General features: G+C 40.8%; 1 protein-coding gene across 1 annotated transcript; it reads right to left on the minus strand.

Moving 5' to 3' along the window:
- Positions 1-932: 932 nt before the first annotated feature.
- On the minus strand, positions 933-50,725 carry tnfrsf21 (TNF receptor superfamily member 21). The gene is made up of 6 exons (XM_008116604.3): positions 50,356-50,725; positions 26,534-27,188; positions 21,264-21,767; positions 16,439-16,704; positions 4,406-4,625; positions 933-2,337 (listed from the first exon to the last, which is right to left on the minus strand). Exons 1-6 carry the CDS (start codon positions 50,398-50,400, stop codon positions 2,108-2,110), a joined length of 1,920 nt encoding a protein of 639 aa, XP_008114811.2. The 5' UTR covers positions 50,401-50,725; the 3' UTR covers positions 933-2,107.
- Positions 50,726-72,089: the final 21,364 nt, after the last annotated feature.

Below are 72,089 nucleotides of genomic sequence, written 5' to 3' on the forward strand. Positions count from 1 at the left end.
GGGGGAAAGGACTCTTGTCTGTTGGAGGCCAGTGTGAATGTTGTAATTAATCACCTTGATTAGCTTTAAATGGCCTTTCCAGCTTCCCATGAAAATGAACAAAATCTGGCTATTAGTATTTAAAAAACTCCAAAATCAGAACAGTAAATAAGGAGCAACACTCTGAAAACAGAAGAATTCCAGACATGAATCAATCAGGGGCAGCTAATGACTCTGAACAAAGGATTCCCCCAGGGCAGGAGGTGATGCTGGGAAGGCCAATGAAAATGAAAAGGGTTTTTTTATGATCTTGTGCAAGTGATACTTTGGTTTCTTATATATTTGGCTAAGCAGGAAAAACCTTTGCAGCTCATCTTAAGTAAACATCCAAGAAGAACAGATCAAGGCAATCTAATCATGCTATTATCAGATAAGGATGATTTTGTCTCATTTCAAATGGCAAGGTCTATCATTCAAGCGATTAGGAGTATATTAAACCTGAAGTCCATAATATCTGTGACAAACAAAACTGTTAGACCAGATATTTCAGTATGGGTTTTAAGGTTAGCTGATAATTTTTTAAAGTTATTTAAATCCAAAGATGTTAACTTCAGAATGCCTTCAAGGCATGGCATGTCATGTCAGCTCAGTGTCTGAAAGGACCCCAAACACCCAGCATGACATTTAAGCAAAAAAGAACGAATTGCATTTATTCAGTTTAGGACTTTTTACACTTTGAACTGCACACCTTTCATATTTCTGCATTATTTGAAGGTGTTGTTTTATGAATCAGACCAAATCATGCAAGGTAATTTCTCTGAATACTATCAACTTGTGTACATTTAATACTGGAATAATGTCATCCCTTGCCGTTTTAATAACTTGAAACCTACTGATTCAAACCTACACCTTGAACTATTTTTCAAGAAATGATTGAGGTTATGACAGAAATATTAACACATAGCAAACACCTATTATTTATTAATAAATTAGTACACCAGAAGGCAAGTTCTTCCAAAATCCTATCATCACCACCTCACAGCAAGGAAGCAAATGCCACCTTGTGACATCATCTCCCAAATAAGCATTACTGTAGACCAGTTGTTCCTGGAGTATAGTATTTGCGAATATAATAGAGGCAAGTTTCTTACAATGCAGCATTTTAATAAAAAGTGAAGTGTGTTTGGAGGAGGAAATGCTAAGACCAAGTGAAGTCTTTGAAACATACCTATTGGCCACATCTGTATAAAAAATGCACCCACCCACGCAACCACACATACACACAAAAACAATGTTAAAGCACAGATCAGTAAACCTTATAGAAGGATAAATGTGGCACCACCAGGGTTCATCAATTCCAGAGTCCAGCTCCAGGTGCTACTCCAAACTGACCAAAATTACCAAGCTTGCTGAGATCCTAAAATGGCAAGGCAATATATTCCATTGTGTTGAGGGTACAGAATTACATTCAGCTGCAGACCAAAATGTCTTATTATCTTGAAGGCTGGAGGAGTTACAGTCAAAATGCCTCTGCTTTAGAGCAGCACAGGTCACTACCATTATCTGCTTTGTCGAGAAGACAACCATACAATAAATAGCTATGCTAGTAAATTGTCAATACATGTGAATCATTCAGCAGTAGTTTTTTAAAAGTTCTCTTGAGAAAAAAACTGATCATACCAACAATGAAAAAGACAGAAAATAAAAATTAAAAATACCTGAAGTGAGGAGTGGAGGGAAGGGTCATGTTATTTTTCTTTTTTTCTTTTTCTTTTTGAAAACAACAACTCAAAATTGTTCTGACCAGATTATGGTTAAGTACAAATTTGAAATCTACAGATAAAAAAAATAACAGAAGACCTGTGTTTTTAAGTAATTCAAATAAAATATTTGAATGAGAAATTAAAAGGTTGTAATGAGGAGGGGAAAGCAAGAACTTTTAATTCAGGAATAAAGATGACAGGGTGCAAAGGGTTGCAAACTCCTGTCCCCACCAGAGTAAAACCTAGAAGAAAATACTGGCCATGGTTCTACAAAATATCCTGCCTGCTCATTGCCTTTAGCAAGTGCCAAGCAAGTACAAGCGGCAGCCAGAGTGTGGGTGAAGAGTGCACTTGGTGACCATGGTCTAAAGCAAGTCGGGAAGGTGGCTGTAGACGGAATCCAGGAGTGTCTGACTTGCTTCTTGGCTTTTGACTCCAGCAATTTCAAAAAGCTGATCCAGCTTGTCCTCTGCCTGTGGAATCTCTTCAATAATATGCAGCTCCTCTGGGTTCAAAATGTGAAGCATGTCATCAAAGATGGGCTGCAGGTCACAGGGATCCAGGCGCACCTGGCGCAGCACCGTGTCTTTCTTTTCTGTAAAAAGAAGAATTTTACCGTTAATTACAAACTTTCCAAAGCCTGTTACTTCCTCTGAGACATTCAAACTGAAATCTCAACTTCAAATTATAAACTACTCCAACCAGAATAAGCTGCATTAATTTTGCCAAGTCCACCAAGCTCAACCATAAACTTCCTATGTATATCCTACTCATTACATAACAAATTTCTCATTCCTGTTGTCAACTACTGACATGAAATGCATGAGGGGAAACTCAAACGTAATGGGGCAGATGCACATAGTAATTAGGTCCAGTTGATAGTCTTGTTGATCCCAATGCAATATCTTAAATGATTCTCAGATCTAGTTCAAATGCTACCTGTGTCCACACTACTTCCACCATCACTGCAAGGTTAGATGTTGCTCTCGACCTATGGATCCCTAGGTGTTTTGTCCTACAACTCCCAGAAATCCCAGCCACTTTATCAGCTGTTAGGATTTCTGGGAGTTGAAGGCCAGAACATCTGGGGATCTACGGGCTGAGAACCACTGGGTTAAATAAATATGCCCAGGATGAATTTTGTAAGCAGGAGCTTCTTTATGTCCAGTGCAACCCTGGACGGCTGCAATGGGAATACCTACCTGACGCTCCTTAGAACACACCACTTGAGGACATCTATATGCAATTATTCCACAGATAAGGCAGAAGAAGTAATGAAATCTGGTAAAGGAAGAGTCTAATAAGATACTCTGAACAGAAAGTAAAACCTGAAGAGACATCTAACAGCTTCATTCCAGACCTTCTGGAAAGCCACACCTCCCTATATGGGCCTGCTTTACTTTTGAGATTTTCAGGAGGAGATTTCTGCTCCGTCTCACCATCCTCACAGATGGGTCTATGGACCATAATAAAACTGTACTTTACCACCCTCATAGACATGTTGGTGGGGACATAAAGGAAGGCCTTCTTAATAGCTATTCAGAGACTGTGTAACTCCACTCTCCTTCTTTTGAGGGGCCAAGAGCTTTTTATGCAAATATGTTTTTGGCTACTGACTTGACTCTTCCAGTGTTGATTGCTGTATTTTTTCCTTTGTTTTAATTGTGTCATAATCGACATGAGAACATACTGTAAGTCACTTCTGGTGTGGGAGAATTGGCCGTCTACAGAGACGTTGCCCAGAGGACAACGATCTGAATTCTTTTGAACGGTTCTTGAATCTGAACTTTTTTGAGATGATATTTAATATAAGAACTTATTTAACTGTTTTTAACTGTTATTTGCTATTTCCATTTTTTGCTGTATTATGTTTTAATGTACTGTACCCTCTAAACTGCCTTGTGTTCTGCATTGAAGAAAGGCAGAATATAAATAAACCCACTTCTCATTTATTAAAGGTTACTTCATAATACATCTTCTGACCAGCTACTTCTTTTAAATCTAGCTTTCCTACCTAATTCAGAATTTAGAATTGCTGGCTTGTTCTAATTCACCACTGCACTAGTTGAGGCATGAATAATGTTAGCCAGCTCAGAAAACAGTAGACATTTATTTATTTATCAAACTTATATGCCGCCACTCCCCTAGGGCTCGGAGCGGCTTACAAGAACCGGCTAAATGTGCCCAAAGCATGCTGTAACCTGAGCTAAGGTTTCTTCAGAAGGACACACATGCATAAATGCCAAAATGGCATTCTTCCTCTCTCATTTCTACAAATTTTTTTTTTTAAAAAGAAAGAGTCAGTTTGGTATTGCAACTGTCATGGTAAACCTGGGCAACCATGTTGACATTTATATCAGTTTCAACATATTTGTCTGTAACTAACTTCCCAGGTGCACCATAATCAGGGGAGCAATCATTTATGCTGCTCTGAACATCTTCAAATATAGATAAGCTAAAATAATTTAAGATGTTTAGACTGTATAACACCTTTTGTAAAAACAACTACCATAAACAATTACTCTCATGCTGCATTTTAATGGCAAAGTGGAAGTTTGCACTCCTATAATATTTTTCACTGACCACTAAACAAAATTAATTAATGAGGCAATGAAAAACTACTTTTTTATTAAAGTGCATTTCATACTGCTGAAAAATGATACCTTTGGTAATAAAGGAGCCTGTTCGGCTAAGAGCAGAAGAACCACTGGAAGTTGAATCACAGCGTAGAAGAGGTTCTGACTCATCCACAAAGAAACACTTGTTCTTCTCCAAGGGTGACGGCTCTACAGGGATAATGGATGAATCTGGTTTTGGATCTGGACTGGGAGTGGGACCTTGGGGGCCAGAATTTACAGGGAGAGCCAAGTTGTCAGTTTCAAGCTGAAAGAGAAAGAACCAAGGATACAACAATTTAGGAAAACACTAACCACATTTGTGTCTAGAATTAAATTACAGCATAGTGTACATTTTTGGTAATATTGTCAACACTTGTTGATTACACCATAGAGAGCTCAGTGCAACAGTGATCAACACAAATAAATTAGAATTATAAAAACAGAAAACTTGGGGGAGGGGACTAAGCATCCTAGGGTTTTGAACTAATATGGAAAATAAAGGAATCATATAAGAACCAGAAAACAAGTACAGGGGAACCTCGACTTCCGAGAGTCCCAACATACATATTTTTGACCTGAGCTATCCCTCAGCCTGAATTTCATTTTATAACTTCCAAGCAAAATACGAACACAGTACAGAGGTTGCACTGGTATCAGAGGGAGAGCTTGTGCAAGCGCTCTGCATTCCTCCACTCCCCTAGTCTCTCCCCCGCACGATCTCTGTCCTGCCCCTTCTGCAGCAGCTCAGCCAACCTACCTGTACCTTTCTTTCTCTCTCCATCCACCTCTCTTTCCATCTTTGCACCCTAGTGGTGGCAGTGGGGCTGCCCTCTCTTTCTCTCTCCTATGTGTAGTTGGGACCATGTAGAAGGAAACTTTATGAGGTTAAGCATGTAAAGTCTATTGGTTTAAGTTCATTGGACTGTCGGTATTATGTTGGCTGTGAGTTTGTTTGTTTTGATTCATTTAACTTTCTTAACATTGATTTAAAATATCAGTTATAAGATGATATAAAAATATTTAAATAATTAAAAACACTAAGAGAGACTGCACCATTCCCTTGTTAGTTTAAATGAAAAATGAACTGCCCTAAATTTAATCACTCATCCTAACTTGAACAGCCCCAGTGAATCTGAGCAATTTACCTAAGTGTGGCTTGGGACATAAAAAGCTTATCTTTCCTTTTTTTACTGTTCCATGTGAATGTGCAGATTTTGCCTAGCTGTTACACTGGCCAACACACATTTTGATGCCTCAAATGTGCTTCCTTGCCATGGTAGCTGGAAGGAACAAAGGAACTTTATTTGTTTAAATTTTCTTTTAGTATGTATCATTATTTTTATACATTTGTTATTTATAAAGTACATTTTCTTATTTAAAAACGCGTAACAAAAAATGGGGGGAAGTAGTCAGAAGGAGGGAACGAATTAATAGCATTTCAATGGGAAAATTCACCTTGAGATAAGAGCATTTTGAGTCAAGAGCTCAGTTACAGAACAGATTAAACTATTAAGTCAAGATATTACTGTATGTGTAAAATCAGGCAGAGGAATGTAATACTATTAAAATGCTAATATATGACGCTTTGAAAGAATAATATCTCACAGAAGCTATACAGTTGCTTAGAGATGATTAAATAACTCTTCCAATGCCATTTCAACAGAGATGTCGCCTGCCTCAAAAAACCCTTGCTTTTAAAGATATACTTCTTTCTATGTGTGTATTGAAAGAAATAGACACAGTAGGGATAAAAACAACATATGGCTGTGAACAATTTATCATCACTAAAAGGAAAAGATGGCCTGAGTCTCTTAGGGCACCCTTCTCCTGGTGCCCTGCCAAGTGCTCTTACGTCAGCTAGCCGCTTTTCTGCTGCAGCCAGGGCTGTGTGCTGACTCACTGGGTGCCTCCTTGCCTGAGAGGGAAAGGAGTGGGGGAGATGTAGGGGGAGAGGGGAGGGGAAGCTTCTGGAAAGCAGGAGAACAAATGAACAAATGACTCATCCCCCTCCCTTTGCACACATGGAGGGCCTAGCTGGTTAATTAGATTCACAATTTGTACAAAGCAGCATTCATGTAAGTCTGGAGACTCAAGTGAACTCAACTGTGCACATGCAGCCCGCACATGCCAAAAAGGAAGAAAATGCAAAAGCTGTTTGAATGCTGACATTAGGGATCCACATGTTTTTCTCCTGCACTGTTCTCTATTTGTACAAATGATGGAAATTTGGTCTAGAAATATAACAGAGCAAATGAAAGGATGAGTTTAAAAGTACAAGAAAGAAATCGCATTGCTTGAAACTCCCTTTGCAGGTGGAGAATGAGTGGGGTCTCTTGTTTTGCTGCTGCTTTGTTCATTAATTGGCAATGACCCTCCAAAGTTTTAGGTAGGAGTCTTCTCTAGCCAGGTCTTTACAGTTGAAAATGAATATGTGTGTGTATGTGGAGGGGGAAGACATTAATTTTCCATAGTTAAATCACTGTTCTCTGAGTCGCTCCCTGGACGCAGGACTGCTATCATTCTAAGGGAGCTGGGACGCTTTAACATAATAATAATATAATAAAACTTTATTTATACCCCGCCACCATCTCCCCGCGGGGACTCGGGGCGGCTTACATGGGGCAATGGCCCAAACAACATAAGGACAAAATATAAGCAACATAGTACAAATCACAATATAAAAAAGATAAAACAGTAATATAATAAATCAATTAAAACAACAATACAGGGTAAAAAAAATTGCATTTAAAACACATAAATGGTAAGACCGTGATAAATACAGGATAGATTATTAAAAACCCTCTGGGGCTAATTAATTAATAGCTGTATCTCCAAAGGCCTGCCGAAACAGCCGAGTCTTCAGTTGTTTCCTGAAGGAAGATAGAGAGGGAACCAACCTAATCTCCCTGGGGAGGGAGTTTCCAGAGTTGGGGAGCCACGGCCGAGAAGGCCCTCTTTCTCGTCCCCACCAAACGCAGTTGTGAGGAGGGCAGAAGTGAGAGGAGGACCTCCCCGGAAGAGCTCAGCGATCGGGTGGGTTCATAGGGGACGACGCGGTCACAAAGATAGACAGGTCTCGAACCGTTTAGAGCTTTATAGGTAATAACCTGCACCTTAAATTGGGCCCGGAATATTATCGGCAGCCAGTGGAGCTGCTTGAACATCGACATAGCAGCGCTTCAGGAGACCCGGAGAGCAGGAGAGGGACAGCTGAAGGAAGGGACTGCCTGAAGAAGAGCGAAGAATACACGGAGTTGGCTTTGCTATCAGAAATGGCCTGGTGGAAGCACCTGACTGAAGCACCCACTGGCATCAACGAACGACTTTCAACCCTCCGAATTAACCTTGCCAAAAACCAACAGGCAACCATCATATGTGACTATGCACCAACACTAGATGCTGATGAAGACATCAAGGAAAGATTTTATTGTCAGCTGGACACCATCCTATCGGAGATACCTAAGGAGGACAAAATCATCCTCCTGGGGGACTTTAATGCAAGAGTCGGACTCGGACCTGTGGCCAGGAATCATAGGAAAAGACGAGGTCGGAAACAGCAACTTGAATGGCATCTTGCTTCTCACCAAATGCAGAGAGCACAACCTTGTCATCACCAACACATTCTTCCGCCAGAAAAACAAGCTCAAGACATCATGGAAGCATGCTGAGGAACACTGGAACAAACTGAAGACCTCCATCATCACAGCCTGCGAAGAAACTATTGGATACCAAACAAAGAAACATCAAGACTGGTTTGACGATAACGACAAAGAGATCCAACAGCTAACTGATAAGAAAAGGAAAGCCTTCCAAACATGTCAGAGAGACACCAACTGTGCTGCCAAGAAAAAGATCTATGCCAGTGCAAAAGCTGAGGTCCAAAGAAGGACCAGAGAACATCTGGTGGACAAAGAAGGCTGAAGAAATCCAACACTTTGCAGATACCCATGATGCTCAGGGATTTTTCAAAGCCACAAAGATCATTTACGGACCAAGAAACCATGGCATACAGTCTCTACGCTCATCAGATGGAACCAAACTTCTGAAGGACAAAACATCAATTGCACTATGTTGGAAAGAGCACTACCAAAACCTGCTGAATCACAGCTCCAATGTGACCAAAGAGGTTCTCTCACAAATCCCGCAACAACAAACCAGGGATGAGCTTGCAGCACTGCCTAGTTTGGAAGAAATCAGCAATGCCATCAGCCAACAAAAAAAACAACAAAGCCAGCGGACCTGATGGGATCCCTGCTGAAATCTTCAAAGAGGGTGGACCTGAGCTGATACAACAACTCCACCAGCTCATTGAAAAGGTGTGGGTGACCGAGAAAATCCCAGCAGACTTCAAGGATGCCAACATCATCACCCTTTTCAAGAAAGGGAATAGAACAGACTGTGGCAACTATCGCGGTATCTCCCTTCTAACCTCCGCTGGGAAAATCCTTGCAAGAATCCTTGCAAACCGCGTTCTCCCCGTTTCAGAAGACAACCTCCCAGAATCCCAGAATGGCTTCCGTCCCTCCAGAGGAACAATGGACATGATCTTCACTGCACGACAGCTCCAAGAAAAATGCAGGGAACAAAATCAACCTCTGTACATGGCATTCATTGACCTTCCAAAGGCATTCAACACAGTGAATCGCAGCCAGAGGCGGTCCAACCATAAGGCGAAATAGGCATTTGCCTGTGGCGCCATCGTCCCGGGGGCACCATCGTCCTGGGAGGAGGGCACCACTCTCCACCTCCTTCTCTTTTGGGCCTTCCAGCGGCCGCGCTGCCTTCCAGCCAGCGCAGACCCACCTTTGCACCACACAAGCCCACCTTTGGGGCCTTCAGAGATTGTGAGGTCTGTAGGAACTTGGAAGCTAGGTATGTGGGGTTTATATATCTGTAGAAGGTCCAGGGTGGGAGAAAGAACTTTTCTTTGAAGCAGGTGTGAATGTTGTAATTAATCACCTTGATTAGCATTTAAGGGCCCTGTGGCTTCAAGGCCTGGCTTCTTCTTGCCTGGGAGAATCTTTCTTTGGGAGGAGTTAGCTGTCCCTGATTGTTTACTGTCTGGATTTCTTCTGTTTTCAGAGTGTTGTTCTTTATTTATTGTCCTGATTTTAGAGGTTTTTTTTTTTTAATACTGAGGGCTATCTGGGTTATCTAAGTCCACACTGCCCTATATCCCTGTTCAATGTTTAGTGCTAAATTTGCAAATATAGTAATTCCTACATAACATTACCATGTATTGAACTGCTTTTTCTATTGATTTGTTGTAAAACATGATGTTTTGGTGCTTAATTTTTAAAATCATAATGTAATTTGATGTTTTATAGGCTTTTCCTTTATACTTCCTTATTATCCAACATTTTCGCTTATCCAACGCTTTTATTTTTCAGTGATTGGTTTGGGGGGGCACCAAAATTCTGTTCGCCTACACTTGAAAAATACCTAGGGCCGGCTCTGATCGCAGCGCACCACAACATCTATTATAGAACTCCAATATGCCGATGACAACATAGTATGTGCGTACTCAGAAGAAGACCTACAAGCCAAGAGGAAGGCCCGTCAAGCCAACCATGACCAGGACCGCCTTCCACCTGGAAACCGATGTCCTCACTGCGGTAGAACATGCAGATCAAGAATAGGTCTCTTCAGCCACCTAAGAACTCACCCTCAAGACCTCACGACTGGAAGACTATCATCCTCGAACTACCTAAGTAAGTAAGGAATGATCCTCAATTTATCCATGCATCGTAAAAATCCACAAACAAATTAAGAAATATTTGGTCAGGTGGTCTATTAATGTAGAACATAATATACATTTGTGGAAATGAGAAAAGATGAGGGTCAAAGGTATTATGAGTTGTTACAATTTAAGAAAAACGTTTAAAAAATGATGTACCAGTGGTACCTGTTACTAGTCAGAGTAGCAAAATGCATAAAGGAGGCAGCAACAAACGCTAGAAATGGGCCAAAGAGGTTGGGACCTTTTCCCACGTGCAACAGAACTGCCATAAAGCTAAGAGGGATCAAGAATTTGGAAAAAAAAGGCCTGGTCTTAAACTGAAAGCATTCTTTTTTATTTTGGAAATTATACAGAAAAATAAATCTTTTGTGGACATCTTGGCACATGGTGACAGAAGCACCAATAGTCTATACCAGTGGTTCTTAACCTGGGGTCCCCAGATGTTTCTGACCTACAACTCCCAGAAATCCTAACAGATGGTACTTTAACAGATGAACTTTAACTAAAAGTCTTAGGTGAGACTTTCGATTCTTAAGTTTTTTTGCGTGGGGGGGGGGGGAGTCTGTTGTGTTTCAAAACTCGCCTCGTATATACAGATCTTAAGAAATAAATCCAACAGACGAGGCACAAGCAACTTTTTGCACAGCCCTACCAATGAATAGTTTACAAAAGTCTTACATTCTATTTCATACTAAGAGAAAGGGAGCTGACACCAGGTTTTGCGTAATATCGTATTTCAACTATTCTGAGACCTTATTGATTGTAAGATGCACACTAATTTCAGTTCCACCAACAGAAATCTTCATTTCTCGCTATAAAAAGCACTCACAATTCTAAGGTGAACCTCATTTTTAGAGATGTTTATATGGGAAAAAGTGCTAGATGGGCCTGGAAGTGGGCTTACCAGCACCAAACATCAGGCAATATTTGAAAATGTTTAAGCATTTACATGCTCAGGGAAAAATAAAAAATACATTAAGACAAACATTTGTCTAAGTTGCATTTAAAGTAAAAGTCCATGCAAATTTTATTTTTTAAAATTTTGGTTAGTATGTTGTGGGGTTAGAGCCACTGTGAGATTCTGACTGCTGTCTGTATTCTCATTTTAATAATAATAATAATAATAATAATAATAATAATAATAATAATAATAATAATAATCTTTATTTATATCCCGCTTTTCTCCCTAAATGGGACCCAAAGCGGCTAACAACATTATATAAAGGCAATACAAAGCAACATATACAATAAAACAATAGCCTATAAAAATAAAATTACAATAAGAAATAAACATAATTCAAAACATTTGTCTAATACAATTATTGCAGGCAACTCAACAAGATAGATGGGGATCTTAGCGCGACTCAATAAAAGCTAGCTTTCCTCTCATTACAGTGAAATGTCTTCATCAAAAGCTTGCGCAAACAGGAAAGTCTTTAGCTGTTTTTTAAAAGATGTCAGGAAAGGGGCTATTTTAACCTCCTTGGGAGGGGGTTTCAAAGAGTTGGAGCGGCCACTGAGAAGGCCCTCTCTGTCATCATTGCCAACCGTATTTGCAATGGTGCCGGCAACGAGAGGAGGGCCTTGCTAGAAGATCTTAATGTTTGGGCAGGTTAGTATGAGGAGATGCACTGAGATAGGTAAGCAGGACCTGAACCTTTTAGGGCTTTAAAGCTCAAAACCAGCACCTTGAATCAGGCTGAAAAGTGAATTAGCAGCCAGTGCAGTTGTTTCAGCAGGGGGGTAGTATGCTCCCCGAGTCCAGCACCTGGATAACCATTAGAAATATTTGATTTCACTTCCTGTCCCTGAGAAAACAGAAAGGGAGAGGAAATCTGCCCCAGAAAGGGAAATTCATGCCTGTGAGAGTGATCACGGGGAAAATGTGACTCTGCTGAAGCTTTCTAGCCAATCCTTGTTTCTGCAAAAAGCCATTTTTTTCAAAATCGAACTGTTACAGAGACTGAAAGTGAAGTGAAATCTTCTGAACAGGGGCACAGACAGAAAAACAAATATTGCAGGGGTGTAGACCTATGCTATCCCAAATGGAAAAAAAATTGGTTGAACTTACACTTTAAAAATGTACTTGTCCTACTTACGCAGAAATTTGACTTAAAAGCAAACCTACAGAACCTATCTTGTTTGTAATCCTGGGACTGCCTGTATAAGAGTGGAAGACAAGGGTCCCCAAGTTAAGGGCTGTGGATTGAGTGTGGCCCTCAAAAGTCACTTACCCCTTCCCCTTCATCCTAAACTTTAGACATAGAGTTGCCATAAGTATGAAATGACTTGAAGACACACAACAACAACAATCCTAATTAAGTTGTTAATCTCATCAGCCAGAAGCAGGCCTACATTTCCCACTGAAATACTGGTAAGTTTATGTTGGTTAAACTTGTTCTTCATTTTAAATATTGTATTGTTCTCTCTTTTTTTGCACTACAAATAAGATATGTGCAGTGTGCATATAAATTTATCATGTTTTTTCTAACTATAGTCCAGCCCCCCCAAGAGTTTGAGGGACCACGAACCAGTCGTGAACAAATATAAAACGATATGGTGTTTTCCTGACAATTGGGAAGTCAGCTTTTTAATGTAGGAAGGAGGGAAGGGGAGAGAGAGGGGGAAGGGAAAGGCAACTACAGGAGGTAGTTTTTGTAACTATGCAGGGGTGTGGGAGAGATTAGGTTTGTGTCTGGTAGCATTATTTTTGTCTTTCTGCTTATGTCTTGTTTTGCTTTGTGATGTTGGTTGATGCAGTCTAAATTCCTAGGTATTCCTTTAATTTAATATATACAATAAAAATAATTTTGTAAGTCATAATTTCAAGTCTCCAAACCTGCTCTTAATTTATACATGATATCAACTTATACACAAGGGTCTTTTCTTGAGGAGCTAAGAGACAAAGTAATCACACATAAAAACTCTCTGTACTCCAAACCCTATTAAAATTCTGTGTAGAGAAGACTGAAAAGTCTTAAACTCAGTTAATGCTTGAGATTAGTGACCTAATTCTGCTATTTTCTTATATGTCCACTGCCAGTAATTGATGACTACAGTCTTGTTAAATAAAAGGAGAAGGAAGAGAGGCAGCATTCCAGCTGACACAGTTGTTTAGAGGCAATCATACACACACAGGAGGCCATGTTTAACCATTCTGCTGTGCAGGGAATTTGTATTAAAGTGATGCTCACAAATATAAGAAATTTTCATAGGCTTTCAGTTGTCCAGCTTGATGTTCTGTCTCGTCTTCATACCAGATTGTTTAGAAGGTAATATGAACCAATTATTTGAATATGTGATTTATGGACATGGTCTCTAGAATTTTATAATGCAAATGCACAAAGAAAAAAAACTCTTAAAAACTACATTTTCAGTTTTCATTCATTTTTGTGCCAAATAGGATATTTACAAGGAATTTACTTTTTAAAACAATATTGTTAACAAGAATATGATCACATGTTGAGTTCACCAAGCATGCTAGGTCTTCCAACAATGTGAGAATGGCATCAAGTCATTGGCAAAATAATAAAGAAGAAATGAACAAAATGTCTCAAATTATTATGACAATTTTTCAGATCCATCTCCTTATTTGAAGGCGTATTCTGAAAGTGGGCCCAGGAACGGCTCAGATTTTAATACTCTAGATAGTCTGGTTCTCCAAGGGAAACCTGTTCCATATGACTTGAGCTTTTGAAGAATGCTGTCAAAAGCTTATTTTACAATTTCAGCAGGCTGACTGGCTCACCTATTTGAAAAATAAAAAGGTTTGGGCATTTTAAACTAGTATCTATTGTATTCACACAGTTGTAAAAAAAGAACAATGTGTGAAATGTATCTGTTAACTGTGAACAATAATTTTTGTAAGCTGCTTGAAGGAACTGATGTCTAGAACTGAAAGACATATTGAAATGTTAAGATAAAAACCCAGCCAAAAACAGCTATCTAAGCAATGGGATTTTTAATATTGCTCTACAAAAATTAAGTCAGCCAACCAGGCAGCCAGCTGCATTAAACGGTTTGTTTTCCTCAGTTATGGCAGTCATGCAGTAATAATGACCAAAAGCCAGACTGCACAAGAAAAAAATAAATCTGCTGATTATGCATCTATTGCAAATAAAACACTGGAAAGCTGTCATGCAATGCAGCTGACTCTCCCGAAATATCCAACAACCAGGCAATGATACAGACCTGGAATGAACAAGTTTAGACAAATGATGACTCAGAGAAGGAGGTACAAGACCCACTGGTTCTCTTTCAAGCCAATGGCTGACATGAGTATCATGCATGATTCCACACCTCCACCAGAATTGTTAACTGAGGTACTATGGTGACAAATCCATTCCAATTATAATATTCCTCAGAAGTAGTATAGGGCAGCAAATCTCTATTACACTAATAGCTCTTGGGAAAAATGTTATTACTTAAGCACCAGAACAGCTACATAAAAGTGTCATACAAGAAATGTATCTGTCAGGACCAAAGCTACATGAATGTGCTCCACTACATTTCTTTTCTAAGGAAATGCAAGTTTTGCAATCTGCAAAAACATGCACACTCTTTCTACAAATTCTTTCACCTTGTTGTCACAGGAAGGGAAAAGGTACTGAAGGTCAGCCATGTGACCGATATAAAATGAATACAATTTCATCTCTCTTGTTTGTCTACAATTGTTTGGCTGTCACTACAGAACGAAAACATACTGAGAGGCAGTGTGATGACACACATATAGCTATGGCAATGGAACATGAAGTTTGTTGATAAGTCTTAAATGCAAACAATTCTATAGCTTGGTGTGCTGAGCTTGCAAATATATGTCACACGACTGAGGGAATGGTGGAAAATATCTTTCCCTTTCTGATACTTAAAATTAGACTAAGTAGAACACATAACACTGCAGGACAAATCTATTCATTATTTAAAGAAACCAGAAACCATGCCTAATGAGCAGATGGTTATGATAAAGTTACACCTGAGAATCTTGCACCCACCAAAACCAGGGAAAGCGAATCTCAGACGACAAAAACAACAGAGCTATTCCAGTAAAAACAAACATTCTGGACAACAATGTTATTAGCTTAATGTGAAATACTACAACTTATTCCAAAGCATATCCATAAAAGCAAAGAGAGAAAAAGGAAAACTGCAGAGAATTACCAGAAAAACATGAAACCGCTGACATACAGACAACTCCTAGAGTGAGACAGCAGTGGATTTTCAATGAACAAAAACTGTGAATGCTTGAGAGGGCATTTCTAAAATTAAACACAATCTTACTTCTTGTAACACTAGCGGAGGCGAGACAGATTTGGTCAAATAAGCAGAAAAGCACTTCTGCTGAATCTTTTGTTACTCCAGAATAACAAATGAATAGCTGCTCAGGTCTACTTAAAAAGTGTGTTTTAATAAGTATTTAATACCAAGATTGGTAGATATGATTGTAAAGCCCAGTTTCTCAGTTTAACCCTGCTTCACAATGGCCAATTATTCAGAGTAACCTCAATCTTCATTATGCACTCAGGTTTCATTGATAAATAATGCAATCATTCCAGCTTTCCTTATTTGTTATGCATGAAGCAAAAGATGGGAAACAGGAGAGAGAGGATTCCTATTTGCAGATGTAGCCAGCACTGGAAAAAGGCTAAAAAGATAAAGGGTTACTCTACTTTTTCCTTCCTTGTATTTTATTCATAGTACCACCCAGTATGGTAGTTGTAACAAGTACAAGGATATTAGGAGGCAAACTGACAAAGAACAAGATAAATTCAGGTATCTATGCAAGAGCCACCGTATTACTTCACAAACAGGAGGAGTGATCCACTTATTCGAAGTTTCATGAGCTCACTGTAAATACAAAGAGATGAATGAAAATATTCAATGGGAGGAAACTTTCACAGTAAAGCAAGTTTTATTATACACTCATGCTTCAGGTAATGTGCCTGTAACAGAATGCTAGCAATAGAGACATTAAACATGATGTGAGGGGAAGTCATAGGGAGGAGGGAGCAAGCTTATTTTCTGCTGCCCTGCAGACTAGGACACGGAACAATGGCTTCAAACTACAGGAAAGGAGATTCCACCTGAACATCAGGAAGAACTTCCTCACTGTGAGGGCTGTTCGGCAGTGGAACTCTCTCCCCCGGGCCGTGGTGGAGGCTCCTTCCTTGGAGGCTTTTAAGCAGAGGCTGGATGGCCATCTGTCGGGGGTGCTTTGAATGCGATTTCCTGCTTCTTAGCGGGGGGTTGGACTAGATGGCCCTTGAGGTCTCTTCCAACTCTACTATTCTATGATTCTATGATTCTATGATCCACACATCAATTAATATACAAATCATTACCTGTATCGTATCCTCCATCAGTCCCCTGATCTTCTCCACTACATCAGTGCGCCTGTGCTGGCGGAGGGCGCTGATCAGCTGGGCAAGGCTGGCTTCAGGGCCTCTGATGGTCCAGTGTTGTAATGCAGCATAGGCCCTCTCATGATCTGCAGAGTATCCATTGGCAAAAGCAGCCACCTCCCGTTCGCTTGCATTGCACAGGAATTGGTAAATATCTTGCCATTGGCTTCCAATCTGAGCTGCCACCAGCTTCAGAATGTCAATCCCTATTTGGTAGAAGAACTATAGATGAAATACATAAATTGTGCCCCTATGCTTTCCCAAAGGTCAAATACTTGCAAAATTTGCTCAAGCTATGTAGTGCTGTAATTTGAATTCCCCACATGGTGTTTCAAAAGTAATTCTTCTATTTGATATTTCTTTGAATAAAAGGTTCACTGAGTGGCAAACATGAATTCCTCAGATTTTTAATGCTGAAAGGAGGATGGCCAAACCACTCCTCCAAGGGTCTATTCCATGTGCTGCATGTGGTATGCTACCTATAACTTTTCCATACTGTGAAGCATGGATATGTTTCTTAAATAGACCATTGGGCTAAGGAACCTTGGTGAATTTTCTATAACTCACAGACCTTAGATAAATGGGAGGTCATATTTTGGCAGCACAGCCCAAATCATGCTTTCATCTCTTGCAGTTGTCATGCTCCTATTATTATGAAAGTCATTTCCCTGAAACCTAAAGGAGATTTCTATCTGGAAGACAAAAATTTCACATTTCGGTTTCTAGAAACAATGGTTTCACTTCTAACAAGTATTTTGCAGTGCTTATGTTGTGATGAAACAGGATAATATACAAAATGGTGCATCAGGTTCAAGTAGCCATCATCCACGGATGTACCATGTTTCCCCGAAAATAAGACATCCCCGAAAAATAAGACCTAGTAGAAGTTTTGCTGAATTGCTAAATATAAGGCCTCCCCCGAAAGTAAGACCTAGCAAAGTTTTTGTTTGGAAGCATGCCCAGCGCCTGCCAAACAGAACACCAGAGCATGTAGGATTAGTAAATGTACATACCAGTTGTACATGGAAATAATGGTAGTAACAAGAAATTCTTTATAGGATTCACAGTTTGTCTGGTTATGCTGGTTTATGATAACTACTGTACAGTATATAATACATGTTCATGTTTTTGTTTAACAATAAATGTGAATTCTTCTTCATGGAAAAATAAGTCATCCTCTGAAAATAAGACCTAGCACATCTTTGGGAGCAAAAATTAATATAAGACACTGTCTTATTTTCGGGGAAACACGGTAGATAAGAAAGATGGAGGTAGTCAAAGGGGCAGCAGTGCAATAACACTTCCGCCAACCTAGCTGGCAACTTCCTTGTGAACCCTATAGGCAAATCAGTGGCCATGGTGACTCATTGAGGGGGAATATATCAGCATAGAGTCATTTCAGGATCCTTCCCACTGACTCCTCCACTGCCAACTCTTCTAATTATACAACTTGGCATTTCTTTCATTAGGGACAAGGAATTAAGAGGTCTGTTTTCCAAACAGATTTGAGATCAGATAGTCATCATAATCAACATGACAGGAATTAGCACCAATCTCCTTGATTGCGGTTCTACTGGCAACAATATTTACTGACTGCTATTAAGATTGAAATTATGCAAGGACTATTCTAAGAAGAAAATGATTCTTGATAAGAACATGCATTTTCTCTGGCTATGGAAAAAATCTATATGCTTGGCTTCATCAACCAAAATTCTCAACATTGTAATATTATGAGAATTCCCTCTACCATTATTACCACCCCACAGAAAAAAAGGCATTGCAGACCTTGGGTCGAAGCAGAGTCAGTGAATTATAAAACAAATCAAAAAGAGAACTTGAGGAAGAGACATAAAGTCTTTTGCTTTAAAACCTACTAGAGTACCTGGTGACTTGGAAGAAATTTATCTTTGCTCAAAGTTAATTGCTTAATTTTATTGACAACTGCAACCTGACAGTAAGGTTTAGAATCAAAATACGGTAAGCTGAGATATAGTTATTTGTAATGTTTTGCATCAATGTTCAATGGCTTGGAACATAAAAGTTACAAAATAAAATGGCAAGAACATCTGAATGTCTAATGAAAAGAGTGTTTACTGAAAACAAGACAAATGCAAAATGCTATATTTTGACCATGAAGACCAAATGCCCACTTACAGGATGGAGATCACTCGCCTTAGCAGCAGTACATGTGAGAAGATTCACAGTATTATTGATCACATGCTGGACATGACCCAGCAGTGTGATGCAGCAGCAAAGAAAGCAAGTAATATTTTCATCTGCATTAAAAGGCCTGTAGTTTTTAAGATAAGGGAGGTAAACACGAAAAGAAGTACGGTAATAGTCTTCTTTAGTCACTAGCACCTCTTAATCTTCTCTTCTCTAAACAACTTTCTAATCCATTCCTCACAGAGATTCATGGTTTTTAGACCTTTAACCATTCTGGGCACCTTTCTTGTGACACATTCTAGCCTGAACATATCCTTTTGAATTTCGATTGCCTAGAACAACACAATATTCCAGATATTGTCTGGCCAAAGCAGAAAAGAGTGGGACTATTACTTTCATTGAAGCATACTCCTCTATTGATGCAGCCTAGAAACACACTGGCTTTTTAGTTACTGAATCAGCTTCAGCTTGTGATCTATCAGGGCTCCTGGTTCCACCTGACACATACCGCTATTAAGCCAGGTGTCACCCATTATATACCTGAAAATCTCATATTTTCTGTCTAAGTGTAGTACCTTACATTTCTTCCTGCTGAAATTAATTTTGATAGTTTTGGTCCAGCTCTTCAATCAATCAAGGCTGTTTTAGATTTGATCATGCCGAATGGAGGATTAACTATCCCCACCCCCCAAAAAAATATTTGGTGCCATCTGCAATTTTAATAAGAAAATTCTCTATTCCATTGTCATTGGTGCTACTGTTAGTAGATTTGGAGTTGGTTAACTGGCCATGCTAAAAGCTGACCCCTCTATCTTGGAACGAAGAAACGAATAGGGTGCCACAGGATTCTGTGCTGGGCCCAGTACTATTGAAAATCTTTAACAGGATGGATGTGATAGTAGCAACTCGCCTCTTGACTGTATTAGGTTTTAATCCTCTTTCTCCTTCTTCGCAGAGGAACTCCAGAAGCAAGAAACAGAAGCATCAAGAAATTTCTACTTCTTACATTTACACAAGCATCTAAATACTCAAAAGATATATTCATACACTGTTGGTGGATGTTTTTCTCAATGCCAAAATTGTCTCTGCTACCTTGTTGGAGTATCTAAGCCTTTGAAACATGTGCTTCTCAATAGTCATGTGTAAATTAGGAGTCAGTACAGTTCCAGATGGAGTACTTTGCTCCATGAAAGCAGGTTTGATCTCAATGGAAGTGGAAGGTAGTCCACTGCCCAACTGGTTATCTTGGAGTACCAAGGGCGCCTTGGCCAGGCTGGGGCCATTAGAATCAACATGGCAAATTTTGTTTTTGCCTTTCTCAAAATTATGGTTAAGAGAGCTGTTGGCAGGAACTCATATGTCAGAGCATACAAGCCCTCCTTTGCCCAGTCATGCAAACAGTTGACTCATTATTAGCGGAAAAACATCTGAGTGGAAGCTCAAAACTGCCTGCTCCAGATTGGTCTGGCTGAATCAATCTGCTTTGGAACTGAGAACACCTTAGAGGTGTTCCACTTCACTGGACAGGAAATGGGATTCCCCTTGATTCATGGAGGAGTAAGACACAGAAATTAAGAGCAGAAAGTCGGGAGGATTCAGTATCCCTAGCTCTCTTTCTCTTTTTGTATCCCTTATGCATGAGTTTTTAATGTTCACTAACAAACTCCCCTATCATCTCAAGAGCTCTACCAGAAGTGGAGGGCACCTGAATATGAACAGCCAGTTCTGAAGCTGGCCACTCCACTGAATGCCACCTAGAGAGACTGAGGATAATTTTACTAAGGAATACTTCAGTGCTATGTGTGTGGATCATCCAGACATTGGAGTCCACAAAGATGCTTTATGTTGGGAGTTCAATGAAGAATGACTGACTGAAGGGTGTTTTCCTCTGTCCTAAGTGAATTTTCCCAAAGGAGAGTCGTCAATTGACAGCATGGCTCCTGCTGGCCTGTGAAGGTGAGAGCACATTCCAATGTTATGCCTCGGACCGCCTCCAAAGCATACTGTTTACTTGCCTGTTGCAGGCAGGCACACATGGATACAGTAAGATTCACTAGAGTAGAACACTGCTTTTCAATCCTTAAACCTCATTGCATTGTTTAATGCAAACATGCTGCTACAAAGCAACACTAAAATCTGTACTTCTCTACCTGACTTCTTTCACCATGCTGCCTGTGCTGATGCTGCAAAAAACCCTTTTAGATAGACAAAGGATGAGGAAAAGTATTACTTTGTAAAAAGGAGATTCTTTTATCAGAGGCTTTGTTAACTGATGTATAATTTAAAAGATACAGCATTTTTTTATGTTCCAGACTAACATGTCTAATTTCCAATAATCAAGAGTGCCTCATCATCCAAGTTGGAAAGCTTTGAAAAGCAAAAGAAACCTTCTTCAGCTGTTTCATGAAGGATCTATCATGAAGACAGACCCATGACAGTCTTGAAAAAAAGAAAAAGTCCTATGGAACCTTAGATACAAACTAGCACTACAATAAAAACTGTTTTGAAATCATCATAGAATTGCCCTTTTAAGTTATACGTAAGAACTAAGTTCACTTGAGAAGAGAATTCTCTGGAAATCATTTTACCAGTTACTCACCATGTCCATTGCAATAGTAGATCCATTTCTCCTTGTTTGGGATTGGGGTAGATTTTCTCAAAACAGCCTTTTCCACAATTGCATTGGGGTCTTGCCTTGGTCCTTTCTTTAGAGTTCGTGAACTTTTCCGGACACTGCACACAACTATGACCACCAGAACGAGAAGCAACAGGAGAACAATCATCCACGGCAAGTGCTCATTGATATCAAAATGCTTATGACTGGCCTGCCTTGGGGATCCTCTTTTAGGGGGCTTGTATGGAATGCTGGATTTTACACTGCTACTCATTTCCAGTGCTGGCAGTTCTTTTAGGATGGAAGGGGGGTGCTTGTGGTAATGGACCTGCTGGTGGTTTAAACGCTTGGGCTCCTGCAAAGCAGTCATATTGGCAGGTGCTGTTTCATTCTTTGAGGTGTCATTGTAACTATCTGTTGGTGCCATCGGATCAGCGTACATACTTGGGGAAGGAGCAGCAGCAATGCTGGAAGCTGAAGAGTTCACACCTAATAGAACAAATACAGTATTAGACAAGAAACAGAAGGCAGCAAAACTATGAGCTCTCAGTGTAATTCTGGCCCATATGGCCTTAAATCTAACTGGCTATTAAGGCACGTGGTTTAAAGAGGCAATTAAGGTTGTATTATGGAGCTACTGAGAGTGCATATAAGCATAAGAAACACAGTAGCTACAGCTTTTAGTGGTGTATTTACATATTATTTCCGTGCTATAAAGAGTTCAGGAGAAGCCTAGCTGTCAGGCAGTGCAACAAAAACAGGGTGGTCACAATTTCTATCAGCAGTTCGGATGTAACAAGCCGAATCTTATTTATCATACACATATCTTGTCAATGGCATCTGCCTTGTGCTTGATGGTTAGCTACCAGTATTTTTTTTAAAAAGAACATATTTATATGAAAAACAGGAGTAAAGATCAAACCAAAATTACTGATATTAGTAGTGAATGTCAGAGTTTTAGATCACCTCATGAGGGGGAAAGAAGCAATTAGTGTTTGGATGTTTGTCTGCTAACACACCAGGCACCTAGGTAAATGTCATTCAGGTTTCATCCACATTGACAAAGATGTATTTATGACCATCTCAGTGTTTTGTTTTGTTTTTGGTTTTTAAAAACTCACACAGCCCCAAACTGTTTGCACACTTTACTTTTATACTCGTCTACATATGTTGTCCTTATGTTTCACATTTTACAAGGTCGTCCAAAAGTCGCATTACTATTTTAAAAATTCAAAACAATCTTCATCATAATAGTATTTTTCTTCTTCTGGATATGAAAATTTCAACCCTTAGGAATTTGATATGGAGAAATTTAGCACAGCTCAATGTACAACATTTATTTTCAAAATAAAATTTTACATATGCAGCTCCTGAGAGAGATATCTGGAGAGAGTAATTTCAAGAACCATAGATTTCAACTGGTCAGCAAATTCTCCTGATTTAATCATCCCATTTTTTTCCCTGTTGGACTAACATTAACAAGCTCTGCAATATACAGCAACTGAAGGGAAAAAATCAAACAGAAATTCATGTATTGAAACTCAACACACTGACCCATGTCATGCAAAATCAACTCGAAAGGGCACACAACTGTGAGGTGGCAATTGAAAGTCATTTGTGTGACATCATCTTTCATAATTAAGACTTTTTAAAAATCTCAAATGTTATATTGCCATTTATAGGAATGTTCTTTCAAAAATAAATGAATATTGAAAGGGTATTTAATAATTAAACAATAATGCAACTTTTTGGCCACCCTGTAACACCAAAGTTTTGCAAAACTTGTATTGATTAGTTTGAAATTGTTTGCACTTAGAATGTTATAAAATATGCTCCTGATTAAGCATCTGTGGAAAATAGTTTTTAGTGGGCTTACAGAAATCTTGAGGCTGGAGTCTTTGACCTCCAGGCCAAGAGAGAAGGTCCTTCCTCACTCCCTAGTTAGAATGTGTGTGCTCCATTCTATGGATGAAAGGCTTTTCTGCTTTATCACTGGAAGTCAAGACCGACAAACTAAGCAGATAGCATCCAGCAGATAAGAGAAGCTGTACAATGAAAGAATACCCTGGTAGGATGTGCGGCATCATTACTCAAACAACTTTCTAAGCCATGTTGATGACCTAAATGGTGAGATTGTTGGATCCAAACTTGTTAGATAAGTAGTTTAAGTGGCAATTGGGGAAAAAAATAATATTCAATAATGAGGTGTAGATCTCAGAGGCAGTTAGGGCGGTGGACATGATCGCTCCTGAGCATCCCCTCCTATTGCACAGAGTCAAGTCAGCTCCTTAGTTCACTAGGGAGCTGGCTGTGATGTAGCGGACGAGATGGAGACTAGAGTACCACTGACGGAAGACTCGTAATGTATCTGACCAAGCACGGGCTAGAGCAGTGATTCCCAAAGTGGGCGCTACCGCCCCCTGGTGGGCGCTGCAGTGATCCAGGGGGGCGGGGCGGTAATGGCCACAGGTGCATTTGGGGGCGATGAATAACTTTTTGTATTACCTTTCTATTCTGAGTTCAAAAAATAGTTTCAGAATTTCAAACTTCAATGTTTCTAATTTACACCTTTCTTTACTATATTTTACGAAAACGATAGAATCATTAATACATATATCTTTCTGTTTAATTGCTATTAACATTTTAAAAAAATTAATTTCCAGGGGGCGCTGAGTAATATTTTTTCTGGAAAGGGCGCAGCAGGCCAAATAAGTTTGGGAACCACTGGGCTAGAGCCTCAGTTAAGGCCTTCTCAACTGCCCGCATTGCAACCAATAGACCTGTAGTTGTTTTAGGTGGTCAGGGAACTCATGAAGGGGAAGAGACCCCTGACCACCTGACAACTCGATGTGGCAAGGTCCCAAAAGGCTCCATTCTATCTCCCATGCTTTTTAACATCAACATGAAACCTCTGGGTGAGGACATCCGGAGTTTTGGAGTTTGGTGTCATCTCTACGCAGATGACACTCAACTCTATTACTCTTTTCCACTGAATTCCAAGGAAGCCTCCCAGATTCTGGACCAGTGCCTGGCTGCTATGGTGGACTGGATGAGGGCTAACAAACTGAAGCTTAATCCAGGCAAGACAGAGGTCCTCCTGATCAGTTGCAATGTCGAGGGTGCGAGGGTGGCAACCTGTGCTCGATGGGGTTATACTCCCTCTGAGGACACATGTCCACAGTCAGGAGGTACTCCTGTATTTAGGGCTGACGCTTGGTGCTCAGGTGTTGGCGGTGGCTGAGAGGGCTTTCGCACAGGTAAAACTTGTGTGCCAGCTGTGACCATACCTCAAGAAGACAGACTTGGCCATGGTGGTTCACGCCTTAGTTACATCTAGACTAGATTATTGCAATGCACTCTACATGGGGCTGCCTTTGAAGACAGCCTGGAAACTGCAACTGGTGCAAAGGATGGCAGTCAGGTTGCTAACTGAAGCTAATTATAGGGAAACAGACGGCACCTTTATTAAAACAGCTCCACTGGTTGCTGATAAGTTTCCGGTCCCAATTCAAAGTGCAGGTTATCACATACAAAGCCCTAAACAATTTGGGTCCTGCCTATCTTTGCGACCGCAGTTTCCCCTATAAACCAGCCTGGATCCTAAGATCTACCGGGAAGGCATTCATTCCTCCAACTCCCGCCACAAGCACAGTTGGTGGGGACGAGAGAGAGAGTCTTATCAGTGGTGGCCCCTCGGCTCTGGAACACCCTCCGTAGGGAGATTAGGCTAGCCCTCACTCTGTTCACCTTCTGTGCGGATTTAAAAACGTGGATGTTCCAGTGTACATTTGAATGACGGTTAGTCCCTGTTTATGAATGCCAGCCCTAATTGTCTGATAAAGTTGTATTCAGCACTTTATCCCCAGACCTGGCCCTATAGTCTGCTTTTTGCACAAGTCCATGCCCAGCCCTCTCTAGTCTGATCATACCCACCATATTCCTGGTTACTTGCTGTTGGTTTGATACACTTTAACGATGTTTTTATATCCTGATGTTTTTATTTGGTTTAATTAGACTGTTATATGTTATATTATTTTATTATGTTTTAACTGTGTTTTAGCTGGTAAATTTTGTTGTAGCTCTGGCCTTGGTCTTGCGTGTAAGCCTCCCCGAGTCCCTTCGGGGAGATGATGGTGGGGCATAAAAATAAAGTTTCAAAAAATCTCCAATACTAAATAGACACAGTGAACACATACTGATTCTGCAGACCTTACTATTTTAAAAATAAAACATCAGGTATTATTAGTGTAACAATTACTTCAAATCATGAAAGTAAACAGATGATGGAGAAAGGAACAACAGCATGTGTACATATATAATGTGCATTAAAAATTCAAGACCAATTTGAATCACCCTCCAACTTCATTAGAGTCTATAGCCTTCTGAAAACAAACAGGGAGAGGGAGTAGACTAACACATCCCGCCATGACTTGGTGTCCTCCTGACAACCATTGCCAGATTAATAGGACATCAAAAGCACAAATTGATCGGGGAAAGCTAGCATACATTGTTGGCATCATAGATATTTCTATTTGATTTTAACAATCCAACCTTATGCAGACCAATATAAAAGTTCCACTAAATTAAATTAAATGTACACTCAGAATAGTGTTCAAATGACTGCAAATGTAACATCTTTACATGTGGATGTAATTGGGACCCCCCCCCCCCCCCCCAGGTCTAACTGCCATTCTGGACCAGAATGAAGAAGGCGAGGCCAGGAAGACATCTTTCCACCTTGTCTCCTGTATCAATTTAACAATATAATAATATATAATACTCATACTATACTAATATTATAATATATTGTATATACATATAATATTGATAATAATATTATGATGTAATACAATGTAATAATAATTCACTATTATAATTGTATATTTATATTACATGAAATATTACTAATAATATTGCAATATAGTCGTATAGTACGACAAGTCGTATATGAATGTTGCTAATAAATAAATAAATAAATAAATAAATAATGGTGGCCTCATTTTAATCGGATATGTCATGGTATGCTAAATATACAGAGGAATAACACAGGTAGAAGCAAACCTTGACCACAGGTGTCATTGACAGCTTTAGGAGAAAGGGTCTCATGCAAATTGAAATGGAACCTAACAGTCTTCTCTTTGGAAAGAAATCCAAATTGCAATTATTACTTTCCAAGACCCATCCTTCAAACGTCAGAATTGACACAACAGTATCATGCGCTCCAACACCACTTTCTGTTAATGCTCTATACGCACCTTTCAAAAGAAGAGTAGTAGAGTAAATTTTGTTTTGTTCTTTATCTGTTTCTGGACTGGACAGAAGTCCAGCTGCATTCTGGAAACCTGAAAGATGTCCACAGATGTTGTCTCTCTCTTTTGTTCCTGACTTTATCACCTTCATATTTTTTTGTGAGCAGTCTGTGAATGCTTTGCATCTCAATACACTAGAAGGCACAGCAGAGAAAGTGCGAGGAGGGCATGGTTTGCACTTGATGTCTTCAGTTTCAGTTCCTTCCTTTTTTAAGCCCCATCCAACTTGACACACCGAGTAAAGGATGCAGGTGGTGCCATTGAGGAATTGACCAGCTGGACAGGTGCATTCACGGTCCATCAAAGCAGTGCAACGTGTTCTTTCAATCATCGGCAGCATACAAGGCTTTCTGCACACATGACATCTCTCTATACCATTTTCATGCCTGGTAAAGGTCCCACTGGAACAAGGGCTGCACTCTCTTAATGTTGTCATTGTACAGTGCTTAGAGACATAGGTTCCTGCAGGACACTTGTCACAAGTCAGATGTGTATCAGTGGCACGGTCATGATGGCGGTATGTGCCAGAAGAGAGGTTTATGGCATTCTGTTCAGATGTCAACTCTGACTGAGCATCAATGGTACTAAGTAACAGAAACCCCTGAAAAAAAATGTACAAATTTAGATCAAACACAGATCATACACAACAAATCTGCTTATTAGCCAACAGCATATTCAGTTCAGATCTTTTGTCTTATTGCCATCTCTTGCCTATTGACCAATCTACAATCTCTTGCCTATTGACCGGGGAGCTACCAGTGGTGTAGTGGATTAAAGCCTTGTAACTTGAAAGTTGGGTTGCTGACCTGAAGTCTGCCAGGTTCGAATCCCACCCAGGGAGAGTGCGGATGAGCTCCCTCTATCAGCTCCAGCTCCATGTGGGGACATGAGAGAAGCCTCCCACAAGGATGGTAAAAACATCAAAACATCCGGGCGTCCCCTGGGCAACGTCCTCGCAGACGGCCAATTCTCTCCCACCAGAAACAACTTGCAGTTTCTCAAGTCACTCCTGACACGGAAAAAAAAAAAACAATCTACAAATGGTTAAACAAGACTGCAAACACTTCCGGACATACTGATGGAGGGCAGAGAAGGGGGAGACCTGTCTGCAGGTCCAAAAAAGAACAATGGCAGATGAGGACCCAAGTCTCGAAACAAATCACTTTTTTCCCCCCACCCCAGCCCTATTCCATTGCAACACATATTCCTTCCACCTTCTTTTCCATCATTTTATTATTGTTTTCTCTCCCCTTCCATTCTCTCTTTTTTTTCCTCTGGCAGTATAACCCCACTCCATCCTCCAGTTCAGTCTGTCTACAATAAAGAGATATATTTCCTCTAATACTAATATTTCTTCTCATGCCCTTCCTAATTTTTTGGTCTTCCTTTTATGCTATTTCTGACTGCCCTCTGCAAATTCTAATGAATTCCAATACACCTGGCTAACTCAACATGGTGGCTTAAAGGTACATACATAAACACAATAACTACTAGAGCTCCTAAGCTCAGAGCTGGGATAGACCTTAACACATCTATACCATTTTGTAAGACATGAGCAACAGAGTCCTCCCTTATTTTTTTAATCAAAATGTCTCATTTTGGATTGTCTCTACTGCATCCAAATCACAATAGACCATCGTTTTGATAACAATCTGAATAAATATCCGCTCAACAGTAATGAATAGACATAGATAAATTTCTCTCTTTTAATTGTTCGCTTACTATATCTTTCTGGAAAATTTCCAAAATTGTCAATACATAAACTTTATTTTCATCATCATCATCATCATCATCATCATCATCATCATCATCATCATTTAATTACTTATTAATCACCCTCCATCCACGATGCTCTAGGCGATTTACAAGATAAAACTGTAAAGGATAAAAATACATACATACAAATATTGATAAAATTAACATAGATTAAAAGCTCTAGTAAAGAGCCAGGTCTTGAGTGCTAGGGTAAAAGGCCCTAACTCACGCATGGCTCTCATGTAGGGCGGCAAGGCATTCCATAAGGCAGGGGCAGAAATAGAAAAAGCTCTGCGTCTGGTCCTTTCCAAGAGCACTTCTCTAGGACCCGGTACATAAAGTAAGTCTCGTTGGGATGGTCGTTGCGACCTCCGATGATGGGAGAAGGAGAGACGGTCCCTAAGGTACGATGGGCTCTGGCCGTAAAGAGTTTTAAAGGTCAGAACTAGCATCTTATATAGACCACGGTAATCAGTTGGAAGCCAATGCAGATGCTGCAGCACTGGTGTTATGTGGCATTTCATGGGTGTTCTTGTGAGTAGCCTGGCTGCCGCATTCTGAACAATACGGAGCTTTCGGGTCGTGGACATCGGAAGGCCAACATACAGGGCGTTGCAATAGTCCAGCCTAGACGTGACCGTGGCATGGATGACTGTTGCCAGCGCCTCATCAGATAGATAGGGTGCCAGTTGCCTCGCTTGTCGTAGGTGGAAAAAGGTCTGTTTGCTGGCAGCAGCGACTTGAGCTTCCATTGTCAGCTGCGAATCTAAAACGACACCGAGGCTCTTAATGGTAGGCGAAGGAGATAGGGCAGCACCATCGGTGGGTAGCAAATGGGTCAGACCAGTCGAGCGGCCATGCCAGAGAATCTCGGTCTTCGCCGGGTTCACCTTCAGTCTACTAGCACGTAGCCAGTTCGACAGAGCCTCCAGACATAAGGTGAAATTGTCTGGTATTGACGTTGCTCCAGGCTCCAAGCGCAGAAGGAGTTGGGTGTCGTCCGCATATTGATAGCAGTCTAGGCCGAAACTCCGAACCAAGCTAGCAAGGGGTCTAACGTAGATGTTGAAGAGAAGAGGGGAGAGAATTGCACCTTGGGGTACCCCACATAGGAGGGGAGATCTGTCAGAGACTTGATCCATATACTCCACGCATTGGCTCCGGTTTCGCAGAAAAGAGTTGAACCAATTGAGGGCCTGACCGCGAACTCCGGACATGGCGAGACGGTGAATCATTAGATCGTAGTCAACGGTGTCAAACACTGCGGTAAGGTCGAGAAGTACCAGTAGCGCTGATCCGCCGCTATCAGACTGGCGACGAAGTTCATCTGTAATGGCAACCAGGACTGTCTCCGTCCCATGGCCAGGGCGGAAGCCTGACTGGAAAGGGTCCAGGCCAGCTGTATCATCCAGAAATTGTTGCAATTGTCCCAGTACAGCCCGCTCTATCATCTTACCCAAGAATGGGAGGTTGGAGACAGGACGATAGTTGGCAAGGGTCATGGGATCCAAGCTAGGCTTCTTTAGAAAGGGACGAACCCTTGCCTCTTTTAGGTTGTCCGGGAAGACCCCCTGTTCAAGAGAGCCATTGATTATATTACTCAACGGATCGAGTAGCCCTTCCAGGCAGCTCTTCACCAGCCAGAAGGGACACGGATCAAGGGAGCAGGTGGTTGGTTTTGCAACAGCCAGGATCCTAGCGACATCTTCCTTGTCAAGCGGAGTAAATCGGTCAAAGATAGGCCCACTAAGTGGCCACAAAGTCTCAAGCTCACTCAAGGTATCAACTGTAGGGGGCAGTTCCTGCCGAAGCACGGTGATTTTATCAATGAAAAACTTCTGGAATGCCTCTGCTGTAAGAGCCATGGTTGCTGGGTTTTGGACTAAGGGAGCCGGACTGGTCGAAGCACGAACAATTTTGAATACTTGAGCTGGGTGCGATCTAGCAGAGGCTATTAAGGAGGAATTGTAAGATTTTTTAGCATCCTTGACGGCTGATTCGTAGGACCTGCGAAAAGCCTTGAAAGCGGACAGTGACATCTCGTCGGGTTTCCGTCGCCACCGATGTTCCAGCGGCTTTCGTGCTTGCTTCATCGTCCGTAGCTCATTAGTGTACCAGGGGGAGCGATTCCGGTGAGGGCGAAGGAGGCGTCTGGGGGCAATCTCATCCAAGGCAGCCAACAAACTGACATTCCAGGTGTTGACTAGCTCATTGAGAGTGACGCACACAGTTCCCAGGCCCTTAAGGGCATTCAAGAACCTAGCAGGTTCCATTAGTCTCCTAGACCGAGCAAAGATTGGTGTGGCAGGATGGGGAGAAGGAGATGGAATCTCAATCCAGGCCTTCAGGACAGCGTGATCAGACCAGGGAACATCAATTACCGCGGATAGAGATGTTCGTACTCCGATATTAAAAATCAGGTCCAGAGTGTGGCCGGCCCGATGAGTAGGGCGAGTCTTGAGTAGTGAGAGCCCCAGAGCTTCAAAGGTTGGTACTAGGTCCTTAGTCACAGAGGAAGATGGTAGTGCCTCGACATGTACATTAAAGTCACCCAGAACAATAAGTCTGGGGAACTTCAGGACCCAGACCGCCACAAGATCTAATAAATTCAGCAGACTCTCTCCCGGAGACCCAGGCGTGCGGTAAACTACAAGAATGGCTAGGGATTCCCTGCTAGCCAGGACTACACCAACACACTCAATACCGGCTATCTTTGGAGTTGGAATAGCTTTGATGTTAAAATAATCACGGGAGAGTATTGCTACCCCTCCACCCCGACCCCCATTCCATGGCTGTTGAAATATCTGGAAGCCTGGAGGTGTCAGTTCATGTGAGGGAATGTTATCACCCTCACGGATCCAGGTCTCCGTAATACAAACCAGGTCCGCTGCTTGATCGAGAATAAAGTCAGAGAGGGTAGCAGTTTTGTTGACAATAGACCTAGCATTGAATAGTAGCAGGGACAGGAGGGGCGTTGGTAGCACCTTCTCGGCCGTATGCCTAGGGATGGAATGCAAGTTGGAAAGAGAACGAGTTTCCAATCGACTCGACCTCACTCTGGCACTTGACCTAGGACCACTGTTATCACACTTGGGAATATCACATAGGATATCTTTTCAATTTTAATTAAAAAGAAAGCTATGGGAGACAAAAGAAAAGTAACCAAACTTGTGGCCTGGATAGATACTGAACCCTTATTCTAGGAAAAATTAGAACCACATTTCAAACAGAGGTTCTTGAATTTTCTGCTGTTGGGACATGCTTTTGAGATCCTTGGGATCTTTTGTGGTTGGTTCACCCCTGCAGGAGACAAATTTTGATATTATCACCTGTCAAGTTTATGCTAATATCATGTTAGTGTTTGGAAACAGTTTAACTTGCTGGTGCAGTGCTTTTCCTTGCAGCGTAGTCCTATAGTTCTGTTACTATAACTAAATACATTGATTCTGGATATATTATGGGTCAGCTTTGCTATTTTATTTTGTGCAGGTGAGCATGCCCAGCTTCAAAAGAGTAAAAAAGTTCTTATTCTGGTATCATTCAGGCCCAGACTATTTGAAAAACTTCATCTCCGTATACAAACCAGCTTGTGCACTGCAGTCGACAGGGGAGGCCCTCCTCTCAGTCCTGCCCCGTCTCACGCATGGTTGGTAGGGACGAGAGAGGGGGCCTTCTCTGTGGTCGCCCCCCCCCCCGGAACTCCCTCCCTAAAGAAATAAAAACAGCCCCACCCTTGTCTCCTTTAAAAAGCTTTTAAAAACTCATTTATGCATCTTAGCATATGGAGAGGAGGAAGACTAGTACGCCTTTATATATATCCTTGCCTAGATATTGGACACCTACTTCAGTCTGCGAAAATTGTGTGTGATGGGTTATATTATGTTTATTTACATTCAATTATGCATTGTTTTTATTTAGTTTTATAAGTTTACTAGCTGTGCCCAGCCACGCACTGTTGTGGCGTTGTCTGTTGGTGTTGGTGAGAACTTGTTGAGGTAGTGGTGGTATTGAATGTCTGTTGTATGGTTGTCTTTTATGTTTAGTATGCATTTGGTTGTTTGTGTACTGTGAAAGTGGTGAGGGTAGAGGGGGTCTATGTCCCTGTGTAGTATTATATAGTATTTATACATTGTCCATGTATTGTGAATGCTTGGATTGTGTCCTGCTGCATAGTAGAAAGGGTTGGGCTGGATGGCCCTTAGGGTCTCTCCAAACTCTTGGATTCTATGCTTCTATTATTATTATTATTATTATTATTATTATTATTATTATTATTATTATCATTATTATGTAGAGGCTGGATGGCCATCTGTCAGGAGTGTTTGGATTGTGTCCTCCTGCATGGTAGAAGGAAGTTGATATGGATGATCCTTAGGGGTTACTCCAAACCTTAGGATTGTATGATGATGTTGTTATTATTATTATTAGTAGTAGTATTAGTATTGAGAGGCTGGGTAGCCATCTGTTGGGAGTGCTTGGATTGTGTCCTGCATGGCAGAATTGGGTTGGACTAGATGGCCTTTAGGAGTGTCTCCTAACTGTCTGATGCTATGATTCGATTTGTATTATTACTGTGCAGATCTTGGATGGCCATCTGTCAGGAGTGCTTGGTTTGTGTCGTCCTGCATGGTAGAAGGAAGTTGAACTGGATGATCCTTAGGGGTGTCTCCTAACCTTATGATTGTATGATATTCTTCTTCTTCTTCTTCTGAAGTGAATTATCTGGCAGTGTGGACTCAAGATAATCCAGTTCAAAGCAGATAATATAAGATTATAAATGGGTAATATAGCTGTGTGGAAGGGCCTTGAGTCTACACTGCCATATAATCCAGTTAAAATCAGATAATCTATATTTTATAGGCAGTGTGGAAGAGGCCTGAGGCCTAACTGTGCCTGTCCCCTGGGCTGAGTAGGTTGCTAGGAGACCAAGTGGGCAGAGTTTAGCAATGGTAGCAATTGGATAAAAAACCAATTATTCCTCTCCCTCTAATTAGGACTTTATTTTTATTTTTTTGTTGTTGTATGAACGTAGAGGCATGGATGAGGAGTTGTGCTGCCAAGTTTAGTGTTTCTGGGATGTATAGTTTTGTTGTTTTGCCTAGGCCGAATTTTTTTATCCTTTTATATATATATATACTAGCTGTGCCCGGCCACGCGTTGCTGTGGCTTAGTCTGGTGGTGTTGGTCAGTCTACATTAGGTTGTATTTATGCAGTGACCTCCACCCTTCTTTATACTCACATTAGTAGTAGTATTTCAAGTCTGTTACCTTCTTCAATTTTTGTGTTGATTGATAATTGCTTGAGATCCCTGTTGTCTTTGGTTTGTTGTTAGTTGTAATGTCTGATTCTGCTGAGTGCGGTTTATATTTTTATTGTGGTACAATAGTCCTTTTTTTGTTTTGCCTGTGTAGGTGTTTATTATTATTGTTGTTGTTGTGGTCATGAAGGTTGGATAAGTTAGATGCTACTGTATTGTTTTTTGGAGGCCCAGTGTAGCACTGACTGGCCTCTCAGCCTCAGTGCCTGGCTGTTTCTTGCCTGTGATGGTGTTGATTCTTATTGTTGTTGTTGTTGTTATTGTTATTATTGTAATTGTTTTTTTGGAGGCCAAGTGTGAATGTAGGGATTGGGGAGGTGGATGAGTTGTGTTGTCAAATTTGGTATTTGTTATAGTCACAATGCGTTGTTGTGAGTTTTGTGGATCCGGATTGTGGTTTTGTGGTGTAGTTGTGTTGTTACAACCGGGAGAAAAGGCTTTTGTGTTGTGTTGTCAAGTTTTGTATTTCTGGGGCGTTTAGTTGTGCACCAAGTTTCGTATTACTGGGGCGTTTAGTTGTGTTGTTATAGTCACGATGCATTGTTGTGAGTTTTGTGGGTCCGGATTGTGGTTTTGTGGTGTGGTTGTGTTGTTACAACTGGGAGGCAAGGCTTTTGCGTTGTGTTGTCAAGTTTTATATTTCTGGGGTGTTTAGTTGTGTGCCAAGTTTCGTATTTCTGGGGCGTTTAGTTGTGTTGTTATAGTCACGATGTGTTGTTGTGAGTTTTATGGGTCCGGATTGTGGTTTTGTGGTGTGGCTGTGTTGTTACAACCTGGAGGGAAGGCTTTTGCGTTGTGTTGCCAAGTTTCGTATTTCTGGGGCGTTTAGTTGTGTTGTTATAGTCACAATGTGTTGTTGTGAGTTTTGTGGGTCCTGTGTGGTTTTGTGGTGTGGCTGTGTTGTTACAACTGGGAGGCAAGGCTTTTGCATTGTGTTGCCAAGTTTTGTATTTCTGGGGCGTTTAGTTGTGTTGTTATCGCATGATGCGTTGTTGTGAGTTTTGTGGGTCCGGATTGTGGTTTTGTGGTGTGGTTGTGTTGTTGTAACCGGGAGGCAAGCCTTTTGCATTGTGTTGCCAAATTTCGTATTTCTGGGATGTTTAGTTTTGTTGTTATAGTCACTGCGCAAACAACTTTATCATTTTATATATATAGATATACTAGCTGTGCCCGGCCACGCGTTGCTGTGGCGAAGTATGGTGGTATGGGAAATAAAGTATTGAGGAATTGGTGGTAGTTAAGGTCAAGGGTAAAGGTTTTCCCCAGACATTAAGTCCAGTCGTGTCTGACTCTGGAGGTTGGTGCTCATCTCCTTTTCTAAGCCGAAGAGCCGGCGTTGTCCGTAGACTCCTCCAAGGTCATGTGGGATGACTACATGGAGCGGCGTTACCTTCCCGCCGGAGCAGTACCTATTGATGCACTCACATTTGCATGTTTTTGAACTTCTGGGTTGGCAGAAGCTGGGGCTAACAGTGGGGGCTCTCTCCGCTGCCCCAATTCAAACCTGTGGCCTTTCGGTCCAGAAGTTCAGCAGCTCAGCGCTTTAACACGCTGCGCCATCAGGGGATATTATTTCCTAAAGGTTGTGAATATACAATATTTCTGATTGGGTTTTTTTTGTTTGTTGGAGGCAAGTATGAATGCTGCAATTAGGAAAAATGATTAGGATGTAATGGCCTTGCAGCTTTAAAGCCTGGCTGTTTCCTCCCTGAGTGAATTTTTTGTTGGGAGGTGTTAGCTGGCCCTGATTGTTTCCTGTCTGGAATTCCCTCGTTTTCAGAGTGGTGTTGTTTGCGATATTTTATGTGCTTCTACTGTCTGTGGCCCTGAGAAAACAGAGGATTTTCAAGACTTTGATGATGGGAATACTTTGTTGGGAGGTGTTAGCTGGCCCTGATTGTTTCCTGTCTGGAATACCCTTGTTTTCAGAGTGATGTTGTTTGCGATATTTTATGTGCTTCTACTGTCTGTGGCCCTGAGAAAACAGGATTTGCCAGACTTTGATGATGGGAATACTTTGTTGGGAGGTGTTAGCTGGCCCCGATTGTTTCCTGTGTGGAATTCCCCTGTTTATTTACTGTCCTGGTTTTAGAGATTATATTGTTCTGCATTATTCTATCCCAGTAATTATTTCATATTAAAGAAGAATCTCACTTATCCAACATTCGCTTATACAATGTTCTGGATTATCCAATGCAGTCTGCCTTTTCATAATCAATGTTTTTGTAGTCAGTGTTTTAAATTCATTGTGATATTTTAGTGGTAAATTTGTAAATACAGTACAGTAGAGTCTCACTTATCCAACATAAACGGGCCGGCAGAACGTTGGATAAGCGAATATGTTGGATAATGAGGAATTAAGGATAACCCTATTAAACATCAAATTAAGTTATGATTTTACAAATTAAGCACCAAAACATCATGTTAGACAACAAATTTGTCAGAAAAAGTAGTTCAGTACACAGTAATGCTATATAGTAATTACTGTATTTATGAATTTAGCACCAAAATATCACGATATATTGAAAGCATTGACTACAAAAATGCGTTGGATAATCCAGAACGTTGGATAAGCGAGTGTTGGATAAGTGAGACTCTACTGTAAATACTACATAGCATTACTGCGCATGGAACTACTTTTTCTGTCAAATTTGTTGTATAATATGATGTTTTGGTGCTTAATTTGTATAACGATTACCTAATTTGATGTTTAATTGGCTTTTCCTGAATCCCTTCTTATTATCCAACATATTCACTTATCCTGCCGGCCTGTTTACGTTGGATAAGTGAGACTCTACTGTATATTGATAATCTTAAATTATCTGCTTAGAACTGGATTATATGAGGCCCCTTCTTCACAGCTGTATAAAATGCACACTGAAGTGGATTATATGGCAGTGTGGAGTCAAGATAATCCAGTGCAAAGCAGATAATATAAGATTATAAATGGGTTATATAGCTGTGTAGAAGGGCCTTGAGTCTACACTGCCATATAATCCAGTGCAAATTAGATAATCTGTGGAAGAAGTCTAAGTGAGGCCTAAATCTGCCTGTCCCCTAACTGAAACCTGGCTGTCCCTTGGTTGCTAGGCAACCAAGTGGGCAGAGATTAGCCCTCTAAACTGGCAGCAATTGGATAAAAAAATTATTGCTCTCCCTCTAATTAGGACTTTATTTTTCTTTTCTTTTTGTTGTATCAACCTTGAGGCGTGGATGATGGGTTGTGTTGTCAAATTTTGAGGTTGGGGGGCCTGTATTTTTGTTGTTTTGTGAATTGCCGTGATGCCATCACTCTTTTATATATATAGATGTATAGATTTTGAGATTGTTTTATCCACTGTTTTGATTTATCATTGCCTGTTTTTGGAATTGAATGTTTACTTTTATTGGAAACCGCCCTGAGTCCCCTCGGGGAGTTAGAGTGGGGTACAAATAAATTATTATTATTACTACTACTATTATTATTGTTGTTGTTGTTGTTGTTGTTGTATTATATAACCAAGCCTTCAAGCAAAATTATACAGCCCTCAAAACTGATCAAACTGTACCCCCACCTTTGAGTGAAACATGGCTCTTATCTCCTATCTACAGGTATTCCAAAATCCTTCCCCACCCCCCCACCCCCAAAATTAAATTTAAAATACATAAATGTTTTGGACAAGAGAGACTCAACCTGTACATGACCCTCAAAAAAATCTTCTATCTAGCTCTTCTGGCTTTTTCCATCCATCTGTAATCCTCAGCTACCACCACTAACCAGTTCCCCTGGTTGCTGGGGGAAAAAGTGGTTGTTCCAGCACTGCAATTCACCTGAAAATGCGCTAAGTCCTTGGCCCACATTTTGAGAAATGCTGATCGAAAAAGGCCTTGAACAGCCCTACTAAATAAAGCAAGTCCTCTCATCTACCTCCCAAGGGTCTTAACTCCAAAACTATTGCTAGGCAACAGCTGGAAACAAAATGTTGCTGTAACCCAACAGAGGAGGTTTGTACTGGACTAATGCATTGAACAACTTAGTAACTCTGTGAAATAAAATAGGTTGGGAAACTGCTTTTTAAGCAAAAAAAAAAAGTGCTATAGCTCTACTAGGGCAAAACACATAATAGACATTTCCTTTTATCTAAAACAATCTGTTCCCTCACAGAACAGTACAAACACACAAAATAATAAAGTCTGATACCAGTTTCATGTAGGGGAGATATCAATCAGTCTCCTGCCTTAATAAATTTTGATGAACCAATGCCTTTCCCATTGATTTCAGATTATGGTGGTAAACAATAATCCAGCCACCTTGCTCTTTACACAGAATGCTACTTCACTCTTATAATGGGGTCCATACTTGAACCGTAGTGTTAGAGGAAAATCCTGAGAGTGCCTTGGACCGCAAGAAGACCAAACCAGTCCATACTCCAGGAAATAATGCCCAACTGCTCACTGGAGGCAAGGATATTAGAGGCAAAGACGAACTTCTGGTCACAGCATGAGAAGACAGGAAAGCTTGGAGAAGAAAATGATGCTGGGGAAAATGGAAGGAAAAAGGAAGAGGGGCCGACCAAGGGCAAAATGGATGGATGGTATCCTTGAAGTGACTGGCTTGAGCTTGAAAAAGCTGGGGGTGGCGACAGCCAACAGGGAGCTCTGGCATGGACTGGTCCATGAAATCACAAAGAGTTGAAAGCGACTAAACAAATAAACAACAAACTTGAATCACGCCAAGACATGGGTTGTAGATTTTCTAGAAAATATTCCAGAAAGTCTTCTGTTATATTTGTCTGTGGAAGATTTTTCACACATACTAATTCATTTTACCCCATAAAGATGTTCAATCATACTGCAATTGTGTTAAAAGGAGCACGTATAGGATTAGTTTTCAAAGAAGACAAACAGACTCAATTCTTCATAGAAAAAGACTTAACAAATTAACTCACTGTTAAGCTTGCTTCTATTTCAAAATATTTTGATTTTCAATACAGTAGAGTCTCAGTTATCCAAGCTAAATGGGCCAGCAGAACCTTGGATAAACGAATATCTTGGATAATAAGGAGGGATTAAGGAAAAGCCTATTAAACATCAAATTAAGTTATGATTTTACAAATTAAGCACCAAAAAATCATGTTATACAACAAATTTGACAGAAAAAGTAGTTCAATACACAGTAATGTTATGTTGTAATTACTGTATTTACGAATTTAGCACCAAAATATCATGATATATTGAAAACATTGACTACAAAAATGACTTGGATAATCCAGAACCTTGGATAAGCAAGTCTTGGATAAGTGAGACTCTACTGTAGTTACAAATAGACAAGACAAATTTAGTAAGTTCCCTCTTCTTACTGTCACACCCATCAACCTTTATTCAATTTGCAATGGAGTTGGTAAGTACTGCAATGAAGCTAAAGATACTAGAGTTGCATATAATCAAATGGAAATCAAAGGGTTTATATGTCAGGTGGAGTTGTCTTTAGACATGTGTTGTTGTTTTTTTTAAATAGTGTTATTTCAAATTCAGTCACTTTTTTGTTGTTCTTGTTAAAGGAAACATTTGCTGTTTTCTTTGTTGTTGGTGCTGCTATGTACTTTCAAATTATTTTCAATTATGCTGACAGTAAGGCAAATCTATCACAAGGTTTTCTTGGCAATGTTTGTTCAGAAAGTAGTTGCCATTGCCTCCTCCTAGATTGAAAGACTTGTGACTTGTTGAAATTTATCCAGTGAATATCCATGGCCAAGCAGGGGTTCAAAACCTGGTCTCACAGAGTCCCAGTTCAACAGTCAAACCCATTTGGACAGTGCTGGCACTCTTTGGAATGCTGTAAATATTCCAATAAAACCATTTCTACATAAGGACTTGGTTGTATTTGAATATACATGTTAAATCATAAAACAGTATTTGAAACATTGGAAAATGTCCCAATTGTATATTTCCCAGAAAACTCATATAGCTGAACAACACATGAAATATCACAAGAATGTCACAAGTATATTTTCCTGGTTCTGCAATAACAGTCCAGGGCTCACTGCTTATGTTGCTGGCTAGAGAAGCCTGTATTACTGTATTTCTTGCTGCTCTGCAGATGTCTGCAGTTTTAGCAATCACAGTAATCTGAGAGCAGGTTTGCTACACTGCTAATCTTTCCCCACAACCAACCCTTCTTGAATAGAAACGAAGTTGATCAGGAAACTATTCTGGTTAGTCCACTACTACTTTTCAGAGTCACTAATCTTACATTTTTCAAAGCGATAAAAGAAATTGAGATTACAAGGAATTAAGATAGAACTGTTTTGCATGCCAATTGATTATGAACACATGTTTTTCCAAGTAAAGAGAAGTAAAACAATTCCATGGAGTATAGAAGCAGAGTTCTTTGCGAGTCCTAACTAGCCATCTTTTCTTGCACCTGACAATGGCTAAGTTGAAAAGACTGCATTCCTCAGCCAAAAGAAATTAATTCCAATGCAAACACAGATTACTTTGGTACTTTTTCTACTGTTTTGTCCTGCCAATTCTGTACTTTTAGGAGGGAGTGGCAACCTATCAAGCTTAAAATATAAAGGAAGTGTTGTACTACAAAATCACTACCCCCCATTATTAGGACTGTCTTTAATTGGGCTCTAGTAACTGATTAATGTTTTAATCCATTTTACCAACTGAACATTGTCTATGGCCACAGTAGAAGCAATAAATGTCCTGAATAACATTTTTAAAATCCTGTCTTTGAATATTCTTGCATTGATACCAGTGTTGTTCTTTCTGGAAAGTACTTTACCCATTTCCAATCAGGTCAGAACATACAGTTTTCATCTCTTAGAATTGGTTTATATATTTCTAGAAATATTTATCAGCCTCATAGAAATGTATCGGTATATGGAGAAACAGCATGAATGAAATTAAAGACAAAAATGAAGGTTTTAAAAATGACAAGTAGAAAGATGGGGGGCAGGGGGAGACTTCAATACAGTAGGAATGTGGAAAGTGTGCCTTGTGGTTTATCAACCACCACAGGGCCATTTAAAAAAGAGTTCTCAAGTCTGAAAAGGCTACTGGATGGGGCGCTCCTATGACATCAAGCAATAGTTATTCAGGAAAAAGACTCATTCAGTGGCTGCTTCAGTTCTTTCTATTAGAAATGGACATGCAATTACCACTGCGTGTTTGTAGGCTTCCTTGCAAAGCAGGCAGAGACAAAGAGATGGGGAAAACATAGGGTTCTGCCAATAATACAACACAGAGATTGTTTGTATCAAGAGTAAATAAATCCTGTTGCTAGGAGATGATGCCCCTCCCTCCCTGGAAATCATGCCTCTGCCTTCCCTTAAAAGCAAGAGATTTCTCTTCTTTTTATGTGCCTAGAACTTGCAAGGCTGTATTTTCATGGGCCAGACATGAGAAACTATTCTGCTCTCACCTGAACCAGCAGGCTTTGCAGAAAGATGCAGGAGCAAGTGAGTCACAGCTTCTTTGGCCAACTCCTCTCTCTAGACTGCTGAGCTATAGGGGTTATTTGAGGACACTGAGAAGGGAAATGGTTGGTGGACACCAAACAATCTCATGAAAAATACTCAATGTTCTCTAAAATTCTTAAGATTGGTTAATATATTTTTTGAAGTGCACATTACAACTGATAATAGATGTGTAGTCTACCTCCCCTAGTTCTAGTCTGGTTAGACACCAACAAATCTAAGAGTCAGGCATCTACCTCCTGTCACTTTGCACAATGATTCTTGTGATTATCCACCACAAAACATGATGGCAGCCTTTAGTTTGACATTACTTTTGAATAATCTCTGTGCAGTATTCAGCCTAACAATGCTGACTCAAATTGGTTTTGTGCCAAGGGACAAAATTTAGCAAAGTATACATGTGCCAATTCATTTTCCAACTGTATTGTATAGGAATTCTTTGAAACACTTTGTCTTTCAAGTTAACTTTAAAAATGACTTGATAAGCTACAACAACTATGTCTTCGGGCTGAGTACTTTAAGTCACACACACATTTTTGTACTGCCTAGAAATGAAGTGGTCTTCAAGAGTTTTTCCCACATACAGTGGGGGGGAAAGTATTTAGTCGGATATCAATTGTACAAGTTCTCCCACTTAAAAGGATGAGAGAGGTCTGTAGTTGACATCATAGGTAGACCACAGCTATGAGAGACAACATGAGAAAACACATCCAGAAAATCACATTGTCTGATTTTTCATGAATTTATTTGCCTATTATGGTGGAAACTAAGTATTTGGTCACCTACAAAACAAGCAAGATTTCTGGGTCTCACAGATCTGTGACTTCTTCAAGAGGCTCCTCTGTCCTCCACTCATTACCTGTAGTAATGGCACCTATTTGAACTTGTTATCAGTATAAAAGACACCTGTCCACAACCTCAAGCACTCACACTCCACTATGGTGAAGACCAAAGAGCTGTCAAAGGACACCAGAAACAAAATTGTAGCCCTGCACCAGACTGGGAAGACTGAATCTGCAGTAGGCAAGCAGTTTGGTGTGAAGAAATCCACAGTGGGAGCAATAATTAGAAAATGGAAGTGATACTAGACCACTGATAATCTCCCTCGATCTGGGGCTCCATGCAAGATCTCACCCCGTGGGGTCAAAATGATCACAAGAATAGTGAGCAAAAATCCCAGAACCACACGGGGGAACCTAGTGAGTGACCTGCAGAGAGCTGGGACCAACGTAACAAAGGCTACCATCAGTAACGCACTAGGCCGCCAGGGACTCAGATCTTACAGTGCCAGAAGTGTCCCCCTGCTTAAGCCAGTACATGTCCGGGGGCGACTGTAGTTTGCTAGAGAGCATTTGGATGATCCAGAAGAGTATTGGGAGAATGTCATATGGTCAGATGAAACCAAAGTAGAACTGTTTGGCAGAAACACAACTCGTCATGTTTGGAGGAGAAAAAATGCTGAGTTGCACCCAAAGAACACCCTACCTACTGTGAAGCATGGGGGTGACAACATCATGCTTAGGGGCTGTTTCTCTGCAAACGGACCAGGGCAACAGATCTGTATACATGGAAGAATGAACGGGGCCATATATCGTGAGATTTTGAGTGCAAACCTCCTTCCATCAGCAAAGGTACTGAAGATGAAACGTGGCTGGGTCTTTCAGCATGACAATGATCCCAAGCATACCTCCAGGGCAACAAAGGAGTGGCTTCAGAAGAAGCATTTCAAGGTCCTGGAGTGGCCTAGCCAGTCTCCAGATTTCAACTCTATAGAAAACCTTTGGAGGGAGTTGAAAGTCCGTGTTGACCAGCAACAGCCCCAAAACATCCTTGCTCTTGAGGAGATCTGCATGGAGGAATGGGCCAACATACAAGCAACAGTGTATGCCAACCTTGTAAGGACTTAACAGACAACGTTTGACCTCTGTTATTGCCAGTAAAGGATATATAACAAAGTATTGAGATTAACTTTTGTTATGGACCAAATACTTATTATCCACCATGATTTGCAAATAAATTCATGAAAAATCAGGCAATGTGATTTTCTGGATGTGTTTTCTCATGTTGTCTCTCATAGTTGAGGTCTACCTATGATGTCAATTACAAGCCTCTCTCATCTTTATAAGTGGGAGAACTTGTACAATTGGCATGTGACTAAATACTACCCCCCTTCCCCCACTGTATCAGAAACAGCTAGGATTAGGGGCATTATGGACAAGTGATGATATTCAAAGTGCTACACCAAAAGATTTTTTAAAATCCTTGGAAAAGACAAAATAATTTACAGTACAACCTTCTATTCAGAGAGAATGCATTTCTCATGGATATGCAAAACCACAAATAAAGTGACCCCTAATCAAATGTAGGACTTCTGCCTCAAGAATACCATACAGTCATGCTGGAGGATTTAGAACAGTGGTTCTCAACTTGTGGGTCCCCAGGTGTTTTAACCTACAACTCGCAGAAATCCCAGCCAGTCTACCAACTGCTAGGATTTCTGGGAGTTGAAGGCCAAAACATCTGGGGACCCACAGGTTGAGAACCACTGATTTAGAAAATAGCTAGGGGACTTATTTGTCAGACACAGATAAATAATACCATGAATTTCTGCCTCACTGATATGGGGGTTGTATTACATGTTTGGGAAAAAAGACTTAAGGATATTTTGTTCCAGTAATAGTCAACCCTTGTGAATATAATTTCTGCAGACTTGATTAAGCAATATGTTCTCTAAGGAGTCTCCGCCAGAAATCAACCACAGAGTTGCACTCCAGCACCTAGAGATTCCTAGAAAGAGGCACTTCTCTAGGCACTCTCTTGGTAGATTTTCCATTTTCACAGGGGTCCTGCACTCCTAACATCTGCAAATGTGGGGGGCTGATTTTAATCTCAGATCACAAATGAACATATTTAGCTTTACAAGGGAAACTAAGGGGAACAGTGCTACAAATGACAACCAGGCTTTATGTTGTCTTTGAAAAATGCTGATAATATAAATGTCATAACAAGAGAGCAGTTCACCAAGTGAGCTATGCAAGTGCAGTTACCACCTGATATTTCTAGAGAATCAACAAAATGCCATCACTGATGCTGACAATACAAATGAGAAGAACAAACATGTCATTTTATGCTTTGTCATACTGGCCTCCTGAAAAAAAAATATTGTTGATCTCACTAATGGTTTTTAAAATGTCTCTCTCTTCAATATCAATAATACTTGCAAAGAGAGGGCACTTCAGACTGGACTAGGAAAGGCACCTGTCTGAAGTTACTGACAGTGCAGCAAACAGTTCGGAGCTCTGTGGACAAATACTGTGGCAATATGATGCACCAGAGTCAATGTTGATACACAATGTTGGAAAGAGGCAAAAAGGAGGCAGCCGGCAAGGCCACCCACATCTTAAATGTAGTAAATGAACAATTAAGTGTGGGGAAGTGGTTACAGGGTTATTATGGGGTTTGAAAGATTCACATTCTAGTCCACTAAGCCATTAAATTGATTGAGGCCCCTTCTTACACTGCCATATAAAATCCAGATGATCGGCTCTGAACTGGATTATATGGCAGTGTAGACTCAGATAATCAAGTTTAAGCAGATAATGCAGATTATCGGCTCTAATAATCTGGATTATATTATTATTAAAATTATTATTAAACTTTATTTGTACCCCACTAGCATCTCCCGAAGGACTCGATTATATGTCAGTGTAGAAGGGACCTAATTAATCTTAAACCAGTCATGCTCTTTTGACCTGATCTACTCTTGCTACAATGAAACAGGATAGCAAGATAACTGATAAACAGTAAAAAAAAAAAAATAGAGTCAACAGTATTGTGCAAGCTTTCCGGGAACATTTGCACTGACATTATAACAGTTTGGAACCAGTTTCACTGCATGGGTGATTACTTTGCTATGTCTGGAACTGGTTCATAAATTGACATTTTAAAACTACAGGGGAAAAAGTAGGTGTGATATCAAGCAAGAGTTCGCCAGCACCACCTCATGGAATCGCCTCTCCAGGAAGGAACCGAGCTGCTGCCCAAGGGCCCTTCCACACAGGCATATAATCTAGAATATCAAGGCAGAAAATCCACAATATCTACTTTGAACTGGATTATCTGAATCCACACAGCCATATAATCTAGTTCAATGTGGATTTTATATAGCTGTGTGGGTGAAAGGCCTAAGTGCCATCTCAGCAAGGCGGCCCAGAAGGAGATACCAAGGCAACCAAAAATGTCTTGGCCCCATAGTCAGGCCTGAAGCCAGATTGAAATTAATCTACATCATCTGCTTCATCCAGAAACCCCTGAAGTTGGAGGCGACTGCATGCTCTAATACCTTGCCCAAAGATAGTAGGTGGAACACTGGCTAATAACGACCCATTACAGAGGGATTCAGAGATTTTTTTTCAATACAATCCTCCCAACTGTCCTTGATGAAAGTTGGATTTCTACTTTATAAGGATTATTCCTTTCATTCAGCTCCCTAAAACACTCATAAAGCTTAGTTTCTAGACCTTTTAACATCTTGGTTGGTTTTCTCTGGGCATGTTGCACATGGTTAGTGTCTTTCCTGAACTGTGGTGGCAAGAACTGGGCACAGTGTTATTATGGGGTTAGGCCTCAACAGAGCACAACAGAGTGGCAATACAATTTCACTCAGTCTGGAGACTCTGTTGCAAATCTCCCGCAGTATAAGCAAACACAGTCTTGTGGTGCCTTTACTCTGCTGATTGATATTTTTTGCTGTGGTTTTGATTTGTGCCTGCTCTTTGCTTTTACCTTGGTCTCCTATAGATAAAAAGTCCATTGCACCTGGGAGCTGCCCAAACAGAAAGCCTCCTGGGATCCGGCTTGTCCCCTCCTGCTAGCTATTGATTTCTTCTTTACAAAGGCGGTTCCCACAGAGAAGAATTAAGCTGCACACTCCCAAGTCATCATATACACAGTCAGAAAGACCATGCAGCCTCATGGGATGTGAGAATGCTAACAGGGCAGGCTGGGGACTTGGGGGGGGGGGGCATTCACAAGCTTTGCTGCTCCATGTTTACAAGAACCTGGACGAAACCCATATATCACAGAGGCAGGTGAAGACAAAAAGCCCCTTCAAAAATGGCATCTTCTTCTCCCACAAACTGCAGGAGCAGCAGAGTCAAGGGATAGACGGACAGCCTTCTCCTTGCTCCAATGACCAATTGGCCAAAGTGTCAGTTTGCCTATTGCCTAATGGGCCTCCTCAAACATTAGACCATACACCAAGAAATGTTTGAAATTTTGAAAATGCAAAAGAAGTTCCAATATGATTACTGTATGCCATTACAGTTTATGCTGCATTACTATATTAACAATCATTTTATTTGTACATGTTTTTCACTCATGTTTTTAAATTCCATTTATCTATCTAAATAATACTTTACCTATCTATCTATATGACAAAAGTGAAAACACATAGAGTCCTTAGAATCCTGTCAACAACATATCTGTATCAACGCTGCCACAGACACACACATACACCCAATGATGAACAGAAAACACTGGCAGGGTTTGGGGAAAAATATAGGCCCTTCTCTCTGTTCCACCTCAATCTCAAGCTCAATTGATCGAAATGAGAGAAACAGCCTTCTCGATGGCTGCCTCTCAACTTTGGAACTCACTGCCCAGGAAAGCCAAAATGGCCCCCTCCCTGTTGTCCTTCAGGCAGCAGGTTAAGACTTTTTTATTCAGGCAGACTTTTAAAGAAGGTTTTAAAGGTCTAGTGAGGGGTTGCTATGGTCTTATATGTTCTAATGATGTTTAATACTGTTTTAATACTTGTATATTTTAAATTGTACTGCAATGCTTTTAGTGGTGAGTCACTTTGAGTCTCCAGATGGAGAGAAAAAGTGGGATATAAATAAACATAATAATAGATACATAAAAACAAGATTATAAAATAAAACATGAAATACACCATTGAAATACTATGTAAATCATTAAAATATTACATACATCAATGGTGCGATATCCCCTTAAAATGCTGCTGAGAAGTCTAGAAGCACCAACAGGGCCATACTTTCCCGTTGATGTTGAAACTAAGATAATCCACATCACAGTCTCAACTCCATATCCTGCTCTGAAGCCGGTTTAACTCCCGACAGCTAAAGGAGCTGTTAGAATTTAAAAATCATGTAAAGACCTATTTCTTCCGGCAGGCCTACCCAGACAGTCTTTAAACATGAATTTTAAGTTTTTTTGTTTGATCTCTGTTTTGTGTGTTTTAGTATGTATTTTGTAGAGATATGTTTTGGTGTGTAACTTTTATGGAAGTACATTTTCGTGTGTGTGTATTTGTAGTGTTTTTGTATTTTAATTGTTTTGTAACCCACCTCGAGCCAGAGGAGAGGCGGGTAAGAAATACAATTATATTATTATTATTATTATTATTATTATTATTATTAAAATACTACATAAAATGCTATATGAACAAGCTCTTGCATAGTTAAAAACCAAGTAAAATTCAGTCTTATTAAAGCTTAAGCAAAAAAAACACCCCAAAATACCTGGGATATAAACAACCACACTAGGATTAGGTCAAAGCATCCCTAGAACAGTCAACTGCAATATCAGACATTAATCTTACCCAGATTTTAAATGCTTCACTATGGCCCCTTCCACACAGTTGTATAAAATCCACATTTAACTGGGTTAGATGGCAGTATGGACCCAGGGCCCTTCCACACAGCCATATAACCCAGAATATCAAGGCAGATAAGGTGCAATATCTGCGTTGAACTGAGGCCCCTTCCACACAGCTGAATAAAACCCCACATTATCTGCTTCAAACTGGAGGCCCTTCCACACAACCCTATATCCCAGAATATCAAGGCAGAAAATCCCACAATATCTGCTTTGAACTGGGTTATCTGAGTCCACATTCAGATAATGTGGGGTTTTCTGCCTTGATATGCTGGGATATAGGGCTGTGTAGAAAGGCCCTGGATTATATGGCAGTGTGGACTCAAATAATCCAGTTCAAAACAGATATTGTGGATTATCTGCCTTGGTATTCTGGGTTATATGGTTGTGTAGAAGGGCACCGAGGGCCCTTCCACACATCTGAAAAAAATCCCACATTATCTGCTTTGAACTGGAATACATGGCAGGGCGGACTCAGGGCCCTTCCACACAGCCATATAACCCAGAATATCAAGGCAGAAATTCCCACAATAACTGCTTTTAATTGGATTATCTGAGTCCACACTGCCATATATTCCAGTTCAAACCTGAAAGTGTGGGATTTTCTGCCTTGACATTCTGGTTTATATGGCTGTGTGGTAGGGCCCTGGGTTATCTGAGTCCACACTGCCGTATAATCCAGTTCAGTAATTGCAATGGTTCTATTTTAAGTTATGTTAACTTGACCTATGTACTTTTTGTATTTTTTAACTGTCACTTGCTGTAAGATGCCCTGAGTCCCTTCTGGGAGCGGGGGGGTGGGGGTGGGGGTGGGATATAAATAAAACTTATTATTATTATTTATACAGCTTTGTGCATGGGGCCTTAGATAACCCAGTTCAAAGCATATTATGGGCCCTTCCAGACAGACCCTATGTCCCAGGATCTGAACCCAGGTTTTCTGTTTATCCCAGATTATCTGGCTGTACAGACTCATATAAAACAGTTTAAAGCAGAAAACATGGGATCAGATCCTGGGATTGAGGCCCCTTCCACACAACTGAATACAATACCACATCTTCTGCTTTGAACTGGAATATATGGCAGTGTTGGGGACCCCCGGTGGCGAAGTGTGTTAAAGCACTGAGCTGCTGAACTTGCAGACAGAAAGGTCCCAGGTTCAAATCCCGGGAGCGGAGTGAGCGCCCGCTATTAGCTCCAGCTTCTGCCAACCAAGCAGTCCGAAAACATGCCAATGTGAGTAAATCAATAGGTACCGCTCCGGCGGGAAGGTAACGGCGCTCCATGCAGTCATGCCGGCCACATGACCTTGGAGGTGTCTATGGACAACGCCGGCTCTTCGGGTTAGAAATGGAGGTGAGCACCAACCCCCAGAGTCAGACACGACTGGACTTAACGTCAGGGGAAACCTTTATCTTTATATGGCAGTGTAGATTCAGCTAACCCAGTTCAAAGCAGATATTGTTGAAATTTTCTGCCTTGATATTCTGGGTTATATGGCTGTGTGGAAGGGCTCATAGGGCTTGTCTGGGACTCCTTCCACACAGCCGAATAACATCCCAAATTTTCTACTCTGAATTGGGATATATGGCAGTGTGGACTCAGATAACCCAGTTCAATGAAATTATTGTGGGATTTTTTGCCTTGATATTCTGGGTTATATGCCTGTGTGGAAGGGCCCTAGGTTATTGGAGACCACACTGCCATATATCCCAGTTCAAAGCAAATAATGTGAGATTTTATTCAGATGTGTGGAAGGGGCCCTAGTTCAAAGCAGATATTGTGGGTTATTCTGCCTTGATATTGTGGGTTGTATGGCTGTGTAGAAAGGCCCTGTGAACCCTCTAATAACCAAACTTGGCACACAGACCTATCATGACCAAGTCCAAATACTGGTGGGGTCTGATCCCTGATGTCCACACAGCCATATATATAACCCAGAAAATCAAGACAGAAAATCCCTCAATATCTACTTAGAACTGGAATATCTGAGTCCACACTGTCATATATCCCAGTTCAAAGCAGATAATGTGGGATTGTATTCAGATGTATGGAAGGAGACTCAGTTCAAATCAGATATTGTTGGTTATTCTGCCTTGATATTGTGGGTTATATGACTGTGTGGAAAGGCCCTTAGTCTCCATTGCCATATCATCCAGTTCAAAGAAGACATTGTGTGGGTTATTCTGCCTTGATATTGTGGCTTATATGGCTGAGTGGAAGGGTCTTGTGAACCCTCTAAGGCCCAAACTTGGCACATACACCTATCATGACCAAGTCCGAATACTGCTGGGGTCTGACCCCGGATGTGGAGAGTTCTAGTTTCTGATACAAAATGAAAGGATGGCCTTATAGCTGTGGCAGGGCCCCTGTTGTCTCCTGGCAACCACAAACGGGCCGTTTCATAGGGCTTCCCTGAGCGAGGACTCAGCATGGATTCGTCGTAGCCTCCCCCCCCCCGCCCTTTCTTCCTTTTCAATACCCCTGAGCATGTGCAGAGTGACACTGCTTCCAGGAAGACCTTCCCTCCCTCCCTTTCCCGCAGACTCACCAGGAGAAGGCCCCCGAGGGTGGCGAAGGCGGGGAGCGGCCCCATGGTGGAGGAGGCAGCGGCGGCGGTCTCCCTTCGCGCGGGAGCCCCGGGTCGGGAGGCGAGAGGGCCATCTACCAGACCCCGCGCCGCTCCATGGCCTCGGCCCGCCTCGTTGTGCGGGGCGCTGTCTGTCGGAGTGTGTGTGTGGTGAGGGGCTCTCTGTCTCGCTTAGCGGGGGCGCGCGGCCGCCGTCCGCGCGGGGCTCCGGGGCCAGCCGTCCACGCGGCGGGGCGCGAGGGCTGCGCGCGACAGGAGGAGGAGGAAGAGGCAAGGCAGCCGGCTTCCCATCGCGAGGCACCTCCCTGGCTCTCCTTCCTTCCCTCCGGCCGGCCGGCTTCGGAATGAGCCGCGGGAGGAAGAGAAGGGAGCGCCCAAGTGGGCGGGGCCTCCTTTTGTTGCGTTACGTCGCTCTGGTGGCTCCCCCCACCTTTGTGGGCCGAGTGGTCTCTCCCAAGTGGGTGCCAAGGGAGGGAGCGACCAAGATGCGCAAAACTTGGGGGGGGGGGGGGAGGAAGGAGAAGGGGCGTGGCCTTGCGGCCGACGCATCCAGCTCGGCCTTCATCGCAGGGATTCAGAGCTCCGAGGCGCTGGGTTCCTTCACGCGGGAGTCTCCTCCTGGCCTCTCGCCACAATTGTGACCCTGACAGGCCTCTCCATTCCGCATCATCCATTCGGGGGTTTGTAGTTTCTCTGGTTCTCTGCCCAATAAAAATGACACGATGATGACTCTTTAAAATGGAACCCGGGAGGTATAAAAAAGGTTTTTAAAATCATGTCAGGAGGTGCTGTGCATTTTAATGGAGAGGTTGGGTTGAAGGATGGGTTGGAGGAGGAAAACGATGTCTCCCTGTTTCCCAGTTATTCCTCCCATCCAAGCCCATAGCCAAGGGGGTGGTTTAGCGGTTCAACCCCCCCCCCCTCCCCGAAAATTTTCAGGTCAAAACAAACCCTGGTTTACTCATAAATTTTAATTGGTTAACCAAATCCCCATGCCAAGTCTATGAGAAGCAAAAATTGGACTCCTACTCAGTGTTAAAAATTGGAGAACTGCAAGCACTATCTCGACCAAATTCTGATTATTCACACTGTCATTACCTACCTTTCTATCAAATTTACATTGCAGTAGCAACAATAGATGGCATAGTGCAGTGGCATAGAGTCTCCAGATGTTTTTGGCCTACGACTCCCAGAAATCCCAGCCATTTTATCAGCTGCTAGGATTTCTGGGAGTTGAAGGCCAAAACATCTGGGGACCCACAGGTTGAGAACCACTGCCATAGTGGAAGCAACCAAGTTGGGCTTCCCACAACTGGTAGGCAAAGCCTAAGGTGCAGGAAGGCAGGGCGGATTTGACGTGGACTGCCGGTGAAAACTGAAGAAACTGGAAATGGAAGTGTCTCCCATTGATTCATCTAATAAATCCAAGCCCTGCCAAAGATACAATCAAACAAGACTAAAGAGAAGAAGCTGTTAGACCATGTGTTTTATATGAACAAGACTGTCTCTGATGACCAAGTGAAAGTTCAATTAGTGCAAAATCCACAGACTTCATTGCCAGGATATGTATTCTCTGTGGATAAGATGAGGCACCTAAGCTTTCAGGGCCATCCAGTCCAAACCCCTTCTGCCATGCAGGGAAAACACAAACTCCCCAACAGATTGCCATCCAGCCTTTGTAATAATAATAATAATAATAAATTTAGTTTGGACAAATGTTCGACAGTGGCATTGAAGAAGGAAAAATCATTGAAAGTGAGGGCATAAATATGCCTAATGGCCAAACGATCAAGTGTCACCAGCCAGAGGCTTATAAATATCTGGGCATATTACAGCTGGACAACATCAAACATGAACATGTGAATCATAGAATAGTAGAATTGGAAGAGACCTCATGGGCCATCCAGTCCAACCCCCTGCCAAGAAGCAGGAAATCGCATTCAAAGCACCCCCGACAGATGGCCATCCAGCCTCTGCTTAAAAGCCTCCAAAGAAGGAGCCTCCACCACAGTCCGGGGGAGAGAGTTCCACTGCCGAACAGCTCTCACAGTTAGAAAGTTCTTCCTAATGTTCAGGTGGAATCTCCTTTCCTGTAGTTTGAAGCCATTGTTCCGTGTCCTAGTCTGCAGGGCAGCAGAAAACAAGCTTGCTCCCTTTTCCCTATGACTTCCCCTCATATATTTGTACATGGCTATCATGTCTCCACTCAGCCTTCTCTTCTGCAGGCTAAACATGCCCAGTTCTTTAAGCCGCTCCTCATAGGGCTTGTTCTCCAGACCCTTGATCATTTTAGTTGCCCTCCTCTGGACGCTTTCCAGCTTGTCAACATCTCCCTTCAATTGCAATGCCCAGAATTGGACACAGAATTCCAGGTGTGGTCTGACCAAGGCAGAATAGAGGGGTAGCATGACTTCCCTCAATCATGCTGAAAACTGTGGTCAGCAAAGAATACACACAAGAATCAGAAAAATTCTCAAAAGCAAGCTCAATGGAGGCAACACCATCAAGGCCATAAACACCATACCTGTCATAAGATATACTTCTGGCATCATAAACTGGGCACAGGTGGAACTGTACAATTTGGACAGAAAAACAAAACTCATGACCATTCATCATTCACTACACCCTCGCAGTGATGTTGATCGGCTATATCTGCCTAGAAGATCTGGTGGCAGAGGATTCTTACAAGTAAAACAAGCAGTCAAAGAAGAAGAACATGCCCTGGCAGAATATGTAAAGCAAAGTGAAGAATCTGCTTTGATTGAAGTCAAAACTCAGAAACTCCTCAAAGCACAACAGACAAAGAATCAGTACAAGAAAACTGCACTACAAACTAGAGCTGACAGCTGGCACAACAAAACATTGCATGGAAAGTTCCTTGACAAAATTGAAGGAAACGCTGACAAGGAGAAGACCTGGCTATGGCTCACAAATGGGACACTGAAGAAGAGACAGAAGGCCTGATTCTTGCAGCCCAGGAGCAAGCCATCAGAACAAATGCAATTAAGGCCAAGATCGAAAAATCAACTGATGACCCAAAATGCAGACTGTGCAAGGAAGCTGACGAAACCATTGATCATATCTTAACTGCTGTAAGAAAATCGCACAGACAGACTACAAACAAAGGCATAACTATGTGGCCCAAATGATTCATTGGAACTTATGCCTCAAATACCACCTCCCAGCAGTAAAGAACTGGTGGGATCACAAGCCTGCAAAGGTAATGGTGATAGGTGACAGTCGAATTGATGAAAAACTCAGGACCTCAAGACTGAACTTCAAAGACTCTGGCAGAAACCAGTACAGATGGTCCTGGTGGTAATTGGCACACTGGGCGCAGTGCCAAAAGATCTCAGCCGGCATTTGGAAACAATAAACATTGACAAAATTACGATCTGTCAACTGCAAAAGGCCACCTTACTGGGATCTGCACGCATCATCTGAAAATACATCACACAGTCCTAAATGCTTGGGAAGTGTTCGACTTGTGATTTTGTGATACGAAATCCAGCATATCTATCTTGTTTGCTGTGTCATACTAGGTTGTGCCAATAATAATAATAATAATAATAATAATAATAATAATAATAATAATAATAATAATAATAATAGAAACCTCAGAAGTGAATATATATTTTCTCTTAACAGCAACTATTATGCTGACAGAAACTGGCCCCCATGACTTGTTAGGATTTGAACCCAGAAGTCTCCCCACAGTGTCCTCTACCTGCACAAGTCCTTCTGTGGTTGAATGTGCTATACCTCTTTTACCACTGGCAGGAAGTGCAGTCACCCTGACTAAGATGAAGCTTTGATTTAGTCAAGCTTTATCTCCCATATCTATTAAATACCTTCTAAATATAAATGATGTTGTTGATATTTATAACAGCAACATTTGTTAGAAGGTTAGGAGTGTTTTGCAACCATTCAGTAACCATTACAATACCTTTGTAAAGTTAAACCTGCATTGTAATCCTCATCTGTTTTGTATCCAGATGGAGGAGATGGGTTTAGTAAAGTTCATATGAATCTGAGTGGAACCTTTACTGAAAGAAAAGTAATGTTTATGTGATTGAGAAAATCAAGAACTTCACCAAATACATTACATTATTATGGTGGAAAGGTGTCAGCAGTAGTTTGATAATTAGATACACTACAATTGTTATGGAGTTCAGGAGAACTTTTGTGAGAAGAGATTAAAGGAGGGCAGCTGGACACAGCTCCCTTGTTTTGAAATATAATGTTTAACCAAAGGATACAGCCATGAAGAACAATAGATAAAATGCCTCATGTACAACCCGCATGATTAAGGAGACAAAGTGTGTGAAGTCAAGTAGTTCAGAAATGAATCACCCTCTAGAAAAGGTTTGGGACACGACTAGTAGCAGCCCATATAATGTGGCATAAACTGAGCAAATAATTAAAGCAAATAATTAATTAATAACTAATAAAGTTTGAAACTTGAACAGAATCTTTAGTGAAGAATCATGTTTTTATTGCAATGCATTATGTAATAGGAGCAGGAGTTCAGACTCTTGTTTATACAGTTTACCCTCTTTGTCCATGGGTTCTGCATCCACAGATTCCACTATCCAGAAATATTTCTCACTAGAAAAAAAAAATCCTAAAAGCAAATCTTATTTTGCCATTTTATATAGGGAACACAATTTTATATGCCATTATATATAACAAGACTTTAGCATCCATTGATTTTGGTATCTATAGGGCCCTGGATCCAAACTCCAGTGATACCAGGGGTCACTGTACTATTTGAAAATATCCATCTTTGCTGAGGTTAAGGACTTGCTCCATCTCCGCCTGACCCTTATGCCCCTTCCCTCTTACCACCTGAGTGTGCCTCCTTTCTCCTTCCCTCCACTAAATGCCAACCCAAACTGATTTCCTTTCCCCTCTCACTCCTACTCAGTGTTAAATGTTCTCTCCTATCCTCCTTTCCTTCCCATTGATCTTTCTCCACCTTGTTCGTATTGTTCCAGTAATGGGTTGGGCTGTGGTGCAAATGGCTAGTAACCAGCTGCAATAAATCATTACTGACCGAGAGGTCATGAGTTTGAAGCCCAGGTTGGGTTAAGCCCCTGACCATTAAATAGCCCTGCTTGCTGTTTACTTAAGCAGCCCGAAAGACAGTTGCATCTGTCAACTAGGAAATTTAGGTATGCTTTATGCAGGAGGCTAATTTAACTAATTTACAACACCATAAAATTGCCAGCAGCACGTGGAAAGGAATGAGGAAGTACAGCACTCGGTGTCACTCGTGGATGATGAAGCAACAGCTCCCCCTGTGGCTGGAATCGAGCATACCCTTATGAAGCTGGAAATGTTAAAATTGCTTCTGTGTGTGTCTATACTGTATGTTGTTTGTCTGATGGCATTGAATGTTTGCCATATATATGTTCATTGTAATCCGCCCTGAGTCCCCTTCGGGGTGAGAAGGGCGGAATATAAATACTGCAAATAAATAAATAAATAAATAAAATCTTCTGTCACATTGTCTGCTGGTTATTTTATCCTACCAAAAATGTGAATTAACGTTAATCAATTGAAAACAAACTAAGGCACTTCAGTTTGTGTGCCCTGTTTCAGATCTCTAGAAGATTATTTCTCTTTTATTAGCAAAGATGGCAGCAATGATAATACTGATAATACATTTTCCTGGAGCTGGGACAGAAGGTGATTCTGAATGACAATGATGGCTTCTTAGGCTTCCAAGGCTATATAAAGCACTTGAGAATTCTACACATTTGGACAGGAACAAGAAGTTTCAAGCAAGAGGGTATGTATCCCCCTAGGGCAAATGGAAAAAAAATTGTCACTGACAATTGTAACCTGAAAAATGCTATTCAAAAAGAACATGTCTGCTAATCCAAATAAGTAACAAAGGACCAGACTGATGAGAAATGCAATCTGTCCAACCCGACTTTATAACTAGCATAAACTGAGTACATGAATTTTTTTTTGAGATATCACACCAGAGCATGGATCCACTTTAAATCCGGTTTCTGCTTCCTACAACGTTTTGTGGTTTATAGTTTAGTAGCTAGCTGAACAGTTTAAAGACCCCTTCCCTAAACTACAAGTTCCAGAATTCTGCAATAGGCAGAAACTGGATTTAAAGTGGATCCATGCTAGTGTGATGAGGCCCATAATCTCTTGTCAGTCTCCCTTCTAAAATACCAGTTAGCTAAAGCTCTCTAGGATGTTTCTAAGATTTTAGGAGATGTCGTGCTTTCAGTTGTGTTGGATGAGCAACAGAAAAAGAGATAAAACAGGGGGAGGGCAGGAACTTGAATTGGGATCACACTTGATATCAAAGGTTTGTGTTCTTTTTGATTACTAAGCCATACTCTTCTGTTTTCCTTGCTGAAGGGCTTATTGGACTTTTATGTCAAACAAACAAAGGGCTATTGTGCGTTGTTCAATCACTGTCTATTGTTCAGTTAGAGTTGGAAATTGCTTCACACAGACAAGATGCTTTTGTGTTCTGAAAACAAGGTTACTTCAGGTTGATTTTGAGTTGCAGTTGATAAGATTATTCAGAATTGTAAAAAAAGAGGTGTTTTACCTCTGGAAATATGTTTAAGAAAATGTTTGCAAAAGAAAATGCAAGTAAGATATTTCCCTTAAATTTCTATAAAACATACATTGAAGTACATTTAGGTATATAGGGAACTTTTGTTGTTGTTGTAGCAGAAGTGGTAACATGATCTACAGGTTTTCAGCTCCCTTCCTGAAAACGTGATTTCTTTGAGATATCTTGTCTTTCTGCCAGGCAACAAGTATCCCATGGGTTCCAAGAGTATGCATTGTGTAATACAATAAGCTGTGAAAGGAAAGCAGGGAGAAAGCAGTGGTGATTGTTGTTACCTCATATAGAAATAACTATACACACCTCAAAGAGAAGGAGTGGGCGAAAGAAAAATAAATAAATGTGGCAACATCTTTAGGACTACCAGGTTTTTATTTTAGTGCTTTCATTCGTGCAATTATTGTTATTGTGTGCCTTCAAGTCATTTCCAGCATACAATGACCCTAGCACAGGGGTTTCCTGGCAAGATTTGTTCAATTGCCTTCTTCAAAGGCTGAGAGTCTGTGGCTTCCCCAAGGTCACTCACTTGGTTTAATCGCTGAGCATGGATTTGAACCTGGTCTCCAGAATCATAGTGTCAATACTCAGATCACTACTTCATGCTATCTCCCTCCAGAGGCAGTACACACGACAAAAGTGAACTTCAAGCAACCACGGCCAGGTAATATCATAATAGTGATCTCTGAAAGTGGAATGCAATGAGTCTACACCCACCACTCTGACGTCTGCCCCATACTCTCTATACATGCATTTAGTGCACTTAGCCATGCTTTGCTGCATCTGTCCTAGTAGAAACTGCTTTTCAATAGCAGCTGCAGGCCTACTCTGTTTGACAGAGAAAATTACACTCCAATAATTTTTCTAGCAGAAGCATTGCTGTCCTATTTCTTGGGGGTATAAACATCATGCTTGAGCTGCTTATGCTTAAATGTGGGTTACTGAGTGAGAGAAAAAATATGTGGGGAAAATTTCAGCTTGGTTTTGCTTGATTCTTTTCACTTAACATTCTGTTTTTACAAGCAACATATAAATAGCAATAATACGGACTATATATTCATAATTATAACCAAAGAAAAGTAAATTGGCATATAGTGAACTCATGTGAATATTTGAGATACCATACCTCCCTATATGAGCCTTCCCATGATCTAAGATCTGCAGAGAGAGGCGTTCAGTCCCACCATCATCTCAGGCACATCTGGCAAAGACCTAAAAGACAGCCTTCTTGGTGGCTGCTCCTAAGTTATTGAATTCCATTTTCCTCTTTATTTTAAGGAAGTGCTGGGGTTTTAGTGTATGCAGGAGAGAAAACTTTTATAGAGAACGTACTATGTTATGTTTTAAGTATTTTAAAACCTAACGTGTTTTTAATGCTGCTTTTAATTGTTAATTTGTCCTTTTACAGAAATTTAGTTTAATCATATTTTAATTTTTTGTCTTAACCATTTCTAATATTGTATCATACTTTCAAAATGTACTTCTTCCTGGATGCCACATGGGAGAAAGATGGGCCATAAATCAAACAATCAATACCATACAATCCTGAATGGCAGGGTGATATGGCAGGATCCTTAATATAATAATAATAACGATCTGCCAACTGCAAAAGGCCACCCTACTGGGATCTGCGCACATCATCCGAAAATACATCACACAGTCTTAGACGCTTGGGAAGTGTTAGACTTGTGATTTTGTGATACGAAATCCAGCATATCTATCTTATCTAACAAACAAACAAACACACAGCCCTCCAACACACTCTTAAGAGGCAAGGCTTTCCCCAAGCAGAGCTCACCTGCTTCTTCTTCAGCCACTGGGCTTCTGCTACTGGCTCTGCCCCCCAAAATTTTGAATCAGCATTCACTTTGAATTGTGCTTCCTCCATCAAGCGGCATATTCCTAAGGATGCACATAACCTCCACCAAGACAAATTATGCTTTCTTGTTTTTCTGGGAATTTGTCAGATGTTTTAGCTGACAAAAATCTCCTTAAACCTCTGGATCCACCGCAGTCGGGTTTCAGGCCTGGTTACAGTACCAAGACGGCTTTGGTCGCCTTGGTGAATGACCTCTGCAGGGAGCTAGAAAGGAGGAGTGTGTCCCTGTTGGTTCTCTTGGACATCTCAGCAGCTTTCGATACCACCGACCATGACACTCTAGGGTGAAGAGGGAAGCTGGGAAGACATTTCCATCTTTTCTTCTGTGCCATCAGCTGGAGGCCCTTCCCCCATCACCAACTGACGCTCTGGGACTAAGAGGGGAAGACATTTCCATCTTGTCTTCTGTTCTATCAGCTGGAGACCCCTCCCCCCAGCAACATGCTGTGCTAATGTGTGTGTATGTGTTTGTGTGTATGTGTATGTATGTGTGTGTGTGTGTGTGTGTGTGTGTGTGTGTGTATATATATATATATATAGTATATACATGTAATATTGATAATAATATTATAATATAATTCAATATAATACTAATAATACAATATAATAATATTAATTATATATTGAGCCCCGGTGGCGAAGTGTGTTAAAGCACTGAACTGCTGAACTTGCAGACCGAAAGGTCCCAGGTTCAAATCCCGGGAGCGGCTTGAGCACCCGCTGTTAGCTTCAGCTTCTGCCAACCTAGCAGTTCGAAAACATGCCAATGTGAGTAGATCAATAGGTACCGCTCCGGCGGGAAGGTAACGGCGCTCCATGCAGTCATGCCGGCCACATGACCTTGGAGGTGTCTACAGACAACGCCGGCTCTTCGGCTTAGAAATGGAGATGAGCACAAACCCCCAGAGTCAGACATGACTGGACTTAATGTCAGAGGAAACCTTTACCTAATTATATATTATTTATTACACGCAATATTACTTGTAATATTACAGTATAGCGGTGTGGTGCAATATGCTGGTATATAGTACTAGTGTTGTGCTGTGCTATTGATATAATACACTGTATGTAAATATTCTTTGTAAGCTGCTCTGAGTCCCCTTCATGGTGAGAACGGCGGGATATAAATGTAGTAAATAAATATGGTATCCTTCTAAGTCGGCTTTCTGGAATGGATATTGGGGGTGCTGCTTTGCAATGGCTCCCCTCCTTCCTAGAGGTCTGTACTCGGATGGTAAAGCTAGGAGACAACTACTCAGATCCCTGGCTGTTGACCTGTGGGGTCCCGCAAGGATCTATTCTCTCTCCCATGCTTTTTAGCATTTACATGAAACTGCTGGGCGAGGTCATCCGGAGTTTTGGGGTTGGGTGCTATCTTTATGCAGATGACACACAGCTTTACTAATAATAATAATAATAATAATTTATTCTTGTACCCCGCCCCATCTCCTCGAAGGGACTCGGGGCGGCTCACATGGGGCCTTGCCCAACATCACAATATAAAATCAAAACAAAAACACAAATTTACAACAATAAATCAACAATATCGGTAAAACAATAGAAAAGGACAATCTTACAAGATGAAATGTTAAAACAGGTATATCAAGGTATACTACTCTTTTCCACCAAATTCCAAGGAAGCCCCTCGCGTCCTGAACCAGTGCCTGTCTGCTGTGGTGGACTGGATGAGGGTGAACAAGCTGAGGCTTAATCCAGACAAGACAGAGGTCCTCCTAGTCAGTCATATGGCCAATTGGGATATTTGGTGGCAACCTGTGCTGGACAGGGTCACACTCCTCCTGAAGTCAGAGGTCTGCAGCTTGGGGGTCCTCCTGGACACGGCACTGAGACGAAGCTCAGGTGTCGGCAGTGGCCAGGAGTGCCTTTGCACAATTAAAGCTTGTGCGCCAGCTGCGACCATACCTTGAGAAGTCTGACTTGGCCATGGTGCCCACGCCTTAGTTACCTCCAATTGGAAACTCCAACTAGTGCAACGAGTGGCAGCAAAATGCAAAATATAGAGAGAGGACTATCCCCCTATTGAAACCGCCCCACTGGCTGCCGATAAATGTCCAAACCCAATTCAAAGTGCTGGTTATTACCTATAAAGTCCTAAACGGCTCAGGTCCAGTTTATCTTTGTGATCGCATCTCCTATTACAAACCTGCACGAACTTTGCGATCCACCGGGTAGGCCCTACTCTCGTTCCCACCCTCGTCTCAAACTCGACTGGTGGGGTTGAGAAAGAGGGCCTTTTTGGTTGTGGCCCCCCGGTTCTGGAACTCACTCCCGAGAGAAATCAGATTAGCCCCTACATTGATGTCTTTTGGAAAAGCTTTGAAAACCTGGTTTTTTCAAGCCACCTTCGGCTGAGATGAACAGTTGATTGAGTCCCTACCTGTTCCTACATCCTAGTCTTCTACACCTTATCAAGGACGTTTGCGATTAGTTCTCCTAATACATTGCAAATTATAATTATTCCTCCTCCAAGATTGTGGATTGAAGTGTCATGATTTTGCCTCTGTTCAATGGCCATGCTTTTATTCTGTGAAGCTGTGTTTTAGAGTTGATTTATTAATCTATTTGATTGTTAAGTATTTTATATTGTTGTATTTTATACTGTGTTTTTTTTATACCGCTGTATTTTATTGTATGTTGTTGGGCTTGGTCCCCATGTGAGCCGCCCCGAGTCCCCTCGGGGAGATGAGGTGGGATACAAAAATGAAATTATTATTATTATTATTATTATTATTATTATTATTATTATTAATGTTGAGTTTCACTTCAAGCACAACTATAGTAGGAATTACAAAATGAATCCTGTTCCTGCTACAGAAGTTACATAATATGTTGTTCAGCCCCAATGGTCAGATGCTATGGTCTTAGTAGATATACAGATAAACAGAATGTCTGTCCAGGCCAAAAAAAGGCATGCTTTTTATAGTGTGGGGGCACTCAGTTCCCCACTGTCATTTGTTCCCATGCCAAGATCAAATCATTGAGGCATTTGCCCTGGCTTATTCAGAATCCTTGGCCTCAAAAGGACTATTACAAGGTCTCTCTCATACACAATGTTTTTTTGTGCATCTAGGAAAAGCTAGGAGGCCTGAGAGAAGCCTGAATCACTCAGAGAAGTCACAAACATTGGCCACATTAATTGCTCTATATGCACAGAATACTGAAATGTCTACAAAAAAGGCAGGTAAACTGTCCAAGGCACTTTTGGCTTTGTTTTAAAAGAAATTCCCAAACAGAAAATAAAACCTTCATTGCATCAAGAAGACGAAACACCCCCCTGACTCCCCAATCAAGTTTTCAATTAGGACAGGGCGAGACACTGAACTATACCTTTAATATCCCTGCTTTACAGGGTTATATCTCAAACATAATTTTAAAACAATGTTTTTTTTATCTTCATGGGCTTTCTCTTTTGAAATGTACAGAGTGACATAAAAGAAAACTCTTCTGGAAAAATACCATCTTCCCTCCAAGAGTTTGGTATCCCTTTTTGCTTAAGCCTCCAAGCCTGCAGCCAGGCCCTGTTCTCTGTTCTGTGTCAGTTGCAAGTGGCGTGGGTTCTTGTCCTTCCCTCTCTGGGAGGGATAGAGAAATCTGCCAAGTTTTACGCATAAATGTGTTCTCTGTGAGGCAATATGACACTGCTCAAATTATGCCCCAGGAAACACATTCCAGGGTAAGTGGTTTTCATCAAAAGTTCATCCTCCTATAGGGAGAAAGTGAATAGATGTTTTTTCTTTGCTGGTCTCCAATACCCACTTGGATGAAAGACAGAAATAGCTATTTAAACCTACAGAAGATGACAGGGTTGAGAAGTAAAACTGAATCATAGCTGAATAAGACAAATAAAAAGGCTGGTAACATAGAAATCTGTCTCCATCAGTAAACTATATATACTGTGGCTAGAGCCATCAAATAAAATGTTTTAATGTTATCACACAGTCATGTGGCCAGATATAAGAAATGGGAGAGGCTGCATTACGTCACACCATGGTGTTTCTGACTTCCATCACATGTTTAAGAAGGCAGTGGGAATGAGACAGAGATAAGCACAGCTGCTTGAGTGGCAGGTCATAGTATCTATATTCAGAGTACAATGTAGTCAGTGCTAGCAAACAGGAGAGAAAAACATGCATAATGCTCTGGTAAGGTCAGGAAAAGTTTTTTAAAAATCTTTGTTACAAGTAGTATATCTCATATAAAAGAATAGATACATTAAGTGATTTCAGCTTTGCAAGAACCGCAGGTTTGGAAGCTTAGTGTGTCAAGCTCTCCAAATGAACAAATAAGACACAGACGGGATAAAGGCAAAGAACAGAGGTGTTTATTCACCTTGGCCAAAGTAATTGTTAGCAGGGTCTTCTCTCCAAAAACGGACATAACTCAGTGCAAACATACATAAATATTTACAGCATTCGGACAGCAGTTTGAAACAAAGAACTTTATTACCTTGGTCTAGGTCATGGCCAGCTAGGATGTGCCCCCTGATAGCCAACATATTCGCTTATCCAACATTCTGCCGGCCCGTTTATGTTGGATAAGTGAGACTCTACTGTAGTTCCATGTGTAGACTTTCATACTTCTTGGCTAGAAGCTACTTCACAGGGTGGAATCTCACATAAAACCATTTTTGCAAGGGCAGGGTGGCCTTTAGAAATCTTGCTAGATGCAGGGACATATTTCAGGTTCAGTGCCATGAAATCCTGCTAGAACCTCATGGAGTGCTCCAACTTCTGTCCCCTACCAACACCAAACTAATAGGTACATGGAACATTTTCATGCAACCCTGAGAATTATTATACATTAAGTATGTAAATGATCACTCTAATAACTGAATTTTGATCCTGTAGCAGCTTTAGTTTGCCTAAAAGTTCATACCATGCCCAAGCATGGGTTATTCACCCTTTGAGTTGGTCCTTACAAGATTGGGCAATTACAGAGAAGGCTCTTTTCCTCTTTCAGCAACTAATGTGATTTTTTATTATTATTTTTTTTACAAATTTGCAGAATACTCTCACGGAAGCATGGGCAGGTGCTTATGATTTCCTGATTGCAGTTTAAATTCTGATTAATGACTCAGCCATGGTGTGGGGAAGGCAGTGAAGTGGACAGCTGAATGTCAAGAAGGGTTTGAGTTGTAACATGACCTTAAATCAGATTTATTGCTGATGCACCTGATTTGAGCGACCCATTCATCATGGCTACAGATGCTTCCAAGAAAGACATTGGAGCAGTCCTACAGCAAGAGGGTCCAGATGGCATCTTGCATCCTGTTCTGTTGTTCAGTAATAACCTTTCTGTGAAGGATTTCAATTGGTCCATATCAAAGAAGAAATGTTATGTCACTGTGTATGCACTTTATACATTTGGGCCATATGTATGAGGGCATTCCTTACTCTCCAGACAGATCACACAGTCCAGGCAGCTGGTAAGAAAGTGCTTTGGTGCAGCCTTGTCCCTCCAAGGTTTTGACTTTAATTTTCAGCATGTGTCTAGAAACTCAAATAGTGTGACAGATGTCCTGTCAAACCAAGGACTTGATAGGAAGATCAGGGAGGATGTTTCCTATGTGTCTGCTAATGGACTATATAGTCACCCATTCATGTTGACGGTTTTACCTTTTGAGGATTTGATTATTCACATATTATCTAGGAATTTCTAGTCTAGATCATCTGGAGTGATTTTATAGTCTGCTTTCATTGATGGAGAGGTGTGGGGATGTTGCCTGCCTGCCCCAAAAGGGTACAGACTTGCAGATTCTCATGACCATTCAAGAGCCAGAACACCATTGTCAATGTTCAACTAGTTGCATTAGGATGAATTTAGAAGGAGGAGATGGATTAGTTGCATGTTACAGTAACTGTGTGAACCTCTCCCTTGAAATCTGCCAGCTAACTGTGACATGCTAATAACACCTGGAGAGCCACATGTCTGTCCTTCACCCCCATCCTACCCCAAGCATCATCATGGTTCACATTTCAGAGTACCTGGAGCAGACATATACTCCTAAAGGCTATACAAGTAGTTTGAGAATAATTTGCAGTGAGTCATCTCAGCATTGCCTGTTATTTTCCACTTTACATCACACAAGCTTGCACTTTTTACATTATTGGTGGCAAAGTGTGCATCCCCAGAGACAGACAGACTACAGTTCCCACCAGCCCTAGCTAGCATGTGGTGAGGAATGTTGAGATTTGCAGTCTGGAGAAATGGCGCTCTCCCACCCCAAACAATAAAAAATGGTTTATTCTAGCTAATCTCATTAAGAAGATCCTGACATGGAAGAGCTGTCCTCATTACAGCATTTACAATTAGTAATAGGGATTCTAGTCAGAACCCTAACAACAAGCTCTTGCTATAGTACACCAACCTATCCAAACCAGTTTTGCTGTAGGCTTGATGCATTTAAGAACAGAATTTTAATGGTTCATGCCTTTAGCTTTTCAAATCAGTTAATGTGTATGTTATATCTATCTAAGTAAACATGTTATATCTATATAAGTTTTGGAATTGGCCTCATGCTGTCAATGTGCAAGTTTGTACCAGCTGAAACTTGCTTGCATCTGGCCTGCGAGTGAATGCCAGGGGTTCCAATGTTGCACAGTACCCAGTGGAACCTGTTGCGGGCATCTCAAGGCAAGCTTATAGAGGGCCCAGTGTTTTTTTCTTCAAGAGAGCCTGGCACTGGCCTCATGTTGTCCAGATTACTTATGTCATGCCTGGATGTGTCATATCATTATCAGTACTGTCATAAAAGCATTATTATTTCTTTCTTAATGCAACTGTGCAGAGAACTCATTCAGCTAGGGAATGAAATGGCCAAACTTTTCTGTTTAAGGATAATTGAGAATTGTATAGACTTTGCATTTTAATGCAAGATTAGTCAATAAGCATCTCCCAAAAAGAACCGAAGATCTGTGTGCAATTTCCAGGTAGAATTCTGTATTTTATTCACTTTTTTTAAAAGTGCAAACATTCATACATTTGGATAATGCCTAAAGAAAACTACGTATTTCAAACTGCACCAATTTGATTCAATCAATTAACACATGCATAAAAATACATCAAAATGCAAGCATGAGCATGTGAAAAAAATATAGGTAAAGAGAAATGTTCACTATCTGTCTCAAAAGTAGTATGAATAAATCTAAGATTGGAAAAATTATTTCGGTCATGTTGAGTTTGAAGGGAACAAAAAGGGGAAAATGGTAAAATACTATAAATAACCAAGTCTTGAAGAGTGTATGGTTAAGATTTTGTTTTTTATGCTTTGGCTTTCAGCTGATTTCTAGACACAATTCAAAGAGGTTTTTTTTTTCTTTTTTTCTGCTATGATCTTTCCTGTCATCTGCCAGCTTTTAAGTTCACTGTTATGGTTTCATCGTTCCGGCATCATGTGATTTAAAGCTTTTTATCAATATGGTTTAATGTTTTTATATTATATTTTATTTGCTTATAATTTGGCTTTTTAATTGTTTCACTTATTGTTGAGGTTTTAATAATTAGTAAACTTGGCATACAAAACTGATATACCAAAATTTGATGACTGGAGGGGTTTGGGGTGGGGGGGGGGGGGAAACAGACCTTTCTTTCTGGGAATTGTAGTTCACCCACAACCAGCAAAACTGTGATCTCTACCGATGATACACCAGGACAAACTTGTTACACAGAACCCCCATGACTAATTCAACCTACTGGAGGACTTTGACAGGACTGACTCACCATAATGGGAGTTGTAGTTTACCCTACAGCCAGAGAGCACACTGAACCCCACTCATGATGTTTCCAGAGTAAACTTGCCTGACATAACAAACTTTAAGTACGGATAGAGTTTTATTGAGGGTTAACCTGACATGAGGAGCCCACGGTGGCGCAGCGGATTAAACCGCTGACCAGCTGAATGTGCAGACTGAAAGGCTGGCGGCTCAAATCCGGGGAGCATGGTGAGCTCCCGCTGTTAGCCCCAACTTCTGTCAACCTGGCAGTTCGAAAACACGCAAATGCGAGTAGATCAATAGGTACCTCTCCAGGGGGAAGGTAATGGCGCTCCATGCAGTCATGCCGGCCACATGACCTTGGAGTGTCTACAGACAACGCCGGCTCTTTGGCTTAGAAATGGAGATGAGCACCAGCCCCCAGAGTTGGACTCAACTAGAGAAAACTTTCAGGAGAAAACTTTTATATTTACCTTACCTAACCTGGCATGATGTGAGTTGTAGTTCACCCACAACCTTATGCATTTTGTACAATTAAAAATTGACCTTTTCAAATAACCCAGTCAACACCGAGTACCTAAGCTAGTTCTCAATAAATGTCAGAGCTGGAAAATTGAAATGCTACCACAGAATTAGAACAATCTTATTCTGTTTTGTTTTTATACCACTAGGTGGCAAGACTGATCCAAAAATCATAATCTATACTTCAGGAATAATCACATCAAAATTATCCATAGTAGTAGCAGCTGAAAGGTGTCCTCAAAGGTTTGAAATATTTGGTTATACTCCACTATTTCATATCTTTTCATAAGTCTCCTGACTCCATTAAAAGTCAGCCAATAAAATGGGGAGCTTTTGCATTAGAATACTGGACTTAATTTTTACTGGGTTTTTTTTTACGTTTACTGTTTCAGAAATAACCAGGAATCACTCCTGAAATGTTTCTAATAACTTGTAGCACAGAACCACCATATATACCAACTATACCATATATATGATATAGTTGGAGATGATTCCCATTTTTAGGTTTCTTTTGGAGAAAAGTATTTCCTTTGACTAACACAAATCTTTCTTTCTTGTGAATTATTTATAACTGATGACTATATAAACTTTTGGTCTTTTGAACTTAAATAAAGCAGGATATTGAATTATAGTAGTCCCAAATGACAAAAAGTATTAATACATCTTTTTATTCTGAGTATTCACATCCACTTTTTTCTTTTCCAGTTGTTCTATTACTCTTTCTGCGCTACTGTTTTGGAGCTGTAAAAAGCCAACCTGCATGTCATCCACTCTGAAGCAGGAATTTCCTAAGTTTAGACTATCAGAATGCATTCATGCATTCTCTTGACCATCTATCAACAGTTCATATTTAAATGTCGGGGAATGACTTGCATCACATTCTTGGCTTTTTAAATCCAACCTCATGCTCCAGAAAGGAAAATGGGAACATCCTAGTGGATGTGGTTGCAGGGAATTCTGCAATCAAAACAGCGGGAACCCAGGATGTGGTGGGAGATTGTGTTCAATACTAACCCTATATTAATGCTTCAAATGTGCTATAAACATTGTGGGACTTCAACTATATATTATAGCCCATACGCTAGTGGACCTGGAATGTGAAATTTCACTTCAAATAGAAATGTAATATATGCAAGAAAAATACGGCTTTCATCCTATTTGTTTATACACAATCCATTTAAGAACATCCTTTCTGTTCAAGGTCATATTACCCAAGCACTCTTTGTTATGCTGCAATAAAAATATTTTGCACCTTCACTGTGTAAAGTATCTTCTGTACATCAAGTGGGAACAATTCCAATGAAATCCATTTCAATTCCGGTTGGTGCAATATGATAAAATGTAGAAAAGTAAAAGGCAGGATTTATTTCTGCAAGGCATTGGTTAAGCTATTTGGCCAGAAATTGAAAATAAAAGCACAGGATCATATATTTTTGCAAATGGTATTTGTGTGTAGCTCAAAGGAGTGAATCGATGACAAATAGGATAGGATTATATATTTAGAATACATCTGCAACAAGGTATTTGTAGGTACTTTTTTGTTTGCCAGTCCCTCAAATATTTTCTGAATTTTTCTAATTTTTCCCCCCACTTCTCTAGAATTCCTGTAGAGAATATAAAGAGCTTTTCTAACATAGAGACCTCTTTGGGATTTTTAAACACATGCAGAAAGAATAATAGAATTATAGAGATGGAAGAGACCACAAGGGCCATCTAGTCCAACACCCTGCCATGCAGGAAATGAACAATCAAAACAGTCCCGACAGATGGCCATCCAGCCTCGGCTTTAAAACCGCCTGAGAAATAGACTCCACTATACTCAAAGGAAGCATGTTCCACTGTGAAATAGCTCTTACTGTCAGGAAGTTCTATCAAAGCAGAATGCAGTAGGACTATGTTTTCCCTTGATCTTGACACTATTTTCCCATTGATACAGCCTAGGATTGCATAGGGTTTTTTTTTAGTTGTTGCATCACATTGTTGACTCATTCTTGATCCTTCCCACACATACTGCTTTCAAGTCAGGTGTCAGCCATATCTGTGTATTTCACTTTTATTGCCAAAGTATAGTACCATACATTTCTCCCTGTTGAAATTCATTTTGCTAGTTTTAGCCAAGCTTTTTAATTTGGTAAGGTCATTTTGGATTCTGATCCTATCCTCAGATATTAGCTATTTATTTATTTATTACAACATTTCTACCCCGCCCTTCTCACCCATCGGGGACTCAGGGCGGCTTACAATATACATCACAAACACAGTTTACATCAAATTAAAAGTCATCCAAGATTAAAAATTACAATAAAAATTAAAATATAAATTAAAAACAGCATAATTATACATCTAAATATACATTTCAGGCGCATTTTTCATGTCCAGGTGGGGGTCTGTCAATGAGTCCTTTATTCATATTGCAATTCTGCTGTTACTCATGCTCAAATGCCTGCTCCCATAATCACGTTTTTGTTCTTTTTCGGAAGGACAGGAGGGAGGGAGCTTCCCTAATTTCGTTTGGAAGGGCGTTCCATAGGCGGGGGGCCACCACTGAAAAGGCCCTGCCCCTCGTCCCCGCCAGCCGCACCTGTGAGGCTGGCGGGACCGAGAGCAGGGCCTCCCCGGAGGATCTCAAATTCCGTGATGGGACATAGCGGGAGACACGTTCGGACAGGTAAGCTGGGCCGGAACCGTTTAGCGCTTTATAGGCTAAAGCCAGCACTTTGAATTGTGCTATCCCTAACAATTTGCAAATTTGATATGGCTATATTCTATTCCATCATCTAAGTCATTGCTAAAGATGTTGAATAGCACTGGGCCCAGGACAGAACCCTGTGGCACCCCACTGGTTATTTATTTATTTATTTATTTATTTTATTTAATTTATATACCGCTCTTCTCCCGCAGGGGGACCCAGATAAGGAAGAGCCATTGGTAAACACCCTTTGGGTTTGGCTAGTCAACCAATTCCCAGTCTACATAACAGTAGTAATGTTTAGGTCACATTTTATTAGCTTCTTTGTGAGAATGTCATGGAGAATTTTGTCAAAGGCCTTACTGAAACTGAGATATACTATATCCACAACATTCCCTTCATCTACCAAGCTTGTAACAACATCAAAAAAGAGATAAGGTTCACCTGGCATGGCTTGTTTTTCAGAATCCCGTGTTGCCTTTTTGTGAGTATGGCTTTCCTTTCTACCCCCCCCCCCCCCATTTTTTTCAGATTTAAAAAAGACCTGGTTTACTCATGAATTTTAACTGGTTAACCAAATCCCCATGAGTGTCCACTGAAGTTTATCTGTCTTGAGTGTCCACTAAAGTTTAGTGATGGAGCCTGATTTCTAAATTATGTTTGCATTATGGAACTACTCTTCATGATTCGATAAAAAAATTTTTTTTGCTATGGTCCTGGTCTCCAGGTATATAATAACCATGATAATGAGTGCTTGCTTTAAAAGTTTATACTTTAATTTCTCCTAAACTACCAAGTATTTTTTTCAGTAACTAGGTACCAGATTAAAGATATTTTAATGTAGTTTCTAAAAATGTAATAATATGTATGGGTCATACATATCTTTTTATCTTGTCAGTTCCCAAAGAGGAGGTAAAACAATTCAAGAATCCCACTTTGTACAAGGACTTTTGTCATTGTTTTCCCAATTCTTCTGTGATTGAAGAACCTTCTGATCTCATGAATTAATGTGAGAGTGAACAATATTTTGTTTTCTATGTGGATAATCCCTGGAAGGACCTTTCTAATATGACCTGCTCTTATGAGTGTTTTTCAGAAGGTGGGGGGTTTTCATATATTCTGAGCAGCTGGCTGACATGGACAAAAGATATCTTACAGAAAAGAGCTGGACTGTTTTATGTACAAAGTACATTTTTAAAAACTTTTTCAACAGGTACTTAAAATCTAGTAACACTTCCCCCTCCATGCACTAACAACTGAAATATTTTAAGTATTGCTGCTGGGAATATTGTGCTACATGAACACTCTGATGATCAAAAAAAGTAGTCACATTAGCTAATCCAGCAGATAAATTAGGTGCAGTTTCTGAAATCTGGAGATGAAAATTGATAGACAAGATCAATAGGCTTTTTTAATAGAAGGAAAAATACCACAACCTATTTGTCTTGTACTTCTATCTGTTCTCATTTCTGTCCCAGGCACTGCTAAGGATTATCCTCTGCTTTACAGTCTTGTTGACCCTTAAATACGGAATTTCCAGAGATAGTCATCCTAGAATAGTAACACATTTTCCCTCAAGAAAGATGACATCAGAAAAGTACACAGAGAAATATTTTGGTGTAACGACATTCAAAACGTTCCTAAGCTGAGACTTCTTATCAAGTTTCCCATGGCATGAAAACTGATACATTATGTAATATTGTAATCCCTGAAATAGAAGAGTGCAATGTTATAGTGAGGTTCAAGGAAACAACTCAAATGTTTTGCACAATAGCTGTCCATGGGCTATAAATTATATAATATTACTAACATAGATACCCAGAGATGCCAAGATTAGGTAATTTGTAATGATACACATAAAAAGTATTCATTGTTGGGTTTTGGATTTTAAGAACGGACTCATTAGAAAATGCATAAGGATGTAAGTAAACTACAACTCCCATCATCATCTGTTATTGTTCCAACTACACCAGTATTCAAAGCTGGGCATGTTGGGTCTGTGTGCCAGGTTTGGTCCAGATCCATTGTTGGTTGGGTTCATGGTGCTCTCTGCATGCAGGTGAACTACAATTCCCAAAATTCAAGGTGAATTCCCCCCAAACCCAGCCTATATTCAAAGTTGGCCATATTGGGTCAGTGTGTCAAGTTTGGTCAAGATTCTTCATTGTTTCGGTACACAGTGCTCTCTGGGTGTAGGTGAACAACTACTCCCAAAATTCAAGGTCAGTATTCCCCAAACCCCACCAATATTCAAAGTTGGCCATGTTG

This window comes from Anolis carolinensis, chromosome 1 (assembly GCF_035594765.1).
Source record: "Anolis carolinensis isolate JA03-04 chromosome 1, rAnoCar3.1.pri, whole genome shotgun sequence".
NCBI lineage: Eukaryota > Metazoa > Chordata > Lepidosauria > Squamata > Dactyloidae > Anolis > Anolis carolinensis.

What these genes read in the sequence shown, in the direction of transcription:
- tnfrsf21 (XM_008116604.3), bottom strand. Translation starts at nt 50,400, where the DNA reads ATGGGGCCGCTCCCCGCCTTCGCCACCCTCGGGGGCCTTCTCCTG. An exon ending in TGATGGAGGATACGATACAG is followed by an intron (nt 4,626 to 16,438) that starts GTAATGATTTGT and finishes TTTCTCTTTCAG; the next exon opens with CTTGAAACTGACAACTTGGC. An exon ending in AGGCTCCTTTATTACCAAAG is followed by an intron (nt 2,338 to 4,405) that starts GTATCATTTTTC and finishes TTCTTTTTACAG; the next exon opens with AAAAGAAAGACACGGTGCTG.